The following is a 72,089-nucleotide window of genomic DNA, read 5'->3' on the forward strand; positions in this document are numbered from 1 at the left end:
GAATGTGTATTGAGAGTCTGTTTATCTGGATCACGAACTCTTGGGTATATATTACTTTGACATTATTTTTAATAAAAATAAAGCAGTTGCCTCATACCACTAAGCCTGCAATTAGTCCTTTCTAAGGTTTAGATACTTCTTCTGTAGGTATGTACTTCCATATCTAACAGAGTCTCATTGTCTTGGAATCATTTGCTTGCCTTCTTCAATGCTAAATGGGAGAAAAGAATATGCCCAGACAGATAGATACATAGATAATATGGGTATATATAAAGATCATATTTCTAGAAAAAAATGAAACATTGGTTGTCTGTTGAATGACAGAATATAATGACATTTTACTAAAAAAATTATTTTAAAAATGTCTTTATGCCTTTTCAATATACCTGTTTAAAATAATTAAAAGAATACATAAAGTATAACCTTATCTAGAGATGTGACACTGAATTCCTCTAATATTATTTACTAGCTTTTGATTTGTTATATAATCTTCAAAAAACTACCATATAAATATTAAAACTGACAATTTTAAACTCTGCTGTTTTCCTGAAACTTTATAGCAGCTTTATAAAGGGAAAGGACAAATACTTGGTTTTCCCGTCTAGTTTGTTCTTTAATCACACAACGTAACCTCAAGCATAAAGCATAAATAATGTGGCTACATTTCAAATCTATAATTTAAGAATAAAGTAACAGAGAAATGGATATGGATATCAGAGAAATGGGGATATGAGGCAGTTTTTCTCTACTTCAAGCTTCGGGTTTTTTAACAGAGAGAAAATCCATTAGCAAAATATAAAGCATGATCCTTCCTTCCTCATTTGACAGACGAAGAAAGTGCTTATCAAGAGTACACAGACATTCAATATTTCATTCCCAGTGCTTTCATATGTGGTACCTATTCCATAATTAAACCAGGTATCTTTCTTAGCAAATCTTATTCTAAACTTCATAGGATTTCTAAACATCAATCAGTAAAACATACTTACACTTGCCTCTAAGTCTTTGAGGAGGCTTGCAAAACAAAGGGAGTTTCAAAAGTTGCTGTGAGCCAGGGAGGTGAGGATTTTTATAAAACTACCTATGAAATTATACGTGACACACAAAACGATATTCAGCAATAAGTAAAAGTTCTGATTTATTATTGTTTGTAGGCTATACTGTAGCGTCGCATACTTTCTACTATATCAATGTGTAAATCCTCATATTGTTTCATATTTCATGTACCTAATCTTCAGAATACATATTTATAGTGATAAATTATATAGCATATAGTGTCTCCTAACTGGTTATATTTCAAGTCATAGTTTGTGCACTGTGAGTGTTATAAGGGATGGTATACATTTCTTTTTGTGAACACTGATTTTCTCTGATCAATATGATATAGATAATGTATGTAAAAACAATGAAACAAATTTACTTAAAAATAACCCTGAATTGACAATCAAAAAAAAATAATAAGAATATTATTATAGTGGATGCTGTGGTGCATTGATGGGATTCCCCTTCAGGACACAGGCACTTACTCCCTCAGCTGACTGCTCACAGATTGGTCCCTCCCCAGCAATTCCCAGGGAAATGCCTAGTTCATTTGAGGTACAGAGGACAGTCCCCCTTCCACATTTTAGGGCAACTCTGAATGTAACCAATGGAATTGATTATTTGATACATACATCTAATTTCTACACTGGTTACACACCTGACAATATATTGATATAGTTTTGACTTTAAACAGCCAAATTTGTTTTATTTTTAATTTTTAAAAATTTACTCATGTATTTACCATTTCTGCTACTGTTCATTTCTTTTAGTATATCAAAATTTCTATCCGGTGTGTCCTTTTCATTTTATTGAATAACTTTCAGTAACATTTCTTTCAGTGCAGGTTTACTGACAATCCTTTTTTCAACACTTTTTCTAGAAAAATGTTTATTTTGGGCTTCATTTTATTATAACTTTATTAAATTTTAATTGATGTATAATAAACTGCACATGTTTAAATTGTATGATTTGACCAATTTTGACATTCATATAGAGACGTGAAACTATCACCACGATCAATACGGATACATTTCTATCATCCCCCCAAAGTTTCCTTGTGCTTTTTTCAATTCCTGCACAGCTCTCTGATAATCTCTGAATTACTTATTACTACATTTTAGCTTGCATTTTCTAGAATTTGATAGAAATAGAATTATACGTGGGTCCTATTGTTTGCTTGGCTTATTTTACTCAGCATAATGATTTTTAGATCTGTTTAGACTGTTATCAGTAGTCTGTTCCTTTTTTTTCTTTCTGAAAAAGTTTTATTGTGCACAGCGGGGAAAGGCTCACCCCTTCTTGGCTGCTGCATTCCTCATGGCGGCCAGGACGTTGCTCAGCTTCTCTCTCTTCCTCTTGGCACGGATGTGTGTCCCCACCCTTTTCTTGGTGAACTTGAGGGCCCGCTTGTCCTTGGAGACCTTGAGCAGCTCCATGGCCCTCCGCGCATAAGGGTGAAGCCACACACCTCCCGGATCATGTCCCGCCGAACTTGGTGTGCTTGGTGAGGTGCCCACGTCAGTGGCTGTGCCTTGGCTTGCGCACTTTTTGGTCACCTTGTGGCCCTTGTTGAGGCCCACAGCCATGGGGTAGCAGGGAGCTATGGCTGCTGCTCTTCAATGGCTGCCAGGGCAGAAGAGCCAGTAGTCTGTTCCTTTTTATTGCTGAGTAGCATTCCATTATATAGATATTCCACAGTTGACAAACAGATACCGGTGGGTGAAAAGCAAGAGAATCGTAGGACATCTTTTTTTTTTTTAATTAATTAATTTACTTATTTTAACATCTTTATTGGAGTATAATTGCTTTACAATGGTGTGCTAGTTTCTGCTTTATAACAAAGTGAATCAGCTATACGTATACATATGTCCCCATATCTCTTCCCTCTTGCATCTCCCTCCCTCCCACCCCCCCTATCCCTCCCTTCTAGGTGGTCACAAAGCACCGAGCTGAGCTGATCTCCCTGTGCTATGTGGCTGCTTCCCACTAGTTATCAGTTTTACATTTGGTAGTGTATATATGTCCATGCCTCTCTCTCACTTTGTCCCAGCTTACCCTTCCCCCTCCCCATGTCCTCAAGTCCATTCTCTAATAGGTCTGCATCTTTATTCCCTTCCTGCCCCTAGGTTCTTCATAGCCATTTTTTTTCTTTTTAGATTCCATATATATGTGTTAGCATATGTTATTTTTTTTTCTCTTTCTGACTTACTTCACTCTGTATGACAGACTCTAGGTCCATCCACCTCATTACAGATAATTCAATTTCGTTTCTTTTTATGGCTGAGTAATATTCCATTATATATATCTGCCACATCTTCTTTATCTGTTGATCTGTCGATGGACACTTAGGTTGCTTCCATGTCCTGGCTATTGTAAATAGAGCTGCAATGAACATTGTGGTACATGATTTTGAATTTTGGTTTTCTCAGAGTATATGCCCAGTAGTGGGATTGCTAGGTTGTATGGTAGTTCTATTTTTAGTTTTTTAAGGAACCTCCATACTGTTCTCCATAGTGGCTCTATCAATTTACATTCCCACCAACAGTGCAAGAGGGTTCCCTTTTCTCCACACCCTCTCCAGCATTTTTTGTTTGTAGATTTTTGGATGATGGCCATTCTAACTGGTGTGAGGTGATACCTCATTGTAGTTTTGATTTGCATTTCTCTAATGATTAGTGATGTTGAGCATCCTTTCATGTGTTTCTTGGCAATCTGTATATCTTCATTGGAGAAATGTCTATTTAGGTCTTCTGCCCATTTTTGGATTGGGTTTTTTTTTGATATTCAGTTGCATGAGCTGCTTATAAATTTTGGAGATTAATCCTTTGTCAGTTGCTTCATTTTCAAATATTTTCTCCCATTCTGAGGGTTGTCTTTTTGTCTTGTTTATGGTTTCCTTTGCTGTGCAAAAGTTTTTAAGTTTCATAGGTCCCATTTGTTTATTTTTGTTTTTATTTCCATTTCTCTAGGAGGTGGGTCAAAAAGGATATTGCTGTGATTTATGCCATAGAGTATTTTGCCTATGTTTTCCTCTAAGAGTTTGATAGTTTCTGGCCTTACATTTAGGTCTTTAATCCATTTTGAGTTTATTTTTGTGTATGGTGTTAGGGAGTGTTCTAATTTCATTCTTTTACATGTAGCTGTTCAGTTTTCCAAGCACCACTTTTTTTTTTTTAACATCTTTATTGGAGTATAATTGCTTTACAATGGTGTGTTAGTTTCTGCTTTATAACAAAATGCATCAGCTATACATATACATATGTCCCCATATCTCTTCCCTCTTGCATCTCCCTCCTTCCCACCCTCCCTATCCTACCCCCTAGGTGGTCACAAAGCACTGAGCTGATCTCCCTGTCCCAGCACCACTTATTGAAGGGGCTGTGTTTTCTCCATTGTATATTCCTCCCTACTTTATCAAAGATAAGGTGACCACATGTTCATGGGTTTATCTCTGTGCTTTCAATCCTGTCCCATTGACCTATATTGGCTCCAAGGTCTTGTCACTGGTATGCACACAGCAGTGAAGGTCAGCAACAGGAGCCAGGCAAATGACAGGAAGTGCACAGTTGTAGAGGCTATTCCCCAATGCAAGCACAGCAGTGTAGGTCAGCCACAGGGGTCTAGAATGGCATCTTTCACTGTGCAGCCACAGAGGCTGGGGCTGGTTGCCAGTATGGATCCTGGGCTCCCGCATGAGGTGAGGGGAGAGAGTGAGGAGGAACTGAGGTGGCTAGTGTCTGCAAACACAAAATTTCACTGGGGACAACCTCAGTGTTAAAATCTCCAAGAGTTCCACGAAGGCTATACTGGTCCTTGGTTTCTTAGGCAGTGAGAGGAGACCATTGGGAACTGCAGTTACTCCTGCTGGTGGCTGATACTATTTGACCCTGCCCTTCTTTTCTTCCTTATTCCAAGTCATCTTTATTATATCTCAGCTTTGCAGTTTCTTGGTGAAGTAAAAGTTGAAGCAAGTTCTTTGTGCAGTGCCCCCAAAAGCTACAGATGTTTGTTGCTCACCCCACTCTCACTTTCCTGGCTTGGGGAACTCTTTTGAGCCATGGAGTTCCCTCTTGGCATTGAGCAGTACTGGCCTGGGTAAAGAAATGATGCAGGCAAAATGAAGCTGTTCTTCTTTTCCTTTTAGTGCAATTATTCTCCGTTTTTTTGTTCCACTGTGTTGCTGAAGTTTCTTAATTGGACTCCTGAGCATTGCTGGAGCTATTTCTTTTCAATATAACTATCTAATTGTTGATCTTTGTGCAGGGATGGAGGCTGGGGTCTTCTATCTTTGGTGATATTCTCAAAAAATGATCTTCTTATTCATAAATGAAAATACGGCTGGGCATTCCAATTATTTGCATTTAATACAAAATAGTTCTCCTTTAGAGTACTACATTTTATAATATTTTATAAACATTCCTACTCAAACTACAAAAGCACATAAGGAGGAACACAACCTAACATAATAAAACAGCATAATTCTGTACTTTAGAGTCTCTAAAATATACATTAAACTAGATAAAAAGTTTAAAGTTCTCCTACTTCACAATCGTTATGAAATCTCATCATTGTCTGAATCTTAAATACATAGCAGCCAGCCATTATGTAGCATATGGGATTGCTATGGAAGTCCATATGCTTTGTAACAGTTGGTGTTCAAATGAAAATGTGTGAAGTCAAATAAAAATATGGCCCAGACAACAAAACCTAATTACCAGCAGCATCAAACTGCAGGCTTTCTTTCAAACTACCTATATAACTTTTTCTGGTGCTTTATAGATCTTTGGTAAAATCATTTTTGACAGACTTATAGATTATAATAATATAACCTTCTTTTTTTAAAAATTAAAGATTACAAGTATAACTTTTATTCTAGTTTTAATCAACTGATTAATAAAGATGATGGTTTCCTTCTTCTCTAAAAACTATCCAAAAGCAACAAGGTATATAGAAAAATAAAAGAGCCATCATCTGTGAGACTAGGAGATATCTGTATTTCAAATGCATGCATGTATTTATGTGTACATTCATGTATCTTTGCAAGTATGTGTGTAGTTCAAGACTGCGGGAAGACAGAGGGAATATTCATCACTAAATACATAAATTAAGTCAAACAAAAACATTATTCTTTAAATTAATAGCAGAATCCGAAATTAAAATCTAATACAGGGCTTCCCTGGTGGCGCAGTGGTTAAGAGTCCGCCTGCCGATGCAGGGGACACAGGTTCGCGCCCCGGTCCGGGAAGATCCCACATGCCGCGGAGCGGCTGGGCCCGTGAGCCATGGCCGCTGAGCCTGTGCGTCCGGAGCCTGTGCTCCACAACAGGAGAGGCCACAACAGTGAGAGGCCCACGTACCGCAAAAAAAAAAAAAAAAAAAAAAAAAAAAAAAAAAAATCTAATACTACCTCTTTGGAAACATGAAAACATATATGCAGGCTAGATGGCTACATTTCCTGAATCAGATTTTGGTATCAATTCTTGAGAAGGAGGAAAGGCAGGGTTATACAGGGAATCTTATAAAAAATATATATGTATATTTTTTCAAGAAGCTTCTGACTGGAGAGGAGTGAAGATGAAGAGACATTCTCCATTGTGACTTGTCTTTGTGAGTAATATCTGCTGACCATGAAGACAGAAAACTTAAAAGAGCCCACACTAAAGAGAAGGTCAGAAGAAGAAATTCTTTCATTCTGGAAGTTATCTATTCATATATGAATATCCAGAAAATAATTTGTTCAGAAATCATTAATATTCTTGCAATAAAATAGGAATTAGTTATAATAATATATGTATTACAAGATAAAAGAAAAGAAGAGGAAAAAATCATGGCAGTGGAAGAATATAAGTAAATGTGGCATAGGGGAAATGAAAACTGTGACAAATATATTACCATCAATTAAAAAATTACTCAAACAATCTCCTTTACAAAATAAGGTTGTAAAGATGAAATAGCAGAATATTCTGAAAATTGTGTGTGTGTGTGTGAGAGAGAGAGGATTGTGAGATGGCAGAGTTGCAAAAAAAAGATGCCTACAAAGAATGAAAGCAAAGTTAAAAGCTGCACAGGGACTTCCTGGTGGCACAGTGGTTAAGAATCCCCCTGCCAATGCAGGGGACACGGGTTCGAGCTCTGGTCCAGGAAGATCCCACAAGCCGTGGAGCAACTAATCCTGTGCACCACAACTACTGAGCCTGTGCTCTAGAGCCCACGAGCCACAACTACTGAAGCCCGCACGCCTAGAGCCCATGCTCCACAACAAAGAGAAGCCACCACAACAAGAAGCCTGCATCAGGTATATAAATTCTCCATACTAATATGTATATTTTTCAAGGAAATAAAGTGTGATGAACATTAGTTAGATCCAATTTAAATATTAAACTTCCTGGTATTTCACAATGGATGAGAAATGTTTTCATGCACCCATGAAACATGCATGTAACACTGATCATTATTTAGACTACAAAGAAAATCTTCATAAATTACAAAAAATGTTTTAAAATTACAGATAATATTCATGTCATAATGATATCAGATATGAAATTAATCTAGGTGAAAAAGGGGACTTCCCTGATGGTCCAGTGGCTAAGACTTCACCTTCCAATACTGGAGGTGGGGTTCAGCTGGTCGGGGAGCTAAGATCCCACATGCCTTGAGGCCAAAACATAAAACAAAAAATATTGCAAGAAATTCAATAAAGACTTTAAAAAAATCTAGATGGAAAAAATGCTGGAATTTGAAAAACCTAACACCTAGAAATTAAATATGTTAATTAACACACACAAAAAAATATATTCTAAGTTTCAAGATAAACTTAAAACTCAAATAGCAGAATATATAAGGAAAAGGAAAAAAATGTAACCAGAACCTTTAAATGTATCATTTAAAGCTTGTGTTTTCTTATTTATTTTCACTTTGGATGATCTATTGGTGAATGTGGGGTGTTAAAGTCCCCTACTATGATTGTGTTACTGTCCATTTCCCCTTTTACGGCTGTTAGCATTTGCCTTATGTATTGAGGTGCTCCTATGATGGGTGCATAAATATTTACAATTGTTATATCTTTTTCATGGATTGATCCCTTGATCACTATGTAGTGTCCTTCTTTGTCTCTTGTAATCATCTTTATATTAAAGTCTATTTTGTCTGATAATGAGAAGTGCTACTCCAGCTTTCTTTCGATTTCCATTTGCATGGAATATCTTTTTCCTTCCTTTCACTTTCAGTCTGTATGTGTCTCTAGGTCTGAAGTGGGTCTCTTGTAGACAGCATATATACAGGTTTTGTTTTTGTATCCATTCAGCCAGAATATTTCTGTCTTTTGTTTGGAGCATTGAATCCATTTACATTTAAGGTAGTTATCAATATGTATGCTCCTATTACCATTTTCTTAATTGTTTTGGGTTTGTTATTGTAGGTCTTTTCCTTCTCTTGTGTTTCCTGCCTAAAGAATTTCCTTTAGCATTTGTTGTAAAGCTGTTTTGGTGGTGCTGAATTCTCTTAGTTTTTGCTTGTCTGTAAAGGTTTTAATTTCTCTGTTGAATCTGAATGAGATCCTTGCTGGGTAGAGTAATCATGGTTGTAGGTTTTTCCCTTTCATCACTTTAAATATGTCCTGCCACTCTCTTCTGGCCTGCAGAGTTTCTGCTGAAAGATCAGCTGTTAACTTTATGGGGATTCCCTTGTATGTTATTTGCTGGTTTTCCCTTGCTGCTTTTAATATTTTTTCTTTGTATTTAATTTTTGATTGTTTGATTAATATGTGTGTTAGCGTGTTTCTCCTTGGATTTACCCTGTATGGGACTCTCTGTGCTTCCTGGACTTGATTGACTATTTCCTTTCCCACATTAGGGAAGTTTTCAAATATTTTCTCAGTCCCTTTCTTTTTCTCTTCTTCTTCTTGGACCCCTATAATTCGAATGTTGGTGTGCTTAATATTCTCCCAAATGTCTCTGAGACTGTCCCCCATTATTTTCATCCTTTTTTCTTTATTCTGCTCTGCAGTAGTTATTACCACTATTTTACCATACAGGTCACTTATCTGTTCTTCTGCCTCAGTTATTTTACTATTGATTCTTTCTAGAAAATTTTTAATTTCATTTATTGTGTTGTTCATCATTGTTTGCTCTTAATTCTTCTAGGTCCTTGTTAAACGTATATTATATTTTCTCCATTCTATTGCCAAGATTTTGGATCATCTTTAGTATCATTATTATGAATTCTTTTTCAGGTAGACTGCCTATTTCCTCTTCATTTGTTTGGGCTGGTGGGTTTTTACCTTGTTCCTTCATCTGCTGTGTGTTTCTCTGTCTTCTCATTTTGCTTATCTTACTGTGTTTGGGGTCTCCTCTGCACAGGCTGCAGGTTCATAGTTCCCATTGTTCTTGGTGTCTGTCCCCAGTGGCTAAGGTTGGTTCAGTGTGTTGTGTAGGCTTCCTGGTGGAGGGGACTGGTGCCTGTGTTCTGGTGGATGAGGCTGGATCTTGTCTTTCTGGTGGGCAGGACTGCATCTGGTGGTGTGCTTTGGGGTGTCTGTGACCTTATTATGATTTTAGGCAGCCTCTCTGCTAATGGGTGGGGTTGTGTTCCTGTCTTGCTAGTTGTTTGGCATAGGGTGTCCAGCGCTGTAGCTTGCTGGTCATTGAGTGGAGCTGGGTCTTAGCATTGAGATGCAGATCTCTGGGAAAGCTTTTGCCATTTGATATTATGTGGAGCTGGGAGGTCTCTGGTGGACCAGTGTCCTGAACTCAGCCTTCCCACCTCAGCAGCTCAGGCCTGACACCCGACCAGAGCACCAAGACCGTGTCAGCCACACGGCTCAGAACAAAAGGAAGAAAAAATGAAAGAAAAATGAATAAAGTTATTAAAATTTAAAAAATTATTAAAAATTTTAAAAAAGTAAAAAAAAACCCACAACAGAAAAAAACGGTCAGACAGAACCCTAGGACAAATGGTGAAAGCAAAGCTATACAGACAAAATCACACTAAGAAGCACAAACACACACACTCACAAAAAGAGAAAAAGGAAAAAAAATATATATCTACATATATAAAAAAGGAAGAAAGCAACAAAATGAATAAACAAATCTACCATTGATAATAAACTCTAAATACTAAACTAAGATAAACATAAGGCCAGAAACAAATTAGATGCAGGAAGCAAACCCCAAGTCTACAGTTGCTCCCAAAGTCCACCACCTCAGTTTTGGGATGATTGGTTGTCTATTCAGGTATTCCACAGATGCAGGGTACATCAAGTTGATTGTGGAGATTTAATCCGCTGCTCTTGAGGCTGCTGGGAGAGATTTCCCTTTCTCTCCTTTGTTCTCACAGCTCCCGGGGGCTCAGCTTTGGATGTCGCCCTGCCTCTGCATGTAGGTCACCTGAGGGCGTCTTTTCTTCGCTCAGAGAGGACGGGGTTAAAGGAGCCGCTGATTCGGGGGCTCTGGCTCATTCAGGCTGGGGGGAGGGAGGGGTACGGATGGGGGGCGAGCCTGTGGCGGCAGAGGCCGGCGTGACGTTGCACCAGCCTGAGGCGCACCGTGTGTTCTCCCGGGGAAGTTGTCCCTGGATCACGGGACCTTGGAAGTGGCGGACTGCACAGGCTCCCGGAAGGGGGGTGTGGAGAGTGACCTGTGTTTGCACACAGGCTTCTTGGTGGCGGCAGCAGCAGCCTTAGCGTCCCATGCCCGTCTCTGGGTCCACGCTGATAGCCGCGGCTCGCACCTGTCTCTGGAGCTCGTTAAAGCGGCGCTCTTAATCCCTTCTCCTCCCGCACCAGGAAACAAAGAGGCAAGAAAAAGTCTCTTACCTCTTCGGCAGCTCCAGACTTTTTCCCGGACTCCCTCCCGGCTAGCTGTGGCGCACTAGCCCCCTTCAGGCTGTGCTCACGCCGCCGCCAACCCCAGTCCTCTCCCTGGGATCCGCCCTCCGAAGCCCGAGCCTCAGCTCCCAGCCCCGCCCACCCCGGCGGGTGAGCAGAGAAGCCTCTCGGGCTGGTGAGTGCCGGTCGGCACCGATCCTCTGTGCGGGAATCTCTCCGCCTTGGCCGCCGCACCCCTGTTGCTGCGCTCTCCTCTGCGGCTTCGAAGCTCCCCCCCCTCCCCCACCCTCAGCCTCCCCCGCGAAGAGCCTTCCTACTGTGTGGAAACTTTTCGTCCTTCGCAGCGCCTTCCCACTGGTGCAGGTCCCGTCCCCATTCTTTTGTCTCTGTTTTTCCTTTTGCCCTACCCAGGTACGTGGGGAGTTTCTTGCCTTTTGGGAGGTCTGAGGTCCTCTGCCAGCATTCAGTAGGTGTTCTGTAGGAGTTGTTCCACATGGAGATGTATTTCTTATGTGTTTGTGGGGAGGAAGGTGATCTCCGCGACTTACTCCTCCGCCATCTTGAAGGTCTCCCTCCAGGGCAAAGTTCTGACTAGGGTGCTGTTGAACATAACAAAATGCAACAACTAGACCAGAATCTATGAACTTTTTGAGGAAATAGCATTGTCAATACTCACCAGACTGAAAATGCTTTAATTGTACAAGAAATAAAATAAGGGTCTTTTACGCTACTGGAGCAGGAACATGTTGAACTATGCTGACCTTCAGGAATGGCGTAATCCCCAGCCTCCAATAATAAGGTATGTAGGTACCTAGATAGATAAACATTTATTGTAGAATTTTTGTAATATGAAAATATTGTAAACAAACTGGTTAAATAAAATATGGAGTATGGTTCAATATTGAATGTTAGGAGTGGCTGAAAAAATGAGACATCTTTATAAGAAAGGACATAAAAATTTACCAAAATAAAATTTTCAATAAGAAATCAAGATGACATATTTGTGTGCTAAATGTAATTCCTTGCTTTCTTCTGTAACCTGCTCCTGAATATATGTTGCATAGCAAATTTTCAAATAACACGAGCCTGTAATCCATGGTTAATGAGTAAATAATAATGTACTATAGCACATTCAAAAATTACATTAGTACATTTCTTACGTTTGAGATCCATTTCATTCATTCTTTTTGATCTATATACATATATCATTAAACTGTGAGCCTGTAGTATATTATATAAACTTTTCATCTATAAAAACAGTGATTTAAACCCAAAAGAGTTCTTGATAAATCAAAGTTGAGTTAACAGTTCATTTTTAGTATTTGAATGAGGCCAACGGGACTAAATCTCATCTTTTTATTCCCCCACAGCCTATTATTCTCATGGGTTTAGAAGAGTAAGCTTTTAGCCTGAGACAGCTATTAAACAATCCAAAATAGAAATACTGCTACACAGACATTAGAATTTTATGCTACTACTAATTTTTTTTATGCTAGGGATATGACCTCATCCCCATGTAGATACTAAATTTTTCAACCTAAATAAAAATGTTGAAAAATCTTATCAGGTCCATGATTATGGGGTGTCTTCCTTCTTTCATCTAGTTAATGAACAAGTGTAATCATTGTATTAGCAAACCTGTTTCCCTTTATCATTGACCCACAACTATACTGATTTCCAGCCTCATTTTAGTAAAATGCAGGAACAAGTTGGAATTCTAGATGATGCAGTGAGTATAAGCAGAAATCATGTATGCCACTTCATAAGGTTCTCCTATGTGTGATCTTTATACTCTTATTTTTTTTTCACAATATTCATGCAGAGCAGCATGGGAAACTTAGAAGGCACTTCTTGAAATGGCAGAACTACAAAATGAAGGGAGCTGGGTGCTCAAATGATTGCTTGCACGAGGGACAGTCACGGATACAGAACACCAACTTTGGACTTCATTTGAGTGAGTAATAAACTTTTATCATTTCTGATTGATTATATGTTTTGAGGCTTGTTTGTTACAGTTGCCAGCTTGAACTAAACCATCACTGAATTGGGAAGCATACAAATCCACGTGATAGAATTCTGTTCTTTGGTTTTATTCCTTACTAACTGACATGCAATTACAAATTAATAGCAGTATCTGAAGCTGGCAGTTAGATAACCAGTAGAGTCTTTTATTTGAATTACCTTCAGAATTTTCTTTTTTAGTCTACAACCACAAAAGAGTTATTATTTCCTGTAAAGTGTTCTGTTATGCTGTGACTTTAGAGACAAATTTTAACATGCCATTGTCTTTGTTTATTAAGACAAGAAGGTGTTATTTCATACCCAAGCTCAGGGATAAAGTTTAGATAGCATTTGGAGGAAAAAGTTATAGAATTTTAAATGATTAAAAATGGGTCAGTGGAAGAAATGTGTTTAGTCTCATTTAGAGTTTCAGAACTCTTATATACTAACTTAAATTTGTAGTTCTCACTTTTAATAGGCAAATCTGTTATTTCCTTCCTCTTTTCTCAAAGTTTTTATGTAACCCCCATACCAAACTCAAGTCATGTGATTCAGGATGAGTAGAGACCATACCCAATAACAGAAAAACAGTTGCAAACAATATGCATAACAATAACAGCTAATTAGTTTTCTTTTTAAAAAGCACTCATATATATATACCTGGCATACTCCTCTTATAGCAACTTGAGAGTTGGCATTATTACTGTCACTAAACTAACTGTCCAAGGTAAGCTGCAGAGCAAAGTTTTGTATTGAGGTAGTTTTGTACTAGATCTTTTCAACTTTGCAGTGAAAACTGGCCATTCAGAATAAGGTGGTTCCTCTTCACCATAATTTAGTTATTTATTTGGGTGGTTTTTGTCATATTTTGGATCTCAGGACACTTTTTTTTTTTTTTTTGCGGTACGCAGGCCTCTCACTGTTGTGGCCTCTCCCGTTGCGGAGCACAGGCTCCGGACGCGCAGGCTCAGCGGCCATGGCTCACGGGCCCAGCCGCTCCGTGGCATGTGGGATCTTCCCGGACCGGGGCACGAACCCGTGTCCCCTGCATCGGCAGGTGGACTGTCAGCCACTGCGCCACTAGGGAAGCCCCTCAGGACACTTTTATACAATAATTGGTGTGGACCCCAAATAGCTTTTGTTTATTTGGCTCATATCTATCAAGATGTATCATATTAGAAGATAACACTTAAAAAACAAATGTTTCATAATTCATTTAAAATAGCAAAAGAAATTATTAATGGAAATGGAAATATCTTATTTTTTATAAAAATCCTAAATTTTCCAAAACAAAAATTAATGAGAAAGGTGGCAATCTTTTATAATGCTTCAAATCTCTTTAATACCTAGTTTATTAGAACACAGCAGGATTCTCAAATCTGCTTCTGTATTCAGTCTGTTGGAATATGTTGTTCTGTGTGTGAAGAAAACCTGGCCTCACTCAAATATGCACTTAGAAAAGGGAGGCACATTTATTAGTTTTCAGATGCTTGTGACATTCTTCTTGTATACTACACCATAATTTAATAAGCGATAGTTCCTTAAAAGTTAGTTGCAAAATGAAATCAGAAGCCATATCAATGACAGTTTTATAATCTGTTATATTATAATCCATTGGTCTGTTTTGCACTTTGAATTGGTCTTTTACTCATGGGTGATTTTGTAACATTGTATTTTTGTCAGTTGGAAAATATTAGTTCTTGCAGTTATGTAGATCTGTCAAAGTTGATATATTTTATGGTAAATAATTTAAAAAACCCCATTAATTAACATTACCATCAGTTTTGTCAGTATAGTCCTTAAGTATCCAGAGCTCTTAAGTTCATTGTAGCAGTTTTTCAAAATTTTTCAACTCAAGTTTTACCTTGGCAAAAACCTACCATCATCATTTGTTTTCCTTAAAGTAACCATTTATTTGGAAGAAAATTATTGTATAATACCCAATTCTGAATAATAAGTGTTTTCTTCTGTCAGTAATTCTTTAAATTAAAAATAATATTTCATGAGAAAGGCAGCTGGTTCTTTTCCCAACTAAAGCAATCACAATAGTACTTTTCCTGCAGACACCATGGTATTTTGGCATGCAGCAGAAGTGCTATATGCAAACTTCTCATTACATCAAACAATATTTTAGTACGTGTGTCCATTTTTGCATCTAAAAAAAAAATCTCCTAATTCCTGGATATATAATGGAATATTACTCAGCCATAGAAAAGAGTGAAATTCTGCCATTTGCAACAACATGGACAGACAGACCTGAAGAGTATTTTTCTTAGTGAAATAATTTAGACAGAGAAAGATATATACTCTTTTATCACTTATATGTGGAAACTTAAAAATAAAACAAACAAATATATGTTAACAAAACAAACAGACTCACAGATACAGAGATCAAACTAGTGATTAACAGTGGTAAGATGGAAGGGAGTGAAATGAGAGTGAGGTACTAAACTAATAGACACAAACTACTATGTATAAAATAAATAAGCAACAAGCATATATTGTACAGCAGAGAGAAATATAGCCATTATTTTATAATAACTTTAAATGGATTACAATCAATAAAAATATTGAATATTGTACACCTGAAAATGATATAATATGTAGATCAACTATACTTTATTAAAAATACTTTCACAGAATGTGAAAAAGAAAAGAAAAATATTTAAATAACACAAATAGTCAAAGAAATACAAAATGACATAAAACTGGTAAAATGTTTTAACTTAATTTTTAAAAATTTAAACATAGTTACATGTTTGTCAAGGGTGGAAGATTAATAAATATATATTAAGAATACAGAACTATACAACATTTCTTTTCCTTACACACTGAGACATAATTGACATGGACAGAGATTTCCTTATAAGTGTGTAAAATTCCAAAATACTTTCTATATATTAAGATGTATAATATGTATGTGCATAACCATTTAACCATAAATAAATAATGATATGTTTATTGCTAAAAATAAAACTACAATATTATCAAAAATCAAAATTATTAAAATTAATTATATTCCCTTTTTTCATGTTTTATCTTTTCCTTTGCTTTTTGACACTTTCCATCTCCAATTATTTTTTTAAATATATTTATTTTATTTTTATTTTATTTTTGGCTGCGTTGGGTCTTTGTTGCTGCATGTGGGCCCTCTCTAGTTGCAGCGAGTGGGAGCCACTCTTCGTTGCGGTGCATGGGCTTCTCATTGCGGTGGCCTCTCTTGTTGTGGAGCACAGGCTCTAGGCGCATGGGCTTCAGTAGTTGTGGCACACGGGCTCAGTAGTCGTGGCTCATGGGTTCCAGAGTGCAGGCTCAGTAGTTGTGGTGCATGGGCCCAGTTGCTCCACGGCATGTGGGATCTTCCCAGACCAGGGCTTGAACCTGTGTCCCCTGCATTGGCAGGTGGATTCCCAACCACTGTGCCACAGGGGAAGCCCTCTCCCATCACTTTCATGTTCTGTGGATTTGGTAAGTTTCCCATGACTATGGTTTTGAGAAAATCATTTGGTCTCAAACTGTTGTCTCTGCCATGAGTTTTCAAAAGCTTATCTTCAGAGTAAAAAATCATATTCAAATAATTTGTCATCTATTCTGTGTACTGACATCCTTTCTTGTGGCATGCAGTTTGGAATTCCTTAGACACAGTTTAAGGGGAGGTCTTTAAGTTAGAAAACATAGAAAAAATTGGCTTAATGTTTCAGATATTGCCTATTTTACTGGTTACAACAAAATCCAAGTTGTAATGCTCTAATTTGGCATTAAATTCAACTGGAATTTCAAGCATCTGCTACAAAGTCATTTTACAATTATGTCATTTTTCTAAAAAATAAAGAAAATTCTATCAATTAATATGCTATCAAAATCTTTGTCTTAATATCTAAAAGGTCTTGGGACACCTGGATAACAATATAAAGAAGCAAGTAGACTCATATTTCATACATTTTTCATAAATATGTAGTCTAGACAAAAAGAAGTGTAAATATTCACTAGAAAATAAATCAAATTTTAATATAACAGAAGAATAAGAGGGAACACTTACATAGTTGTGTTACATAGTTGTGATGATAAAGTCTTTGAAGTCTCAAATTCTAGATGCCATTAAATTAAATATTAATAAATTGGTCCATATTTAAAAAAATAAATATTGTTTTAGGGAAAAAGAGCCAGTGCCAACTTAAAATAAAAAAAAGAAATATTTTCAAAGAACTGAGCCAAAGAAGAAAAAAATTATTTAACTGCTTTTTAGGTAATGATAAAATATTTAGTATTTTATTATTAACATTTATTAAGTGCTTCTGTTCTGCCAATCTTTATTCTAAGTGGGTTGAATATATTAATTCATTTAGCCTTTTATAGAGGAGAAAAGTAAGGCACAAAGGATTAATTCTTATTTCCAAGATCTTAAAATATTGTTTGGAGGTTAATAGAAATAAATTCAAGATTGGATTCTTCTTTGGTAAATTTAAAGAATATTGTGTGTGTGTGTGTGTGTGTGTGTGTGTGTATACATATATATATATACATATATGCATATATGTGTGTATATATATGTGTATATATATATTTGATTGTAAGGACTCTTACCTGAAGCACTCTTTGAAATAAATAAGTTAAAAAATATATATATAAAAAAGCAATTCACAGGAAAAGTATGAACAATTGTTTGAACCATTGTAGTAAGATAAATGTAACAGAATGGCAAGTAGTTGACATTTTCCACATAATCACACATTTTAAAAAAGTCAATTATTTTAACACTAAAGATATGGCCTAAAAGGAAACTGTCATGGTTATTTCTGAGATCATAAAATGAGGCAACCTTTTAGAAGGCAGTTGATAATTACACTCAAAGTATTTGTAAATTTATATTCCTTTCTCCAGAAATCCTACATCTATAAATATCCCCTTCTTATAAAGAGAGAGATAGTAAATGTAAAGTTCTTTGAAGTTGGATGGATATGGAGTCAAGACTAGATAAACATGTTTATTTTTGATAAAAAGAGGTAAAGTTGTTTCTTTGTGCCCAGGGGGGGAAAAGAAGAGTAGGTATAGGTATTGACTTTGAGACAGCTAAGACATCTTCCTTCTGGGAAGGCCTTTTCTCTTTTACTTTTTAGAAATTAAGTATAATAGTATGAAAATTTTGCACTGAGAATAATGTCATCTACTTTTAACATGTGTGTGTGTATATGGGTGTAGCCATGTGTTTTGTGCATATTTTGCAAAGTCTCAGATACAATGAAAAAAACAATACAAATATGTTAGTAGTGCAATTACCCAAAAGTTTATCACTTTTGCAAAAATCTCTTGTGCCCAATGTTCATTGAACCAAGATAAGAAAATTTCGATGATGATGACTACTTAAGCCTACAGTCTTCAGGGAGTGATTCTGTGTTATGCCTGAATGAAGGGTTAGAGGCAAAGCCATTCGTCTTTGCTGCCCTCTTGGATAAAAACAATAGACTAATATTCACTATGTTACTCATTTCTACCAATGAAGGTTCTTTGAGAAAGCTTGCCAGCAGCGAGGAATGTTATCCTCGCTATTAACCATCTTTGATAAAGCACTGCTTCAGGGCCATAGTAATCATCAGTAAATGATGATCAAGTCTTCCAACTGTACTGAGGTACAAACCCATTATATACCTTTATGAAAGAACTGCAGCTGGTTCTCTTTCTGTAAAATTATTAAATATAATGCTTTCATTTTTTAACTAGTTTAATATGGGGTTCAACAAGTATGCAACAATAGCTGGATATTGCACATACAGACCATTTCACATCTCTGTTAATTGAGAACTTAGTGTTATATAGAACTTATATGTTGTTGTTGGACTACTTTTGCCACTTAATTGCCATTAAGTAAATTTAACAGTTTTCAATTTGATTTCTCATATTAAAACATGCTTTATACTGTTTCAAAGATACCTATAAAATATAACTATAACTAAAGCATATAAAATCTCCCTATTTTTTCTTGTTTTTCCTTATCATTGCTGAATTTCACCTCAAATTTCATGGTGCATTGAATTACCAAGGTACTAGAAAAAATAATTTTTGGAGTCATAGATTTATGCAAGTATGCCACTTTTCACTTTCTCTTCAGATATCCAGCTTCTTTATTCTTAATACACCAATCAAATAATATAAATTATATATTATGTATATTACATTATCAGATCATATATCTAGCCTATAGTCTCCTTGTCTTGAGAGTGTGTGTTAAGACTCTCTCCTGCTTTATACCTGTTCAGATTATCTCCTGTTTTCCTAGATCACAGCTTCAACCATGACTATCTCTACCTCTACTCTCCATGCTTTGCTTTGCTAAGATTACATACTTTATTATTCTAGGGAAGAAAACAAAGTTATATCTCCTATATAAAAATAATTAATTTTCTTAGGCAACAGTTACTAAATCTAGAGAATACAATATATAATAACAACTATGTTTGAATCATCAGTTATCTCTTCTTTTATTGTTTCCCTATGCAGAGATATGTCACAAATAATATATATTAAACTTTGGAATCTGGAAATTAAATCATCTTTATAATTTGCTAAAACAAGAGTACTCCATAGGCACAAACATATCTAAGGTAATAAATGTGTAATGCCATATGCGAGCATACTATTAATTGTTGCGTATATTTAGTCATTGTAACTCAGTTATGCTTAAATCATTATAATAAGATAAATAGAAATCAAACAAGTACTTGTTTATCTTTAGGAATTTTTACATCTAATCAGAAATAATTATCTCATTTTTTTCTGCTGGTTGTTTTTTTTTCCTCCTATCTCTTACATTGAATTTGCTTTCTTCTTTTGAATGTTGCTGTTTATTCATACCACATCATGTAAATGTACATGTGAATTGCTGTCTGTGTAGTTTCACATGCTCATGCTACAAGTGATAGACATTGCCTTAATCATTGTAACACTCTACCGCCCAACCCTTATTCTAATCAGGTAGCATTCAGATACCTGATCTCTCCAATTTATAGTGAACCAGTGTTTCTTTCTTTTTGTTTTTTTTTACATCTTTATTGGAGTATAATTGCTTTACAGTGGTGTGTTACTTTCTGCTTTATAACAAAGTGAATCAGTTATACATATACAAAGTGTTTCTTATTTCCAGAAAATTTCATCACTCTATCCTTTTTTATAGTGTTCTTATTCATATAATTGTGTCTTTAAGTTTTAAGGTACATACACATATTGATTATAATTTTTCAAAATATGTACAGGTCGTTCTAAGTTAAAATGACCTGTAGCTGTAGCTTTATGTTATATTGTGTATTTGCTCCTATTTACTTTAAGAGTTCAGGAAGAATTGTGAACTATGAAATGAGTCTTTGAAGAGAAGTGTTCTGCCTATTTAGATTACCCTATATACAATTGTCTCCTAGGTTTGGGTGATGATTATTAGCACATAATTAGAAGCAAGGAAACCATGACCAACTTAGAGAATACAGGGTTTATAAACATTGCATAACAACAATGTATTGGTTTACAAACTTCAGAATATATGAAGTATAGTGTAAGTCCAAAGGTAAATGAACAATAAATTAGAATTCATAATATTATACCAGGAAATAAATCAAAGGAATATAAGGGAATCATTTTTATTAAAATTCCAATAAAATTTGAAGCCCTCAAGATTTCTTCATAGTGCTTTGTAGGGAGGAGTAAGTGCTTGATTTCTTTCTGTTGATTGAGCAATTGCATTCCTCATAAATGCCTTATGATCTTTTGATAAATGTCCTCATATAAAAGATGATTTCATTAATCACACATTTCATTATTTGAATTGCTCCTTATTTGCACCTTATAGCTGACTTTTCCTGACCATATATTTATATTTAATTATCTCATGAGCACTATTCCATACTTGATACGATTTTTTTACAAAATTAATAAACAAATACATCAACATACAGAACAGTTTCTTAATATCAGACTCTGAAAGGAGAGTTCACACATTCAAAGTGTTTTTTTCCCAGCATTAAGTAGGCTCATTTTCAGATTTTACCTCCTTGGTGATGCACTAAGTTCCCTGCTAATATGTAGTTGTTTTTATTATCTGACTTCCTTGGTGTACCAATTACTGAAAATTGTGGAGAAAGTTCAGAAAATTTTAGAACAAAATGTTGTTTCAACTAATCCTGGCATAAACACCAACAATGCTTGGCTCTAATGCTCTGAAACTTAAGCAGATCTGTGTCCAGAAGCTCTGAGATGTACTTTATCAATCCATCCTGTGGGTTGTAATAGAAATGTGTCTGGAATACTGCCTATCATTTAGTCCTTCCAAGTCATTCTGTTTCTAGTTCTTGAACTGGATAAGAAAAGAGATGCTTGCTTTATCCTGCCTTTGGTCTTGTGTAACGGTGTTAGCATTCTATTGTTGCAATAACAAGTTACCAAGTTTAGTGGCTTAAAAAACTCCGTATTTATTATCTTCATTTCTGTAGGTCAGAAGTCTAGGATGTGTCTCGCGAAACTAAAATCAAGATGTTAGCAGGGCTTGTTTTTTTGTTTTCCTGGGAGCTTTGAGATTGAACCCAATCCCAAACCCACTCAGATTGTTAGCAGAATAATCTTCTCCTTGTGGTTGTAGGGCTGAGGTCCTTGTTTCCTTACTAAATGTCAGCTGAGGGCCACTCCTAGCTCCTTGAGGCCTCTGTCTGTTCTTTCAACAATGTCCCCTTCATCTTAGGGCCCATTATTGTGTGCTGAGTTCTCACACTTGGAATCACTCTGATTTTGCCTTCTATGCATCTCACTAACTTCTGCCACATCTCTCTGTTTTTGAAGGGTCATGTACCTAGATTGAGACCCCCTTGATAATACAGTATAATCTTCCTATTATAAAATCTTTAATCTTAGTGACATCTTAAAAACTTCTATTACTTAGAAGATTTTATTCTTTTTAAATTCAAATATAGAAAAGCAAATGGGAGAATTCCTGCTTTTGTTACTACAAGTCTTTTATAACATAAATTTGAATTTTTCAATTTTTAAGAGCACACTATATGAAATACTGCAAACTTTGTTATGCATCAGTGGCAAAATGTTAAATCTGATTAGCCTCAGTTAAAAGTCAAATTTCACCCTACTCTTATTTATCTGACCTAAATATTATATACCCAAAATATATGTTCAAAACAAGCGAAGAAAGTACAGGAGCAATAAAATTGCAAGGAGATTTGGTGTGATGAGAAGAGAGAGAAGAAGAGAAGAAGGAAAAAGTGATTTTCTTCCTTCTTACTAGAGGAAGAAAATCATTACAGTATGAAATTGATCAAATCAGGATAATGGCAAAGGATGAAGATTAATACCTACTTTGATAAACCAGTGAACAAGTATAGATTTTTAAGATTATTCTTATTAAATTTTCTATCTTCCACTGTTTATTCATTTAGTCAATCATCATATGCTGTATATTTTGAGGCTACAATGTGCCAGATACAGTGATAGGCTTTGAGGAAAAAGATGAGAAAAAAGACAATCTTCCCCTCATTAATGTGGAGCATGCATTCTAGTCTGGGACTGTCCATTAGGAGATATTTAGTGATAGCAGTAGAAACTTGGGGGATAAAAAAGGATTTTATATACCTAAAGATATTGACACGGAGCAGAGTGCAGAGTAGTAAAACAATAGCACCATGGATAAAATCTTGAGGTAAACATCGCATTTTAAAGACATCCAGAAGAAAGGGGCACTGTAGAAAACAAGGGGAATATAGATAAGCAGGAAGAGAATCAGGGACAGTATTGATTGCAGAAGCTAAGTGTGGAAAGCATTTTACAAAGTAGACTACATGAGCATCAGATTTAATACGTGAAAATATTTTAAAACTCAAATATCAGAAGAGTTATGGTTAAATGGATGATCTCATATACTTTTGTATATGTTGTACAGCCTCTTCGAAAGGCAACCTGCTGATAGTTATTATTCAAACTTTCAAATATCAATCTTTTATAAATCCATAATTCTACTTTTGGTATGTGCCCTGGTGAAATGCTCATACATGGGCACAAATTCTTGTACAAAGATGATTCTTCAAGTATTTTTTGTCATAGTAATTACTCAATGTAAATGCTTGCCCAGCAAAAAAAATGCTTGCCTAGTGTTAATCAAAATTAACACTATCCAATGAAACTTTCTATGTTAGTGGATATATTCTATATCTGCTATCGAATACCTAAAGCTGCTAAGCATCAATATTTTTAATGTAAGTAGGTTAAAATATGACTTGAAAAAAATATCATATATACATACCTATACATACATGTATTACTGGTTTAAAGCTTTAAGTACAGAATAATGCACATGTTGCGATATGTAGTACATTTCTGTATGTGTGTATATGCATACATGTAAATTTTTTAAATATGTACTTAATAAATCAAATTGATTAAAGTAATCAAATTACTTTATTAAAGTATTTAATATTAAATTAAAGTATTAAATTTTTGTATTAAAGTAATTAATGGATAAAAATATTCTTTAGTAAATGTTTCATGTCATTAGTTTAGATTTTTTAAAATATCACATAAGTAAAACTTTATAATAAAGTTGATATAGCTTTACAGATATTCTCATAATTCAATTAGAACAATCATGATTTAAAATTATACTATGATGAATGTGATTTTTATGAATATGCCAGCCTTTATTGCTTTTAAAAACAATAAGCACAGTTCCTATACTTATCTTATAAACCAACTTTTATTAGAATTTATACTTTTCTGTTGCTAAGAGAGTAGATCTTAAAAGTTCTCACCACAAAAATGAAATGATAATTATGTGAGGTGATGAAAGTACTAGCTAATGCTATGGTCGTCATCATATTGCAGTGTATGTGCATCAGATCAACACATTATACACCTTAAACTTACACAATGTTATATGTCAATTATATCTCAATACAATTGAGAAAAAATTATTATTCCAAAGCTGGAAAAAAGGAATATATAATTTCCCTCCTTCCTATGTGAGTCTTGTTTTAATTCATTTTGAGGTAATCACTTCATATGGTTTCATATTTCATCATTTTTACATACCAAATTCAGACCATTCAATGCCAATTCACATTTCTTCCAGATAGCATGGTAATTCTGTAATAAAATTCAGTGTAACTTTCATTGGATGAATTATCAGAATCTTTTCTCTAAAATGACTTGTGATTTCAAAATATTTCTCTTTTTGTTTTCTGACTAATCAGTCACTAGATTAAAAACCATTAATATTTTAATCATATTCCTCAATAGCTGAGTTATATTGTCTGATTACATAGTATTTTTCATGAAAATCCTTATATTCACATTATTTGTTGAAAGTATTTTTATATTTATTGAACATTTTCCAATTGGTTAAATATATGGCACAACTTTTTTTTTTTTTTTTTTTTTTTTTTGTGGTACGCGGGCCTCTCACTGCTGTGGCCTCTCCCGTTGCAGAGCACAGGCTCCGGACGCGCAGGCTCAGCGGCCATGGCTCACGGACCCAGCAGCTCCACGGCATGTGGGATCTTCCAGGACCGGGGCACGAACCCATGTCCCCTGCATCGGCAGGCGAACTCTCAACCACTGCGCCACCAGGGAAGCCCAATAATTTTTTTTTTTTTGACTGTGTTCCTCATTTTGCTGAGCTGGGCTGGAAGGTCCTTGAAGACTTTATTTGCCTGTCTGACACCTTGGTGCTCTTCCATTTAATAGTGTAGCTGTGTTTATTTGCAGCATAGCAGCAGGATCCCCAGAGAGAAAGTGGGAGCTGCTAGGTCTCTTAACATCCAAGTCCATAGCAGTCACAGCATCATTTTCACAACATTTCACATTTTATGAACTGTAGGATTTACTGGAAATAAAAAAGTATAGAACAGTGATTAAAAGCATTGGTACTGGAACCAGACAAAATGTTGTTCCCTGATATTTTTACGGCTAGTGGGGTGATCTCTAAAACCTCTAAGACTCATTTTCCTTTCATAAAATGAGATTTTAAATGGTTCACTTTAAAAGGAATTTGGATTGATTTATCAATAATAGTTCATAGCAAATATATCTTTATGTAATTAATATATTTCATTTTTAAAGCCCTAAAATTAGCCAACACTATCAACAACAATTCAGTTAGCAGTTGAACATTTTTTTCAATTAGTTGGGCTAAACTGAATAATCTGATTTCCTATATGTTCCAGTCCTCTTTAAAAGATGGGAACCATGGTCGTTTCTCTGCATTACCATCATCTAATGTTACTTAAGTAATGAAATGGTCAGGGCTACCTAAACTATTATTACTGTAACTCATTAAGACTTTAAAAAGTCAGTGCTTAGCACTGTTATTTTATCTTGTGTGATTAAACTGAAAAGTCATACTGAATATCATTCATTTAACCCTCTGAATATTTTCACTATTGCTTAATTTTGAGCCAGAAAATCAGTACTTGAGGGCACACATAGTACTATGTTTTAATTCAGTTATGTAGGTGAGCATGGGTCATGGATGTATCAGATAGATAGGTAGATAGATATATAGATAGAGATTTAATATCGTGCTGCTAACATTCTATACCTTTACCCTTAAAAGTTTCAGAATACATCTCCTAAGAATCTGTAACCATGGTACAATTATCAAAATCATTAATTAGAACATTGATACAGTAATTTTATTAACTCAGTTGTACATATTCAAATTTCATTGATTTTTCTATTAATGTACTTATTAGCTATTTTTTCCCAGTGCTGATTCCAGTTCAGACAATCTATATTAGTTTGCTGTGTTTCTTTAAGTATCCTTTATTCTATAAGAATTCATTAGCCTTCTTTTTAGATTTCATGAGCTTGACATTATTTAAAAAATTACAGACCAGTTATTTTGTAGGCTGTCCCTCAGTTTCATTTTGATTCACACTTGCTAACGATTCCATTCAAATAATGCATTTTTGACAGCAGTATCATAGAAGTGATGCTGTGTCCTTCTCAGTGACTGATAAGGGGGCACATGCTGTCACCTTGTTCCATTACTGATGATGTTAACTTTGATGATTTGCCTAAGGTGATATCAGCTAGGTTCATCCACTGTAAAATTGCTAGTTCCTCCTTGTTAAAAAAAAAGTACTTTGGCGGGAACTACTTTGAGAATATGTAAATATCCTGCTCCTCATTAAACTTTTACCCATTAGATTAGCTCCCACTCATGATTTTGTCTGATTCAATTATTATGATAGTTGCTAAGTGGTGTTATTTTTAACTCTATCATTCCTTCTTTATATCAGTGTTCTGTATAAATTATTTTCAGCTGGTCTAAGACAGCTCAGTGCTTATCTCCAGGTATGCCTGGAAGTTTCAAACTGATTCCTGGCTAAGAGAAGATTGAGAGTGCTAACTAGTGATTTATAATGTGCTATTAAAAGTTTGAAACTTTCCAGGTGTCACCAAGCCAGTTTGCATATTGATCACTTACACATGGTGTAACATGTTACACGGCTTGGCTTGGCTGTATAACTATATAAGGGCATAAAAGATCCCACTGGGAACATTTGGGAAGCTCTTCTAAAACCAAGATGCTTCAAACAGGTTATAAAGGTTTATACTCCAGAGATGAATACATCATGTGTGAATAAGAATAATTCTGGGGAACTGTGCCTGGAAGTCTCTCAGGCTATTGATTCTTGCCTGCACACTCTTTCTGTATCCTTTGACTTTATAAAGATCTTTGTGAATATGCTCTCCAAAGTCTTGTGGGTCCTTTCAATTATCTGCTCATATGAAATCATTATAGCATTAAATGGTAAGAGAGATCTTTCCCTTTTCTCCCATTCATTTCTGTCAGTACACATTTATAGATTCTTGTTTTTTCAGAAAAGTTGTTGCAATTATTTTTTCTTTTGATGCTCAAATTTTCTACGCTTTGACTATTGCGAGGTCCTTCAAGTTGGTTTCATTGTCTCATTGACATGCTATCATTATTTTATGTGCATTTCCCTGCTTTTTCTTGTTGTTTTGCATGGCAGCAAGGTGCCCATATTTATGTGTATATGAGTATATGTATGTGTATATACACAAATAGTGAATATAAAACTGTGTATATATGTATAAATAGGTTTTTAATGTCACAATGCAGCATGAAAGAGCTCATTCTAATCTTCCTTCTGTCTAATATTTCTAACTCTGCTTTCTAACTCTCTTTTCTAAACTAGTTAATATTTTATATCTTTCCCCAACTGACTGTACAATAGTTACCTAAACACCATTTATTAAGAAGTAAATTTATGCCCTAGTAATGTCAGATGTAATATTTATAATATATCAAATGTCCCTTAATAACTAGCTCTGTTTTTGGACATTCTATTCTATTTCATTGGTCTATTTCTATGTTTATGCACCAACACCACACTACTTTGAGGAGCATGGCTTTAGAGAATGTTTAAACTTGTGTATGTCTTGCCCCCATGTTTCTAATTATATAAGTTATTATTACACAGTTGTAATCAGCTTGTCTAGATCCATGAATGTTTGTAGGCATGTTTATCATGATTGTGTTAAATTCATAAAATTACTTAGAGAGGAGTCACCTTTATGATGCTGAGTCATTCTGTTAAAGAATAATATATTTTGTTTTGTTTGTTCAAGCCTAATTTGTGTCTTTCATAAGTATTTTAAAGTTTTCTTCATATACAGTTTGCATATTTACATATATTTCTAAGTTTTCTCATCTTTGGTGTGCTATAATTAATAGAGGTTTTTTTGCTCCCATTATGTCTTTGAACTGGTGGTTGTTTATGAGTCAGAAGGCTTTTGATTTCTGTATGTTCATGTTATTCTCCTACTCTAGCAAATTATTTTATTTTTGAGACAAATGTATTATTGATTCTTTGAGCTTTCCAAGAATACTATCCTATCATGTACAAATAGAGTTGTACTTCCTATTTTACAATTTGAGACACTAATTTATTTATTGTTTCTAATTGGATTGGCAGATATTTCCAATACAGTTTTTAAAATTTATTTATTTTTTTGTATACCTATATCCCCTTCCTTTTGGACCTCCCTCCCACCCCCCCATCCCACCCATCTAGGTTGTCACAGAGCGTGAACTAAGCTCCCTGTGCTATACAGCAGGTTCCCACTAGCTATCTATTTTACACATGATAGTGTATTTATGTGAAACCTAATCTCCTAGTTTGTCCCACCCTCCCCTTCCCCCGCTGTGTCCTCATGTCCTTTCTCTATGTCTACTTTTCTATTCCTGCCCTACAAATAAGTTCATCTGTACCATTTTTCTAGATTTCTGTATTACCAATACAGTTTAAATACTAAAGTTTTAGTTGGCATCTTTGTTTCTGATTTTGGTTGTAATACCTCTTTTTCCCTGTTAAATAAAATACTGGTTTTATAACTAATTTTTCTTGCTTTTATCTTGTTAAAGACATATGTATCAATTTGTATCTTCCTAGCTATATTTTTATGAGGAGCAAGTATTTAATTTTGTCAAAGACTTCATCATCTTTAGAGATAATCATATGATTTTTCCCCTTAGATACATTAATGGCATGTTGGCTTAATAGATTTTCAGATATTAAACCAAGCTTGTGTTACTAGCATAAATGCCAGTTGTTCGTGATGTATTACTTTCTTAAAGTTGTTGAATAAACTTAAAGTTGTTGAATAAACATTTCTTTAGGATTTTAAATTAATATTGTTAATGGTTAATTTTATGAGCCAACTTGACTTGGCTAAGAGAAGCCCAGAGACCTGGTGAAATATTATTTATGGGTGTGTTTGTGAAGATGTTTCTAAAGAGTTAGTAGACTGAGTAAAGAAGATTCATACTTAACAGTACTGAGAATCATCATCCAATCTGTTGAAGGCTCAAATAGAACAAGAAGGTGGAGGAAGGATAAATTCTCGCTATCTCTTCTTGAGCTGGGATATCCATCTTTTCCTGCTCTCTTATATCAGGCCTCCTGATTCTCGGGCCTTTGGACTCCAGGAGGTACACCAATGTTCCTCCAATTTCTTAGGTGTTTGGCTTTGGGCTAGGAGTTACATCAGTGGCTCCCCTGGTTCTCAGGCCTTCATACTCAGACTGAATTATAGTACCTGCTTTTCTGCTTCTCTAGCTTGGAGAAAGCATAAGTCAGCTTCCATAATTGTGTGAGCTAATTCTCATAATAAATCTCTTCATCTATCTGTCTATCAATCATCTATTGGTATCTCATTGGTTCTTTTCTCTAGAGAACCCTAACTGATACGAATGTTAAATCATTCATTGTAATTTTCTTTTTTGTGCTTATTTTTGCTATTTGGAAGAGGTGTTGTGCCAACTCTGGTATTTTCATTATTTTTTTGCCATCTTTTCCTGTAAAACCCTAAACTTCATTCTTTGTCTCTTATTTCCATTACCAGTTAATATGGAAACAGATGTTTTTTCTTGCACCATTTTCTTGCCCAGCCATGATGACTTGCAAAGCTTAAGCCCAAGAACTGTGCTCACTTTTAATTTGTTCCCCCATGTTCAGTCCTCTGAAAAACCACGTTTCTTTTCAGAATTTTCACAGTTAAGGTGGAATTTTTCTTTCTGGCAGTGATTTTAGGTCAATCCTCTGATATATATATGTGTATATATATATGTGTATACACACACACACACACACACACACACATATGTTTTTACTCAGAAAAATGCCTAGCAATAGATTTATATATGGCTTAAAACAAAGCTTATGAAATATTTTCTTGAAATCTTACCATCTCACTATGTTTCTTATCTTTTGTTTGTTGACCTCATTGGTGGGAATAGAAGACTCAACCCAGCCTGTATGGGAACAGTTGCCAAAAAAAACCCCAGAAAAAAGTAATTTTTATTTTGTCTATAGCCATCCTAGCTAATGTGATCTCATGAACACTGAATTATTATCATATAACCTAAAAGAGTCCCAAACCATAGATTCTGAGAACAGTTATAGCAATCTTAAAGTGAATATTTTTACTGTTGTGTTGAAATAAGGGGCAGAAAATTAAATTACTAGAACACAGCTTGAGTTCTTTCTTAGAAAAATGTTCCAATGCGTGTTTATTGAGGTTGCCTCTGGGACTTCTCCCAGATGTGCACTAAAATGCTATTTATAGAGGAAATACCTTTCATAAAATCAGTTTCCCGTCTCCAAATTTTCTGTTTTTGTTAAGATGACTACTACATTGAATGTAGACATCAAATTCTTTGAGCCTTGTACACTTATTAATTTTTATTTCTCATTTGAACCATTATTCTGTCTCATCTACCCACTTATTCATATATGGCACTCAAATGTTGAGAGCAACGATGAGTGTATTCGTGAACTCCATCCATGTATAAATGTATAAATAACCATTTAACCTTTAAATATCTTGATAATCATTCAACAAGTCAAAGGCATAGATGTCACCAGTTTTAATGCACGCACTGATTTGCTCTTAGATTTTATCACTTACAACCATTAAGAATTGAAAGGATAATTTATCTTGAAGGTTGAAGCATGTGTCTTTTAACTAAGTGTTATCAGGGGACAAAAAAAGGAACCATAAACAGATGGATTAGTTCTCTGTGCACTAAATCTAAAGGGTACCGAGCTGCATGATATGTTCTCTTTTGTTTTTGTCCCTAGCTCAAGGTCACAAGTGGAAAATAGTAATTCTTCTCTGAAAGCCTCATATTATATTGTTTTTTCTGCAGTTATGCAGAAAATTATATTAATTATATTTATATTAGTTTATTTCTTTTCCCATGCTTTATGTATTTTTAAAGGGTTACTTTTATTGAAATAATATCCAATAAAATCAGGCAAATGCATAATGCTAGGGTAGAATAAAGAACAAAAAGAAATAACACTTGTTGGGAACATATATTAACTGTTATTTACTTTAAAAAAGCTAACTCATTTAACACTTACATCACTCCTATAATTTGGATAATGTATGACAATGTTAAAGATGAGGAAATGGAGATTATATACTCTATATAACTTATACAAAGTCGTAGTTTCTCTGTTAAGTAGAATAGCCCAGATTAAATGCCACGTTTATGTGATGTTTTCTATAATTTAATACCTAGTAGAATATTAAAGAATACATGCAAAATTTATGTACAAACTCAGGATTTATAAAATATAGTTGTAATGCACTGTAAACTATTATGAGTATGCTATTGGCAAAGGATAGATACATAGATCAATGGAACAAAAAAAGAGAATCAAAAGGTAGACCCACACACATATGGCCAATATATTTTGACAGAGAGGTAAAGGTAATTCAATGGATAAAGAATATCCTTTAAACAATTGATGATGGAACAAGTGGAATCCATAAGCTAATAACTAAACTCAACCTAAATCTCCCACCTTACACTATAAGTCAAAGTAGATTATAAATGTAAAAAGTAAACTTACAAAACATTGGAGGGAAAAAAATAAGATAAAAATCTTTGTGGCCTGGTGTTAGACCACAAATGAATTCTTAAATGTGACAGGGAGCAACAGACTGGGAGAGAATATTTGCCATCGCACATCTGACAAAAGAATTTTAACTGGAATATATAAAGAACTCTCAATACTCAACAGAAATAAAACAAAAACCCCAATTAGCAAAAGTGGGTACAAGATTTGAACCAATACTTTATCAAAGAAGATACATAAAAGTTAAAAAAGGACATAAAATTTGTTCAACATTATTAGTGAGGAGGGAAATGCAAATGAAAACCACAATGAGAGCCACTATAACACCTTTTAGGATGGCTAAAATAAAAATTATCGATAAACTCAAGTGATAACAAAGATGTAGAACAACTGGAACTCTCATGTATTGCCCTTGGTTATGCGAAATGATACAGCTACTCTGAATAGGGTATGGCAGCTTCTAATAAAGATAAACACATAGTTACCTATATGATGCAGTAATCACACTACTGTGTATTAACCTAAAGAAAGAAAAACTTATCTTCAAGAAAAAACCTGTACATGAGTGTTCACATAAGTCATAATTCAAAAAAACTAGAAACAACCTTAACATTCTTCACCATGGATGAATCACAGAAGCATTATGCAAGTGAGATAAGCTAATCTCAAAAGTTCATATACTGTTTGAGTCCATTTGTGTGACATTTACAAGAAGATACAGCTGTAATGACAAAGAGAGAGTAGGTAGCAGGATGGTAGGAGTTACCTACCTACCTACTCTTTTTTTTTTTTAAATACAAAATGATTTATTAAAAAACCAGTAAGACACTACTACAACATGACACTGTCACACTGGGCTTTTAACATGAGACTGGGGGGAGGCATAAAACACAAATTGATTCTGAAGCAGAGCAATTAAGAAAGAAAACAATGAAAGCAAATTTCTTTTAATGAGAACTCAGAATTAAACTTCAGAGGGACCCAACGTCATACTTCCGTTTGGGGACTTGACACAAAAAAATTTAGTTTGAACTGCTATTAGCAGGTGGCAGGAGCCACCTTCAAATGAATCTTCAATTTGGAAAATACTGTTTCACCACCTGTTGGGGATAAGTTGCAGATGGAATAATTTAGTATGATTTGTAGCTATTTTGATGACCACATCGCCTGGATGCTTTCCCATAACCACTCTGCTGGTCACCATCTCTTCCATGAGCTCTTCCCGGAAATCCTCCTCTAGATCCCCACTGTTGCTGTTGCTGACACTGTTCCTTCGACATAGCTACTTTTATTCCACATTTACTAAGACCAACATTGTGGTATTTCTTTTCCATTATCTTCTTCACTGGTTCCTCTTCCTTAAAGGTAATAAAACAGAATCCACACCTCTTATTGGTCTTGTTGTCCATGGGGAGCTCTATGGATTCAACCTCACCAAAACCACCAAAATACTCCCTTATTTTCTCTTCAGGTGTATCTGGAGAAAGGCCACCAACAAAAATTTTTTAACAGGCTCTTTTGTTTTCATGACTTTGGCCCTCTTAGGATCAATCACCTTCCCATTCAATTTATGTTCTTTCTGATCCATGACCTTATCTACACTCTCTGACTCTTTAAATAGCACAAAGCCAAAACCCCTTTATTGCTCTGTGATAAGATCTAACTTCAGAGTGCAGTCTACGACTTCACCAAATTTGGAGTAGTAGTCCTTCAGATCTTTCTTTGTAGTATCCCAGCTAAGGCCTCCTATAAACATTTTCCATTCTTCTTGCCGTGCTGTCGCTGCTTCAGAGTGTAGGAGGATGGTAGTAGTTAGGAGGATGGTGTGACTTAAGAAAGAATATCACAAGGTAGTGTTTTGGGGTAATGGATCTGTTCTGTACCCAGATTGCCGTATGGTTACGTGTATCTATACATATGTTAAAATTCATAGAACTGTACACCAAAAATGTATTAAAAAAACCTATTGCAGCTCTCAGAAAAAATCTATAATTGTCAGTGGTGTCAAAGTTATAACCATAAGATGCAATTTTGAATAATATCCCCAGTTATTATATGAAAACATAATTCTGTACTAAATAAATAATACCATACTCTGAAATATATCAGTCATAAAGCTTTCAGGACACACAAACCTAATTAAGTATGTAAACATAAACCAATAGTAATTACTACTGCTTGTGTTAATTTTTAATGTTTATGTAATCAAAATGAATATTGCAAGGTTCCTCTAAAGAATTTGATTTTCCCATAAAATACTGTTGATATTCAATCTTTTTTTTTTTTTTTTGGCTGCCCCACGCGGCTTGTGGGATCTTAGTTCCCTGACCAGAGATTGAACTCTGGCCCTCAGCAGTGAAAGCCTAACCACTGGCCCAGGGAATTCGATATTCAATCTTTTAAAACTTACCAGTTATTCATATGTTTCACTATGAATGTTTCTAACCTTTTACTTATCTTTTTCTTCTATGACTCATTCTTGTGTTCTGAAAGGAAGTTTATTTTTGAAAATAATTTTAAATATACTATAAGTTTTTAAATAAGTTCAACATCGTAATAAAATCAGTTTTGGGGACAATAAAAAAATTTAAAATAATATATTATTATAACTTCTTAGCACCCGCTTTCACTTTCCAGTGAATCTTGGTTTGGACAGCATATCATTTGTTTAAGTTAGTAGTGATTTTATTTTCTTACTGTGGCACAGAACTTTAATTCCCTCCATCTAGCTAAAATTCTTTCTTCATTTGGTTGGCATCCAACTCTACTTCCTCCTGTACTTTCGTTTTTCTTTGCTCTGATCCCCTATAGATCTTGTATGTACACCCTTGTTAACAATGATAGGTTGTTGCCTAATACTGTTTTTTCCTATCATGTTTTTTGTTAAATAAGTCAAAATTTCTTTCAGAGCAATAAAAATGATTTACTTCTTTTATACAGAGGTATAACATGTATCTAGGATATTGTTATAGTTTACACAATGTTTGATGGACTTATTATCCTACCATTGATTGGTGAATCATCATAGAATTAATTTTGAATCCCTTGGCATACCACTTAGTAAATTAGAAAATAGGAAGTTGTAGAGAAATGATTCTGTACTTATACTCAAAATGTGTGTATCTCTTCCAAAATAGATTATGATATTTAAAAGAAATACGTGAGCTTAGAAAGTTAAGCTGCTTGAGAGCTGATAGCTGCCCTGTCCTATTATAGAGAGATTTCCTTAGATTGCTAGAATAAGTCCTTAGAGTCAGCAGACTGACTTGCTCTTGTCACACAGCGATTGAGCAAGCCCTAAATTAGACCTGTGTCAGATTACAAGGGTATCCACATAGCACCCACGTGCCTAGTTGCCTACCCTAGCAAAACACCATGGGAGTTAATGAGGAGTGGGCCATTTCTTTAAAAATGTATGAGTTTTAGTTTGATACCAACAAAGAAGAAAGTCTGGGGTTGGGAGAAAAGACTTGTGTTTTCATATATAGATAAGAAATTCCATAAACTCATAAGGTTTAAACACTCTATGAAGATAAATGAATAGCTGTGTTGCCTAAGATTTTTAGCCTTGTCCCTGGTTGTAAGTCTGTACCATCCATTAGTAAGTAGCTGACTTAGAAGTAGACTTTATTGAGGAGAGGGAGGAAGGTCTCCAGATGCTTGAGATTATCCTTTTATATGTGCATATTTATTGAAATGCAATGTTACTTCTTTTAAGAGTTCTAAGTTCCTTGATAGCGATACTTGTATTCCATTTTTCCAGTGCCTTGCAACATTGTGTGTAGAGTAGATAATAAAATTTTATTGAGTGGATGTTAAATATATAAAGTATAATTTCCAGGAATTGAATATTAAGATAGAAAACATATTACATGCATAAATAAATTTTACCTGTTGCTCTTCATCTCCAAGTATTAAGCATATCCTGAGTCATCTACTGTTCCAAGTTAGGTCTTTAAAGGTAGAGAGCTAGTTGGGATTAGGCAGAGTTTATGATGTAGTAGTTTTGTGTTAAGTTAAGGGTTTTGAAGGGAGACTTGAATAGTAAGCAGTTAGGCTTGAGAAACAATCTATTTTATTGGTTTACAGTCGTATTTTCCAGGTCCAACCATGTCCTGGAGTAAATAGTTGCTGTTGCCTGTAATCAGATTATTCAATACAAAGACATGCTTTCCTAAGCATGCCTGGTCACAGGATGGGAAAATATGTTTGGTCCCAGTATTGGTTTGGATAGGGACAGGGAATTATGTTGGTTTCAGTTTTTATTATTATTTTTATGTTGTTGCTTCTTATTCTTCTGCTCAGCACTCATTTTTGAATCTCCATTACACTTGTATTGAATTTCTTCTACACATTCCCCTGCATCTAACCTTTCACTTATCTTTTTCTTCTATGACTCATGCTTGTGTTCTGAAAGGATTTCTTGGGCTAATGCTTTCAATCAGTAAACTTATTTTCTACAGAATTCAATCTGTTATCTGCTGTCTTTATATCATTTTTAAACTCTGTAATCATATTTGGTTTTATATTTTTATTTTTTAAATAATAGAGCAGTATTTCCTCATCTCAGATATTCTATCACTTTGTATGACAGGATCATTTAGTTAAACAGCCAAACTGTACACGTGTTACGTTAAGACTATCTTCTTAACGTAATTATGTTGATAGGAAATCGCATCTGAATTTATAAGGACATAATAAATAAATTTAGGTTTTATGAAAATGTTCCATTTTCATTAGTATTTGCATTGATATTTTTGAAATAGCAGAATTGTAAAATTAAGAGCTTTCCTTTCTAAACTTTAATTATATTATGCCTATCCAAATGAAGATTTGAAGGCAACATTTTTATTTTCAGTGAAGATATTTATGTTTCCCCAAGTAGAAAACTGAGAAAAGGATGAACATGATGCTAAAAAATAGAACGTTTCTCACAAATGATCTACAGGAAAAAAATGATAGTAATTTGAGCTTACTCTAATATTATAAAAATAAATATTTAACAAAATATTATGCAAAGACTTTGAAATACTTTATTAAATAAGCTATGGTGTTTTATCAAACTAATGATTAAATCTCAATTGTATTTAAAATATAGTTTTCTAATATCACTGATTTGAATTTTTTAATGCACTCTAAGTGCTGAGGGAAAAAAAATATATGTATATATATTGCTTAATCTGGCCGCATTGCATTGCATTACACTGCTTTCTAGCTTTATTTTATCCAGTAGAGCATTTCATTTTATAACAGGTATAACCTGTGTCACTATTTCTTTCTACCTCTGAAGTGGACTAGCTTTGTAATGCAGCATATTCATACTCTCGGGAAGAGGAAGCATCTTAATTGCTCTACTTCTAGGGAAAGCAAACAAGTCCTGCTTATTGAACTTACTAAATTGTTTGTAAAAGCAGAACAAAGGTGACAATATCCTGAATCATAACATCATATTCTCAGAATTATCAGATCACATGTGCAACTTTATTCAACTAGAAATTTTCTGAAATAAAACAACAGCTAGAGTGTTTTCCTATTGTTAATCTACAACATCTGGAATCTAATTTAAAACATCACCAGGCTTGCAAAAGAGCAGGGAAAGATGACTTAAAATAAGGAGAAAAAGAATCAATTGATACTGACTCAGAACTGAACACAGATATATGCATCTGAACTCCGTTTAGTGGAGGTTATTCGAATACAAAGAGGGCAAGAAGAAGCTGGGGCAGAAGAAATGAAAGATAATTCTTTTATCTCAGGCAAGTTTTTTTTACTGTAGGTGATAAAAGGGACATCCATTGAGACATATGGAGTATTAATTCATAAGTAAAAGTATACCAGAGGTTGCCAAGAAAGTATAAAACATGATGTCAGGCATCTGGAATCCAGATTCTGAATATTAGAATTTCTCTTACAGAAAGATTTAGAATGAGTATAGTCCCTAACTGGAACCCCAAAAGAGACAATTATGTACTTTCACATCTTCCACAATCCAAAGAATGGCCTGAGGAATAGTGGGTCAGTGATGTGCTCCAAATAGGGTTAGATATAAGCCAAAAGAATGAGTTAGAACAGAAGAGGCCTACAAGGGAAGTTGTGCCAACACCAAGGCCTAAAGTAATTATCTGCCTCGAGTAGAGTGTGTTAAACATTTGCAGAGATACAAAGTCCACCAAGTAAAATTACTCGAGACTTCAGGAAAATATTGAACTTTTTGACTGCATTGATGCATTTTAAGCTTAGTAGATAACATTAGCATTTTTAAACCAAAAGAGCAAATATAATTTTGATCTGACTAGAAATTGCAAATATCCATCTAATACTGAATTTTAAATTCCTATTTAACAAAAATCAGCAAGAGAATGGCAGTATATTCAACAGAAAAAAATAAATTAAGCATATGATTTGAAGAGGTAGTATACAAAACAAGAAACCAAAGTGCCATTAAATATATGAAGAGACCCAGACCCTCAACCTGACTAGAAATCAGAGAAATAAAAATTCAAATTATACCACTTTACATCCATCAGATTGTAAGAATTAGCACTTGCTAGGATTTGGGAAAAAAACAACTTTCATACACTGTACAAGGTTTATAAACTGTTAGAGCTATCCTGGAAAGCAATTTGGAAGTACTGAAATTTGGTATGCATATAACCTCTAGACAACCTATTCCACTCTACAGCACATTTAATTTATAACCCAAGTAATTTATCACATAGGTCTATCAACGGATACCTTATTGTTATCACTCCAGTCTTTTCTGTAATGTAATATAATTTGAAATTAAATACATTTAACATAATAGTATAATGTTAAGAAGTAGTAAACTGAAAAGAATTCAGAAGTAAAATATTGAGGGAATAAATAGGCAAATATAACAAAATACAGTTTTTTATTTTCCAAGAATATGCATATGTTTAAATAAAATCTGGTAGCAGTGATTAGACACACATACATTAAATACACTAAAACTGGTTATCTAATGTGTTGAGATGGGAAGAAATTAAGCATGGAGGATAAAGAGAATGAAACTGAAAAAAGATAAATTTTAAGATAAAACAAAATAAAAGGGTCTTGTAAACACAGGTGATGATATGATGCCATGGATTGGAAAGTAAGATCAGTTTAACTTGGGGCATATCAGATCATTGTTGAAGCATTCAAAAAGAACACAGTATGAACTTCTAGTATTTTTTATACAAACAGCATGTATATTGGAAGTGGGTATAGTCTGTGCAGCTGAGACATGAAGTTTTTAAGCAGCCAACTAAGATTTTTACAGATTTCTAAGAAACTTTTACTTTAATTTGAAAACTTGGAAGAGATAATAAGTATTTCTAATCTGGGAAGTGAGATGATCTAATTTTCTGTTTTGAATGATCACTCTGTAACGTGAACAGATTAAAATGGGGCAAGAATAGAATAGAGTTTGTTTCAGTAACTCTTACATATATGATAAAGGCATTCACCAAGGTATGCTTTAACAAGGAGGGGTGCTAGATTATAAGATATATAAAAATTTAGATTCATTAAAATTATGTGATAGTTTTGTTGATAGGTAGAGATAGGAAAGAGAGAGGTAAAAGATAACTCGGTGTTATCAACTGAAGAACTGGTGTTTTTATTAAAGATTGTGAACAGATGATCAAGTGGAAGATACACTGAGTGAGAGGTCTCTGCAGCTTATAGGAAGATATCCAGTGGATAGTTAGATATATGGATCTTAAGAAAGCTGAAATTTAATTAGATATTTTATATTTATCTAATCTAAGAAGACCTTTCCTTGACAATATTGAACAGATAACATTTGTGCACAAATTTAGAGAGATAAGTAGAATATCTGCCACCCAATAGGCCAATAAAAAGATTACAAATAATCCTTGCTGCTCCCAAGTTTCTGTAGTTAAATAAGTGGATTTGAAATGGACATACAGTTTTAAAGTTGAATAACCGAATTAATGGATTTTAAATGATTGTCAATTACTATCACGATCATAATTCTGTTTTGAAAGAAAATCTAGAGGTTATCCTAGTGATTTGCAGAAACTGATTCCTGTGCTGTTTCTGTTATACAAAGATAGCAAAATATTCTGGTTAGGAAGATGGGCTTTGGGGCTAGATTATTAGGGTTTTACTTTTACCCTGGGCAAGTTAAAAAATGCCTTTGACTCTCATTTCCTCAATTTAAAAGGGCAGCTAGTCTAATACTTTTGGTAGCTTATCTCCAAGATGGTCACCACTGATGCCTGCCTTCTCAATATCTGCTTTCCATCTCTCAGTTGAGAGTGAAGTACGTTCTTCCAACCCCTTGAACCTGAGCTGGTTTGTGATGGCTTTCACCATAAATTTTCAAAGAACTGGAGTTACTGCAGTTCCAAGCTTAGCTTTTAAGAGGAATGGTAGCTTCCACCTGTCTCTCTTGGAACTTGCCCTGGAGAAAAGCAGCTGCAATGTAAGAAACTTATTTTGAGACTGCCTGCTGGGAAGGCTATGGTAGCCACTTAAAAAAGACACATGGAGGAAAAAAATACCTCATACCCCCAGCTCTTCACCCATCCCTGGCTAGACTACAGACATGTGAGTGAAGAGTGTTCAGACAATTCCAGCTTCAGTTGTCATCAGACTGTATTACAATAAATATCAAGATGAACATTGTCAACCTCCAAACTCCATATAGGTTATAATAAAATGATTTGAATAGCAGTGGTAAGAGTAGACATCCTTGTCTTGTTCCTGATCTTAGAGGAAAAACTTTCAAGTTTACAGCACTGAGTATGATGTTAGCAGTGGACTTCTTGTATATGGCCTTTACTATGTTGAAGTACATGATTTTACACCTGTTTTGTTGAACGTTTACATTATAAGAGTGTGGTGAATTTTATCAAATACTTTTTCTGCATCTGTTGAGATGTTCACATGATTTTTGTCTTCCATTCTGTAAAAGTACTGTATTATATTTATTGATTTGTGTACATTGAACTATACTTGTATCCCAGGGCTAAATACCACTTGATTATGGTATCTGATCCTGTTAATGTTGAATTCAGTTTGCTAGAATTTTGTTGAGAATGTTTGCATGTATGTTCAGCAGGGATATTGGCCTGCAATTTTCTTTTCTTGCAATTATAAAATGAATTTGGAATTGTTCCCTCTTCAATTTTTTTGGAAGAGTTTGAGAAGGATTGGCACTAATTCTTTAAATGCTTGGTAGAATTCACCAACAGTGCTATCAGAACTGGGCTTTTTTATCTTGGGTGGTTTTTGATTACTGATCAATCTCCTTATGGCTCCATTTACATTTTCTATTTCTATTTCATGATTCAGTCTCCATAGTTTGTATGTTTCTAGGAATTTATTTCTTCTAGGTTATCCAATTTGTTGGTGTATAATTATTTATAGCTGTCTCTCATGATTCTTTTTGTTTCTGTGGCACCAACTGCAATGTCTCCTCTTTCATTGGCAATTTTGAGTCCTCTCTCATTTTTTCTACATTTTTCTAGCCAAAGGTTTGTCAATTTTGTTGATCCTTTCAAATGCCAACTCAGAGTTTCATTGATCTTTTATATTGTTTTTCTAGTCTCTCACTTATTTCTGTTCTAATGTTTATTATTTTCTTCCTTCTGCTAACTTTGGGCTTAGTTTGTTCTTTTCGCCTAGTTCCTTGAGGTGTAGAGTTAGGTTACTTATTTGAGATCTTTCTTCTTTCTTAATGCAGGCATTTATTGCTATAAATTTTCTTCTCAATACTGCTTTTGCTGCTTCTCATAACTTTTGGTGTGTTGTGCTTTCATTTTCATTTGTCTCAATATTTTTTTTGTTTACCTTTTGAATTTTTCTGACCCATTGGTTGTTCAGAGTGTATTAATTCCACACATTTGTGAATTTTCCGATTTTTTTCTGTTATTCAATTCCAATTTCATATAATTTTGCTTAGAAAACATACTTTATATGATTTCAGTCTTCTTGAATTTGTTAAGATTTGTACTGTGCCCTAATACGTTATCCATCTGGGAGAATGTTTTGTGTTTGAAAATTATGTGTATTCTGCTGCTGTTGGGAGGAATGGTCTGTATGTATTTCTTAGGTCCATTTGGTCTAAATGTTGCTCGTCTGGTGTTCCTCACTGATTTTCTGTCTGAATGATCTATCCATTGTTGAGAGTGGAATGCCAAAGTTTCTTACTATTATTATATTGCTGTCTTTTCCTCCCTTCAATTCTGTTAATACTTTCTTTATGTATCTAGGTGTTCTGATGTTGGGTGAATATATATTTATAATTGTTATGTCTTCCTGAATAAATCAACACTTTTGTAATTATATTATGATCTCTTTGGCTCTGGTAAACATTTTTGACTTAAACTGTATTTTCTCTAATATAAACACAATCACCTCTGCTCTCTTTTGGTTACCATTTGCATGTAATATATTTTTCCATACCTTCACTTTTTACCTATATGTATACTTAAAGCTAAAGCGAGTCTCTTGTAGATAGCATATGTTTAGCTCTTATTTTTTTCTAATCTGTTCAGCTACTTTATGTTTCTGGATTGGGGAATTTAACTTATTTACATTTAAATTAAGTATTGATAGGTAACAAATTACTACTGGCATTATGTTGTTTTCTGTCTGTTTGGTATTCCTTTTGATGCTTTCTTCTCTTGATTTCTTCCTTTGTGATTTGTTTGTAGTGTTATACTTTGGTTCCTTTTTCTTTATCTTTTGTATATCTATCATAAGGTTTCCTTTATGATTGCCATAAGGCTTACATAAATCATCTTATAATTATGACAGTCTGTTTTAAGCTAATAACAATTGAAATTTGCTTGAATACAAAACCTCTACACATTTACCCCCCTACACACACTTTATGTTACTCATGTTACAATTTACATATTTTTATGCAGCGTATCCATCAACTAATTATTGTTGTAGTTATTGTTAATATTTTTGTATTTTTAAATTTTATACCAGATTTAAAAGCAATTTATGCATCATTATCACAATATTTGTCTATATATTTACCATAACCAGTGATTTTTATACTTTCATGAGCTTATGTGGTGCTATTTAGTGCCCTTCTGTTTAAAGAGAGTTGAAAAACTATCTTTAGCATTTCTTATTAGGCAGGTCTAGTGGCGATAAGCTCTCCCAGAATTTGTTTCTCTCTCCTTCATTTCTGAATGTCAGCTTTAGCCAGAGCAATTAGGCAAGAAAAAGAAATAAAAGGCATTCAAATATATTGAAGCCCTGAGCAATGTTATGGTATTGGCGATGGGGCCTTTGGGAGGTAATTAGGGTTAGATGAGGTTTATAAGGGAATCCCTCAGGATGGGATTAGTGCCCTTGTAAGAAGAGACGCAGAGTTTGCTCTCTCTCCAGCATATGAGGACATAGCAAGAAGGCGGCTCTCTATAAACTAGGAAGAGATTTCTCACCAGACACAGAATTGGCTGATGCCTTGATCTTGATTCCAGATTCTAGGTTCCAGAGCTGTGAGAAATAAATTTTTGTTTCTTAAGCCACCCTGTCAGTCTCTGTTGTTATGGCAGTCTAAGCAGACTAAGACAGCATAGTATTGGTAATGCTTTTTTAAATTTGAGTATCTCAGTTGAAGGAAATGAAGAATAGGTAAGGGTCCGCGATATGTTTAAGTAACTAGTAAAATGTTCATTATAATGATACATATATATACATACACAGTTAAACATGCTCAAATATACTCTAAAATGTATGGCATCCATATATATATATATATATATATATATATATAACATATTAATCACTTGAGATTAAAATGTGCTTCATATATGTGGAAATCTATTTTGAAATAGTATGAATCAAAAAACAAGAGTGCCCTAATACTGATTTTTCTATTTCTGTATTCTCCATTTTTAAGTAATCACATCTTTAAAAGTCACAGAAACCTAGATCTTTGGTCTCAGTTTTCCTAACCAACTTGAACTTTTTCCTGTCAGCTCAACACTCATTATTTTACCTCTTACTTTATACACTTCCAGAAATTTGCTAGGCTAGCAGGTTTCTTATGCTATACTCCAGTTTTCAGAGGCAGGATATTAAGTTCAGTAAGCATGGAGGCTGAGAGGGATGAATGTTCACAGTGAAGAGTTAGCACCTCTGTTCTTCTGGCTTTAAATCTCATGCTGCAGGAAAATGGAATAGTTCAGTACTCCCCATCTTTGTATTTCTACTAAGTTTACTTTTCTTTCATCAAAACTTTTCTCAGAATTTTCTCATTGCACAAGCCTAACCTCAGAAGACATTCTTCCCTATAACTGTTGGACAGTTGGACAATAATACAAATATATAAAAGCTAAAAATCAAAGAATTATTTCTTCTACAGGATGTCAGTTAACAACTTTGTGTGTTTACTGAATCAGCTAAATTGTGGAGGTTCAGATGATTCAAATACATTGTAAGTGGCTGTAGTCCTTCCATTGCCAACTGTTTTTTGACTAATGAAAATGAAACAGCACTCTCTATTTTTTTTATATCAGGTCTTCTTGTTAAAATGCTAGTGAGATCTATTTGTTGGTGTAACTTACACAATTCCTACAAAATGGTGACCTCTTCAGTCAAGAGTCAATTTTCCAGCCACATCATATTAGTCACCCTTTCTCCTCTCCTTTTCTTCCTTCCAATCCTCTTCTTTCTATTCTTCTTCTCCTCACTTCTTATATTACTGACAAAATGAGCAACATAAGAAAGGTTTTTGATTGTGTAAAATATTATTGTAATAATTTACCTTTAAATATGACATTTGAATTCCAAAATTGAAAAGTTTTTAACTATTATAATAGAACTCTGTGGTACATACATCAAAGATCAGATCCAGAATGCAGGCATTCTTGTTAGAAAGAGTCTAATCAATGGTCCCTTATTCCAAAAATTCAATTCCTTTGACTACAGAAAATGCTTAGATGGAAGGGAATCTTGCAGCATAAACAAACAAAAAACAAATGATAATTATGAAAGTTCTTTTAAGTATTCTGAAAGCACCAGTCATCAGATTGATTCCAAATAAATCATAACTAAATTCAGGCATCTCATCTAAGTTTGAAAAACTTTAAGTTATTTTTTAGATTTGCAAAGGCATTTCATACCCATTGTTACATGCCCCACAGTGTATAGGAGTATGTTATAAAAAGTAACCAGATCAGCCAACCCATTCAACTTTATTTTCAAGACTTATGAAAAGCTAACAGTTTAGTGCATAGTTTTGTTCATGATTTTCTGTCTGTGCACATAAATATATAACATAGTGTCCTTTGTATAATTTACAAGAACCACCATGATTGCACACAGGCTAATTTTCAATATGTTTTATCACATGTAAAATATAACAGGGTATTTTCTACGATAAGTCTCAGAGCTATAAGTCATCCCATTTTTTAACCACATATATTCCACTTTATGGATAAACCATAACCTAGTCTCTTCTTGGTTGGATATATACAGTTTTTCTTTCCAAGATATTTGTTGCAAAGATGCTGTATAAAATATTCCTGTCCATATATTACACACCGTTTATTCTTTTGATGTCAGTTTCTTAAAACTGCAGTTATAATAATGGATATACATAATTTTTACTTCAATAGTTATTACTTTGTTACTTTAAAAAATGTTACAGCTTTAAAAACTACCATCAGGAATACATGAATTTACCTGCTTTTCTACACTTTCAATATTAAGTGACATTATCAATATAATTCATCAAATAGCTTTTCCTATATTACCTTTTTCATACCCGATGTTTTCATATAGAAATAATACTAATAATGCCAAACAGTTAATGAAATTTCCTAAGAAAACATGTCAAAAAAGTAAACCATAAGAAAAATTTATATAGATATACACAAACACAACTGAATCACTTTGCTGTACAGCAGAAACTAACACAATGTAAATTAACTATACTTCAAAGTAAAAAAAAAAGTAAACTAATATTTTTCCTTATTGATCAGTAAATATATTCCAAAGCATGTTATAAAGTGCTAACACTTATACTACTGGGAGCACTTGTACAATTTTTTAAGTAAAGAAACACAATCAAATATTAAAATGGGCCAAAATGGGAATACATACCTCAAGCCAAACGAATTGAAATGACTAACATAGGAAAAGATGTTCGAATTTATTTTCAAAACAATGCATATTAAGTTACATGTATTAGTTTGACAAAAAAATTGTTATAGAACATATTCCTTGTGTAAATGGAGGGAAAGAGACATTTTCATTTATAGAGACATTTTAATTCTTATGGGTTTTTTTTCAGATTAATCTGTAAATAATTGTTAATATAAAAATATACATATACTTAAGCAGTCCAATTCTTGAAGATCCATTCCATTGTAACAAATGCATGAGTATCAATATATTTATATGAGGATGTCATTTTTAGAATAATTTAGAGAAGTTAAAAAATCTTTGACTGTATAAAATGCTCATCATAGGGGAATGATTATATGTTGTCATTCCATTCCATATGATAGTCTGTAGCTAAAGAAATGAATGAATTTAACATATATCAACTGACTTAGAAGATTTTCCAAACATAATATTAATGATAAAAGCAAGATGCAGAAACATGTTTGTAATGTAATCTAATTTTTTAAACTTAATAACCAACCACAGAATCAATTTGTATATGTGTGTACGTTTGTACAAACCTGAACAAATTATGTAAAAACACACATCAGACACTTAATGTTAGTTTATTGGTAGGTGAAAAGGAAAGGAAGTAAAAAATTACATATAAAGAAACAAATGTACCCATGATTTTAAAATAGTATTACAATAGAGTAATATTTATGCAAAATTATATATGTATGAAATTGTATAAAAAATAAGGTCACTAAAAATATCAGTGTTGGTTACTTTATGGTAAGTAGATGTAAGAGTATTTAGATATTTTAAAAAATATTTTGTATCCTATTTATGAATTCAAGAGAACATGATTATCTCATTTATTCTATAATTAGTTTCTCAAATTTTTACTACTCCACCATTCCTCACTCTTACTACTATTTATTAATCTTTATATATTTAATTCTAATGTAATAAATCTACTTACCTTGATGGTGATAGTACTTCCATTAAAACATAGAGAGGATTTTAAAACTGAACATTACTGGAATACAATTTAGATACAATAAAATTAATGCATTTAATGTAAACAGTTCAATGAGTTTCGACAGTTTTTGACAGTTGTGTTGTTTTCAGTTTGGGTTTACTATAAAAAGTATAAATTAATATATGTAATTGGGTCAATGACCAATAATTTCAGATCATTGATAATTCTGAGAGAATAAAGAGGTTTAAAAATAAGAGAAAAAAGGGAAAATCTAGTCAACATTCAAAATTTTTGTGAATAATTTCAATAAAATGTTTTAGAATCTCTTCTGAAAAGACAATGTTTTAATCAGTTATTTGCTTTTTTGCTACTGAGCTATAGGAGATTCTTATATATTTAAGATATTAACCCCACAGCAAACATGATGATTTGATGTAACAAAAGTTTTCGAGGTAATGTATATGTTTAGTCCCATGGTTGTAGTAATGGCATCATGGGTATATGAATATGTCCCAAATCGTCAAAATGTATACATTAAATATGTGCAATTATTTGTATATACATTTTACTAAGTAAATCTTTAAAATAGGAAGTGACTAAATTACATTAGAGTAAAATGGAGAAATGAGTACAATGTACTTTGGAATAATACTGAAAAATATATAATACTGGCTAAAATTATGAGGAAATGAGGTTGATTTATATAATAATTATTCTTTTTAATCAGTATATGAGTTTTGTGATAATAAGAAGAGTAACTATGTTGACATTTTTCTCCCTGAGAAATATTCAGTCTCTTCCCAAAATAAGTTATCATCCTCTTTTCAATATAGTAACTTGGATCAAAACTAATAAGTGAGATAAACTGTGTGGCACTTTATCACTCCCCTCTTTATATCAAGTGATTTATGATTAACAACTTTAAATATTTTGGCATATGCCTTTCTCTTGCTCTTCAAGGTAAAAATCATTCGACTCACATCATTTGGTATTTATTATTAAAGTATGGTCAGTGCTTGGGAACTTGTCAGAGACATATATTATGTGTCTTAGAAATATTTTTTTTCCCTTAGTGATGGGAGTCGTCACTAAAATTTTCCATACTATATTTTGATAAGTGAAAAATTGACAAATTTTAAGTTTAGTATTTTATTTTTAGTTTAATAACATTCAAATTCAATAGTTACCAACTGTGACCAAATTTATTTTCAAAAAAAGGACTGTAATAATATTTCCATCCCATGTGCTCTTTAGAAAACTTCCCCATGAAGACCTTGAGGCGAATTTCCTTCCCTTGAATCTGGGCAAGCATGTGACTTGCTTGTGACCTAAAGAATATGGCAGACATGAAGCTGCAAGACTTCCAAGTCTATCCCATAATAGGTGAGGCAGCTTTTGCCTTATCAGATGGGTTACTTGCTTTGGAGATATTCAGTTGGCATATCAGAAATTCTACTACTCTGAGACTCTCATGCTAGAGAGATCATACTTAGGTACTTGGGTTAACAGACCTGCTGAACTCCCAACGGACAGATGGGCATTTGAGGGAGCATATTGGATGGCCAACCAAGCTGAGCCTTCAAGTGAGTACAGCTCCAAGCAGCATCTGACTTAGCCTCATGAGACCCAAGTGAGAATTGCCTAATCCAGCACTTTCTGAAACTTTGACCCATAAAATCGGGTAAAATAAAAATTGTTTAAAGTGTCTAAGTTTTGGGGTAATCCACTATGTAGGAATAATAAATGAAATATTATTCAATGTGGAATACCTAGGAAAGCTGAATGAATCTCTCACTTGTCTTAAAGAGAGCCCAAATCAGACACATAAATATGAGTGATGAAAGGAACAACAGAGACATCAAGTGTAATCTCTTATTTGAATATTGAGGCAAATGACCTGGAGAAAATAGCTACTTATTGGTAGACCAAAGATTGGAACACATTTTTCATGATTGCTGTCTTGGTATTTTTGCACAGTTTAAAATAGCTCTGTATTTGAAGAGATTAAGTAACCATAGAATATTAATTGACATTTTTATATTTCATGACATATCCTTATTTTCTTTCTTTTAGCAAATCAGTCCCTTATTTAACTTTATTTGATTCTCAAACTCATTCACAGTTTTATATTTAAAACCTACTTTATACAAGTACTGTATTAAATGCTGGGGGATTAAATATGAAGATTTTATGCCATTGAGGTATGAAGAGTTGTTTAATATAAAGGCATTTAAATCATATATTGTGAATAAAATATGAGGAGTTACATAACAGTTCCATTTTAAAAAATGTTGTCAAATAAAGTAGAAAATTGGATTCAATGAAACATCAGATTTATTAAGGCTACCAGTGGTGTTTGAGATGGTTTGTGAAGGTGAATTGTCTTTTAACAAGTAGAGGTGGATAGTTACAGCTTTTAAAAGGAGAATATGCTAAACAAAGGCATAAAAACAACAGGTATATTCAGGAGGTGGTGAGGGTTTTCACATGCCAGGATATATTATATGTTTGTATATACTGAGAGGTGAGATTGAGAAGAGGGATGAGCACTGGAAGATGATAATTGATGTGTAGATTGGGGCCATATGGCAAAGTATCTTTGATACCGTACTGAAGGGGGCAAGAAGGCAGTGTCAGAGGTTAATTATGATCAAAGGACTTCTTAAGAATATGAAAAAACTTTTATTACTGAACCTCCAGCAATAACATATGAATGAACTTTTGATTGTGTTTTCTTAAGAACTATTACTGCCCATTTACAATTATCTTAGACTTTTCAGAATAGATTGATTGCAATTGCGAATATTAAACTCTGATATAGCATTCAGTTATGTGATAATGCTTTTTATCATTTTGAGCAGCCAGTAACTTGATTCACAAGTACCACTCGATAACAAACCTAGTCGGCACAAATTACTCAAGCATCTAAAAGGTAGATGTGACATGGTTGCAAATTACACAATCTCTTCTAGGAAATAAATAAGTATTTCATGTAAATGAGCCATTATTTTTCTTTAAAAAACAGTCATTCCATGTCTGAGAGCTTTATCCTAGCAGCTTTACTTTTTTCAGAGTGCAATTTCCTTTTCACAACAGATAACCTCCTTGTAGTGACTGGAAAATCACCTCATGCATTGATTTAGCTAGTCAGTCATTCAGTCTTTTTAAGGCATGTACTTGCTATGTGCTTGACCCTGTACTATGAGCTGGGGAAAAAAACATTCATAATTTATCCTTTTTTTTTTTTCTTTAAAAAGTTTGCAAAATGTAGCTCAGTAGGAAGTCAAAGATTGCCTTTCCCATACTAGGTTCGTTAGCCAAAATTACCCTGACACAACTGGAAAGGTCTGAACAGTAAAACTAAGGTAGTGATCTTGTTATTTTATAGAGAAAGTATTTTTCTGACCACTAGTACATAAATTAAAAAAAAAATGTTCTTGGCAAATTTAACTAATTCCATTCTCCAACTCACAGAATCATAGATTTATTTAGTGTAGCCTTATTTTTCAAGCCCAGTGTTCTAGAAAATTAGTATTTTTAAGACAGGTAATTCTGAGTATAGTAAACTGAAGGTAACTTGAATAAATGAAGATGCCTAGCCAAAGGGATTTCCTGGCATCAATAAACAGAGAAAATAAAGAAGAAAATAACCCATTTCACAGTATAAGAACATAATCATTTGACTATAGCTATTTAACAAAGAAATATTTGATTGGCTTCCTTAGCCTGGGAAATAAATTTGAGATTAAAAGTCAGCTGATCCTCTGTCTACAAAAGAGGATAATGGATTCAGTGATTTGAATACAGAGCAGCAGGTAAAATATATCTTGGAAGCATGTATGGTCCATGGATCTGTCCTTGTCCTGTTGAATCAGAATTTTCTAAATCAATCAATAGGAAAATATGCTTTAAAAATATTATCCAATATTGCTAATTTAATTTAGAAACAGAGATATGGATCTCTTGTCTCTCCTCCTTGTTCAAATAACAATGTGCTACAGTATGGCTTAGCTGCAAGACACGGAGAGATTCTATGGCTAAAATGCAGCCTTGTTGTTTACTTTCCTTTATTTCCTAACAGTTAGATAAATAACAATATGTCTAGCTGAAGCAGACTTCTTATACCTTTGATGCCTGTGAATACTTTTAAGAACTCTTGAAAATATTTAGGAGAGATTTCTAGTGAGCAGAAGAATTACTGGTGTGGGGCTGAGTGGAGTGGGGCAAGTCAAACATCCTAGGGATTCTCATAACTAGAGCAGCCCTTTGTACATAAGGGAGATAAATAAGCTCAACATTACATGGTTTACTGAGAGTTCCTTTACATATGTATTAAATATATATAAACGCTTGGGAGATAATCACAGGTTTCCAAATTTATAGTTTAGAATCAATGGCAACATCACTTGCTGTATATGCATCAGGACAAAAATTGCTAATTAGGTGGAGTATTCTCAAATTAGTTTTATTTCACTGACCAGCTACAGGATAATTGGAATACACATGATAGAATGGAAGTATCTATCATGTGAGACATTGAATGTTGAAACACTGAAAAGCAAGAAATAAGCAGGGACAAAGGAATGATAGTGCTGTGACCTGCATTTTTGTTGTGACACAAGCTTATCTTCCACATCTATGGAAACATAAATCATTTAACACTTTGTGTAAAAGAATCATGATTTTAGTTTGCCTCCAAATTCCAAACACCCTGAAGGTAATCACCTTATGGTGAATGAACCTGTTATGTGACGATTAAAAATGTGAGCACTGGAGTTAAATCCTCTGCATCCCAGTATTACTCCCACCACTTACTAGATGTATGGTGTCAGGCAAACTATTTCCTTCTCAATGCCTCAGCTACTTCATTTGTAAAATGCAGGTATCAACGGTACCTACTAAGAGTTAAATGAGCAAACTTCTATAAAAGATTTATAATTGAACATAGCAGATAAATACACAACTCGGGCAATCTATTAGTGTTATGCTCTAACATGCACTCTATTTTAATGTTTATATTATTGACTTTATTTATTTATTTATGGTTTCCTGAAATTATACTGATGTAGTAAATAAAAAATAGTCATTACAGTCTTTTACTAACAGTAAACATGTATACATTTGTCTTATAAATATTGTCATGCTACTCTAAGCTTTTCATATTTATTAGAAATGTCTCTATCTGTATAGTCATGTTGTAATTGTCATATGCAATACATGTAATTACCATATAAGACATCCATGCAGTATTAAAGAGAATTCCACTTCATTTAGACAAGAATCATGCATTATCTTCTTTGAGCAGAAATATAATTATATAGATTTTTAATGGTTGTATAAAATTGGAGGATTGGGTTTTAGTCCAGATCCCAGTGAGAAATTGACTCTTTCTACAAGAGTCACTTAAAATAACTTTATTCATATTTAGGAAAAAAATGGATTTCATTAGAGATCACAGAAGACAAAGAGCACTTTTATTAAAGAGAGTCATAGAGCTGCAAAGCAATGCACAGGTAGTTTCTACTATGTGGTAAGGTAAACAAGGCTTTTTCTGCAGATACTTCTAGAGGAAGAAACCATCCACAGCAATGCCAAAATAAGTACTTGATTGTTGACTTCCAAGAAAGATGGAAGTGTAAGGGCACAGCTCATTAGAGTATTTCATATACTTTGAAGACAGGAGAAAGCCACAATTTCACATCACAAGCTGAACAATAACTGATAAATAACAATGGCACTTGTACAATTCACAGGGGCTCCGAGAATTTAGTACAGAACAATATACAGTGTGTATTTTATAATGCAATAAAAGGTATAGGAAATAGGTGGAAGAAGTTCTGATGTACCTTACTAACAGGTCCAGTTTAAAGGCTGAGGGGTAGACTAGCCATGGAAGAACTAGAGCAGACCTCTTCAAAGACTGGAAGGTATGCTTAGGAACTAGGTTGCTGTCTGCCTTTTTCTGTACACTTCAATAACTTCCTAATATGGATACTGTCTAGAAATGAAGCTTAGCAATAAAACAATGTGTATCAACAATCATAGAATGCTCATTACTGACAACATTGAGCAACCTGATAAAAATACCTAGGCCAAAACCATGTAAGGGTATGGATTTTAATCTATAGGTTATAATAAATTTAATTTAAACACTTAATATCCAAACCATTCTAGGATCATTAAAACACTTAAAGCTCCTGCAAGTAAGCCCTAAACCGGTCTCTGTCAGTATTTTCACAATATTTTTATGTGTGCATGTGAAATCTGGGAAGCAATAAAACAAGTGAATAAATTGATGGCTAAGATAACATAGAGAAAAGTAGCCACAAGATATTTGCTTAAAATAGTATCAAAAATTGTTGCTAGTAAATTATAATTCATAAATAAAGTCAAATAAATTCTATAATAAAATACTATCTCATATCTAATCATACAACCACATATTAATATTGATATGAGAAAAACATAAAACATGGAAAGTTATACATGGCTATGACCAAACTTGAATCTGTTTTTAAAAATAAATCTTTACTAAGATAACCAGAACTAACAAGATTATTTTCAAATTTCACTGGAATAATAAAGATCTATTAAAGGCTGTCACTTTTTTTTTCAGAAAGAAAAAAAAGAAAAAAAAAATGAGGGAAGTGTTATGTGCTACCAGTTTTGAAAAGGTATGATGAAGCCATAGTAATAGAAGCAAACAAGGAATGAAAAAAAAAAATGACCAATGAAATAGAATTGATAACTCAGAGACCAAGAAATGTGTTTTTGAATATTTGATTTTAAATAGATATGCAAAGTAAGATTTTGTAGCTGGTGTTAGAGAAAACTCTTATATAGAGAAAATAAAATTGAATTTCAATATAAAATTTTATAATATATGTAGATGTGTAAATCAGATGTATTAAAGATCTAAATGTGAAAGTTAAACATATTTAGTAATTAGTATTTACTATGTAATTATTTAGAATATATTTGGCCTAGTAGTGTGAAAAATTTCAAATAGGGCCCTAGCACAAGTTTAAATAAATAAAATAATAAATTAATAAGCAGACACATATTCATTTGATTTCATCAAAATTATGGATTTCTATACAGAGTACCTACATAAAGTCAACAGACCATTAACAACTTGTAAAATGCTATTTTTAGTATATACAACAAAAACTAAGAGAAAGATGAATCAAGAAACTCATGTAAATCACTCAGAAACACAATAGAAATACAGATAAAGAATACTGTATGGATAAGTAACACTCACAAGTGGAAATCTGAATGATAGTAAGTATATGAAGAAATTCTCAAATCATTAGGAATAGGAGAAATAATATTTAAGGCAACAATGAGATGCCAGTTTTCCCCATCATATTTGCAATATTAGAAAATTGCATGATGCCAGAGTCTAACCAGTCTTATACAACATAATCATAAGACTGGCATCCTATCACCTTGACCATATTCTCGTGGTTAGAAGCAAGTCACAACTCTTACCCGCATTCAAGAGGAGATTATAAAAGGACATGAAAAGGATAAAGATATTTATATTCTACTATATTAAAACTATAAGTCTCATAAATCATTTCTAAAGGAAACATTAAAAGGAGATAGGTAATAGTGGAAGGAAGACACCAATATCCTTTTTAGATGACTTGCAGTCTTAGGAGAAGTGCATTAAGAATAATTAATAAACTAAAAAGAATATATATATATATAGTACTAGACAAAAAGTCAACATGATGTTTTATAATTAAACGGTATTATGTTAGAATTAAATGTTCCTGAAATAAAGATCTTGTTCTGCAGATTCAAAGGATGCAGTATGTTTCAGTGTGATCAATAAAGAATAAACACTTAAATTTGTTGTTGACATTTTGAACAAGGAGTTTAAAGAAACCCATTCCAGTGAGGGTGCTTTATAGACTTTTAACTTGTGATCTCTTAATTTTCTTTCTTCCGTTTAAAAAAAACAAAAAAATAACCTCCAGATAAACACTCAATTTCAGGGACAGTATTTTGACTTGTGTGTGGGTGAGAGTCAATGGGAATAAGGAAACAAGACCCTTACCTCTGTGGTCTTTGCATTATATGGAGGCAATCAAACTCCAGAAATGGAAGAAGAGTCAACATTCAGTATATAATGGTTATATGGAATATACTGCTTGTTTTGTGGGTTTATTTTTTTTTAATTTTGTTTTGTTTTCAAATTTTGTTTCCATCTTACAATAATTTTCCAGGAAAAAAAAAGAGCTAGGATATGTCTTTTTCATTTGAAAGATTGAAAAGAAAAACAGGTGAATGCCTGAGAGAGTTTGTGGACTCAAATGGCATGAGGTGCAAACAAAAATGTGCCCAGTGTTTGGAGAGCAGCCAGAATAGTTGTGAGGATCAAAAAGACCAGGCTGTGACCTCCCTGAGATCCTGAAATTGCCAGCAAGAATTTGAATTCAGCTTGGGTGCGTGTGTGAGAGGAAGGGATTAATTTTAATTTTCTCAAGGTTTATGTGATAAAAAGAGCTGATAAGGAAGTTGATGAATTCAAAAATATAGGTTTCTTCAGTATGTTTAAGGTAATCACTAGAATAAGAAAAATAAATACACATATCCTAAATCATTAGATGGGGAAAGAATTCACTAATGCACAAAATCTGGAAGCACCATGCAATGAGCACTCTCAAGCAAAATTAGATGGTCTTATCAGACAAAAGGAAAAACACCAAGGACTGCTGCATTCAGCAGCTCTTTCAGTGGCACAAAATAAATACTAAGCTGTAAGGAAAAATCTTGTATGAACTAACACAACATTGCATCATTCCCCCATTTTTAATTGCACATTAGCCAAATTGTTTTAGTGACCTTATTTGCTCTTTTAATATCACATTTTAATATTTTCTGTTATTATTCTGATTTATTTTCCTCTTTATTATGTAAATAATAAATAAGTGACAGCTTCCTCTGTTAACGCTTTTCCCATGGAGAACAATTAACTGTTTGGTATGTACTTCCAGGCAACGTTCTATTTCCAGGCGTATTAGTTTTCTTTTGCTGATATAACAAATTACCATAATCTTAGTGGTTTAAGGAACACAGATGTAATATTTTACAGTTCTCTATGTCAGAATTCTGACATGGGTTCCACTGAGAGAAAATCAAGATATCAGCAGGGCTGCTTACCTTTCTGGAGGCTCTAGGGGAGAATCTTTTTCTTGCCTTTTCCACTTTTTAGAAGCTGCCCGCATTCCCTGTTGTAGCCACCTTCTTTCGTCTTCAAAGCTGGCATTGGAGCATCTAGTTTTTCTCACACTACTGTCTGGTATTCAGAGAACCAAATGAAGATGTTTCTTCTTTTAACGATTTTAAGGAGTCAAATGATTAGACTGGACCCACCTAGATAATCCAGCATACTCTCTCCATCTCAGACTCAGCTGATGAGCAACCTTAATTGCATCTGCATCCTTAATTCTCTTTTGCTATGCAAGGTAATAGCATAGCCGCAAATTCTAGGGATTAACGTGTGACCATCTTTCAGAGGTTTTATTCTGTTTAGCATACCAGATATACACAAACGTTATTTCTTTGTTTTAGTCTTGTCTTAAAAACCAGGAAAATCAGATCAGAGTGCTTGTCTTTTATTAGTTTTATTTCTTTTTAATAATAAGTGTTGTAGGATTTTCTGTTTTCACTATGCATAAATTTAATTCATTATATTTAAAAACTGATATTATTCTAGAGTATGACTATAGACTAATCAAATTAACCATTCCCCTTTTGATGACTGGACACTTTACAAATTTTGCCATTATAAGCAGTGATGCAAAAATCAACCTTATGCCTGAGTGAGTGTACAATTTTGTCATTAGTTATGTTAAATTTGTTCGATGGCTAAAAAGTTAACACTCCAAAGATATTTGATTCCTTATGGACTTAGAGATTTAAAAATCAAATTGTGATAAAAGGAAAATAAAACAAGTGCAATCATAAGGATATAGACAAGATGATAGGCTGGAATAGGAAAAGAAACAACTAAATCTGACACAGTTATTTCGAAAAAATAATATTCAGAGGGAATGGCATTTGTGCTAAGTAGTAAGTTATGTTTTTGTAAAAGAGAAATGAAACACATGATAGATTGGAAGAATATTATGAACACAGGTTTTGAGTAGTGGGTAGTCACATTTGCCCACTGTTTGGAACACAAAGTAGTCCAGAATGTTCCAAACACTAGAGTGTCATATGTTTAGAGGAAAGTATTGAGGTACAAGTCTGAAGTGGTGGGATGGATTTAATCATAGAGAGAAGGTGACAGCTTGCATTGGAAGACACTACCACAAATTATGTTGAAAGCCGTATGGTTTTGTGACTTTCATGAATATGAGGAAGAGAAAGGAGTATTTGTTCATAAAAGAAAACAAGACAGCAGAAAAGTCTGCCTAATTTAAAAAAAGCAAGAAAACTTCATAAAGAAATTATGGATCTAAGGAATGGGGACTGAGGTATCATAGTTATTAAGAGTGAGACTCTGGTGCCAGACTTCTTGGGCTTAAACCTTGCTCCATTATTTCCTAACCATTGTTAAGATCTTAAGCAAGTTAATTAACATCTCTACCTCTGTTTCTTCATCTTTAATATGGGGGTGAAAGTAACACTATGTTTTAGATTATTGTGAGGATTAAAAAGAGAGCTGTATCCTCTAAAGTAGCTAAGAATGAACAATGGGAAAAGGATAGTATCTTCAATACTATGTTGAATACTTGAATACCATGTTGAATAATACTATGTTGAGAAAACTGGACAGTTACATTCAAAAGAAGGAAACTGGACCCATATCTTACATCATACACAAAAACTGACTCAAAAAGGATTAAAGACTTGACAGTAAGACCTGAAACAATAAAACTCCTAGAAGAAAACATATGGGGGTAAGCTCCTTGAAACTGGTTTTGAAAATATATATATATATTTTGGGGATTTGACACCAAAAGCAAAGGCAACAAAAGGCAAAAATAAATAAGTGGGACTACATCAAGCAAAAGAGTTTCACACAGCAATGGAAACCATCAACAAAATGCAAAGGCAAGCTACAGAATGGGAGAAAATAGTTGCAAATCATATATCTGATCAATGTTAATATGCAAAAATATAAAGAACTCATACATCCCAAAAGTAAAAAAAAAAATTATGAAAAAATGGGCAGGGGAGCTGAACAGACATTTTTCCAAAGAAAACACACAGATGGCCTACAAGTAGGTGGAAAGATGCTCAACATCACTAATCATCAGGGAAATGAAAACTAAAACCACAATGAACTATCACCTCACACCTGTTAGAATGGCTATTATCAAAAAGACAAGAAATAACAAGTATTGGCAAGGATGTAGAAAGGGGAACCCCTGTGCACTGTTGGTGGGAATGTAAATTGGTGCAGCCACTACAGAAAACAATATAAATATTCCTCAAAAACTTTAAAACGTACCTACCCTATGATCTTGCAATTCTACTGCTGGGTATACATCCAAAGGAAACAAAATCACTATGTGGAAGAAATATTTGCACTCCTAGGTCCATTGCAGCATTTTTTGCAGTAGCCAAGACATAGAAACAAACTAAATGTCCATCAACAGAAGAATGGATAAAGAAAATGTATAGATATATATGTACAATGGAATATTACATTAAAAAGAAGAAAAGCCTGCCATTGTGATAATATGGATGTACCTTGAGAGCATTATGCTAAGTGAAATACATCAGACAGAGAAAGACAAATACTGTAAGATCTCACTTCTATAGGAATTCTTAAAAAAAAAAAAACCCTCATAGAAACAGAAAAAATTGGTAGTTGCCAGAGGTGGGGGTAGGAAGTGGGGAAAATGGCTAAAGGTGGTAAAAGGTGTGAACTTCCAGTTATAAGATGAGTAATTTCTGTGAATGTAATGTACAATATGGTGATTACTGTTTACAATAATGTATATTTGAAAGCTTAGAGAGTAGATCTTAAAAATTCTCATTACACACACACAATTTGTAACTATGTGAGGTGATGGATGTTAACTAAACTTATTGTGGTAATCATTTCACAATATATACATATGTGAAATTATGTTGTACACTTTAAACAGACACATTTTTATATGTCAGTTATATCGCAACAAAACTGGAAAAAACAAGAGTTAATGCACATGAAACAGGAAATTTTTGGCACATAGTAATTCATAAATATTAATTAGTATTTTTATTTCTGTTATCATTTTTGCTGCAGTTGTTAGCATAATATCAAACAACCGCATCACTTCTCTTTATTAGTAACCCACATTCATTTAAGCTCCTTGTAAATCCCTTCTATCATATTCATAGCTAACTACATGTTTTCCAATTTCATCTTGGTTTAGGTAACCTGTAATGAATGCAGGGCATACTCATACAGTAAGAATAAAATTGATTTACATATAAAGGTGTAAAAGTATTCATTTGAAAAATATTTTCATCTAATTAGTTTAGTTCAGAGTTGCTTGACATCATACACCTAGAGAAACCCTCTGGAGTCCTTCCCATATTAAAAGTAAGACCCTTACTTATTTAATTCATACACAGTTTATGCTCAAATACAACTCTCTAAAAGCCCTGTGTAATTTCTCTCTTAAATTTAATTCTTTTTTATTATCCTAATCTATTTAAATGAAGCAAAACTTTTAGACGCTAGCTTGGATAAACAAACTTCCTCAAAGCTATTTCTGATAAATATGTTGAACAAATACAAATCTTTACTCTGGTTCAAATACACTGTAGTAATCAGGATGATTTTAAATATGACTGTCACAATCACATTTAGTTGCCCTGTCTTTGTTTCCTCTTCCCATAATCCCATTCTCTCAGATTATCCACATGAAAGCTTTCTCTCTGTTCCCATTAATCTTTTCCCTACCTGAATCCAAAATGCTATGTCTTCTATCACAATTGGCTTCAGAAAATAATAATAAAATTACAAAGAAAGGATTAGAATAATATGCTGAGAATAAGAAACAGAAGAATCATCAAAACTAAAACTCCTGTTTTATTTTTCTGTGTTGGCAATAACAATAGGGAGGCCAGCAAAGAAGATAGGTGAAAAGAAGTTTAAGCCAGGACACAGATACATAAGTAGAATGTTTTTTGTATTATAGCTACATCGAATGCATTTGGAAATTTTCTATGGAGAGTCAGCTTCTGCTTAAAATATATTTTTAAAGTTTTGCCCATTATAATTTAATCACATTAAATTTATCTCCCCTTCAGGGAATAGCTAATACATTAAAATTTGTTATTGGAGTAATAGATAAAAGATACATGTTAAATTCCATACTCTATCTTTTAAAGTACACTCATTATTCTTTTATTTACTATTTTTGACATACAGATCAAGAAAATTGTTCTAATAAAGTTGTTTAAGTTGCATAGAAATTAGTCAAATGCTGTGATTATTTTCTCTTGTTTTCATTGTGCCGTGGAGGTTTTTTGCATCTGACTAATGATTTAATGTAAAGAAAGGGCCAGAATATGATGGCATATACCTATCATTTTTTGAAGAAAGTTTTCTGAAATGTTTTACTTTTGAATAAAAGAGGTGTTAAATTGTGTCCTAATTGGCCCTCAGTGAAGAGAGAGAATTTCTTTCTGAAACCCAAACTTTAAAACATTCCAAAATGGACAAAAAAAATTACCAGCATTAGAGGTTCTACATATATCAGCCAAGCAGATAAAAAATTAAATAATTAAATTAGTTAATATAGATTACAAACCAATGTGATATTTTTAGGTTAAAATTTAACAACAATTTTAAAGGAAAAATTTATGCTTGACCAAACTTCTGAAGTATGGTATAGATGTATGTGCTATTTAGCCTTACTCCCCTTTTAATATTTTATACACACACACACACACACACACACACACACACACACACACATTTGTCAGAGATAGGAAATGACTTTAATGCAGGTAAGGAAGAGGAGGAGTCCATGTACACGGCCTAACTGTAGAATATTTAGCGGTGCTGTCCAGTGGGATACAGAATTGTGACAGGTATCCATTAACATTTTTATAAACTGTCAAAAAACCTTGCACAATCTTTATTGTGGGAGTCCTTTCATGAAGTGTGCATGTATAAATATTTATCAGACTGTACATTTTAAATATTCATAGTTTATTATAATCAAGCATATCTCAATAAATCTGTTTTTAACAAAAAATGCATGAAATGATTTCTAAATATGAACCTTATTCCCAGTTTTCCTAGTTATTAGTTTATCAATACAGTGGGAGTAAGTTCTGGGAAATTTTTTCATGACATGTGGAATAGCAGAAAATTGACAGATGAGTATGATTGCAAACAAATATTTCTTAAGGAAATAGTTCATTGATTTTTAAGATGACAAAAAATCAGCTAATTGATATCAGTCAGTTACTATGATTAAAACATTCAGTCTAAGCTGAGCACACTATATAACTAATTGATTCATACAGTCATATCTAGATTCATATTACATCATTTATTGAGGACCTATTATGTACTAAGTACTATGCTAGGTGCTAGAGAAAACATTCAAAACCAGATGATAGCACTTTTCCTCTGGGTGCTTATAAACTAGAGGACTGCTTCTTTTTTTTTTTTTTTTTTTTTTTTTTTTTTTTTTTTTTTTGCGGTACGCAGGCCTCTCACTGTTGTGGCCTCTCCCGTTGCGGAGCACAGGCTCCGGACGCGCAGGCTCAGCGGCCATGGCTCACGGGCCCAGTTGCTCCGTGGCATGTGGGATCTTCTCGGACAGGGGCACGAACCCGCGTCCCCTGCATCGGCAGGCAGACTCTCAACCACTGCGCCACCAGGGAAGCCCAGGACTGCTTCTTGAAGGAAGTTCTTCAAAACTTGAACATAAATAAGTATCAACATCAATGCTAGAAAAGTAAAAACTTTCTTAACCACGTTCAACCACGAGGGACCCCAAATAGCAAGAATGGATAGCATGGAGCGAGGGAAAGTGAGCCCAATAATGGGGTGTCCAGAGAAATAGTAAAAAAGTGAGAGAGCATTTGAAACAACAGGGGGTATATTTTAGAACTTTATCTGAATCAGTGATGACTCCTGCTCTGGGTCAAACCTACCTGATTATATTTTAAAACCGTGAGATTAAATGTATACAACAGTAAGAACACTGTTTAGTGAAAATTATTTTATTATTCCATAACTCTTTATCAAGTTAATGTCCAGTCACATTCACTTATTACATGCACTGCTTTCCTTCTACCACACAGTGGAGTAGGTATAGAGACTGAATGTGAAGCCTGGAAGCCATCAGCCTGGATCCATCACTTACTAACCAGATGACCTTGGGTAGGTCACGCAACATCTGTGATAATAATAGTTTACACCTAGAAACGTTGGAAAAATAAATTAGTTAATATTTGTAAGGGGCTTATTACCAAACACAAACTAAGCACCGTTGAGTACTATTATTAACAGTCACCATTGAAAGCCCAAGGCTTACTGATACTGCATGACTAACTTGTTCTCCTGGGGGAAGGATGACTGTAAAATAGAAGGAGATTTGATGAACAATTACTGCCAAGCTTTATGACTTTGTGGGAGATAAGTGTTGTGACTGCATTTATCTTCTGTGGGAAAAAAATGGTGATCTGTAGTAAAATCCAATTAAATCTTTATTATTTCATTGAGACATTTCAAGAGACACTTCTTTTATTAAGAGAAAGAGAAACTGAAAGTAAGCTCAATTTTTTAAATCAAAAGATTTCTCAGAGGAATATGGCAAACATGATGTTCATTTTCTCATTGCAGTATATACAATTTATGTACTTTGAAAGGATCTTAATTTGATTTACATAAGAACAAAAGGCAGCAGATTTAATTTGCTAATTCCATTTATTTTCCATGTTAGAAGAAGTAATCATAAATTTTATAAATATCATGTTTGACCAAAGATCAGTCAAGGGTCACCTAGGATCCTTCTATGTCTTAATCCCCTACTTGGAAAGTCAAGCTTCTCTTTCTGTAGTCTCCCTGACTTTCTATATGCTAAAATTCAATACAATTTTTATTTTGGATCTACTTTATGAATAATAAATGATACACTAGTATCTCAATCCTAGAGGGCTGATTTTTTTTTTTTTTTGACCAAAGACGACTTTCTTTTAGAAGTCAGCTAAATTGGGCAACTATAGCTGTTCACATTTCTATATGTGTTTGATTTATTCATTTTTATTCAAATATTATTTATATTACATCAAAGTTGATATTTTCAGCAGTAGTGACATTTCCAGTAAATGAAATCCACTTAATGGCAAACATTTTTTGATCGTAGACTGAAGTACTAAATACTTTTTGGTAAAGAGAAAAATGATAGAACAAAGTTATAATTTCACTATTATACATATCAAATATAACAGACAAGTGAAAAATTAAAATCAGAGCTCTGTATTTCAATATTTTCCTTTTAATTTTATACTGGAGTTTATTGGTCTTGTTTAAAGCATATATCATAACCAAAATATGATATTTTTTAATATTTAACATTTTGCATTTTTAGAAAAAATTGCTCTACAAGCAATTTTAAGATATATGTTTAATCTGAAAATTTATTTAAATATACAGAAATGAACATTTTATATTTTGTGTGAAACTTGATTAAAAAGTTCCATTTAGAAGCTTTTTATAAACAACAAATTCCTGTTGTATCACACATGGACCTATATTCAATATCCTATAAAAAACCATAATGGAAAATAATATGAAAAAGAATATATATAATATATATATAACTTAATCACTTTGCTATACACCAGAAACTAATACAACATTGTAAATCAACTATATTTCAATAAAATTTTTTTTTAAAGAAGCTTTTTCTTACAGGCGTTAATTGAGGTATAATTTATATAACATTAAATGCACAGAACTTTCTTTCACTTTTGTGAGATTTGGTAACTGTATAGGCTATGTAGCTACCAACCAAGACAGGATGTAGAATATTTTCATCACCCAGAATGTTCCCACAATTGAATGACTGTGCCTCTAACAATCAATTGGAGCCTTCCTCCCCTACCTCCATACAGTGGAACTCCTTTTTCTCAATATAATGTTTTTTGAAATTCATTCATCTGTTTGTCTATGTTAGTAGTTTATTTTTATTGCTGAGTAGGATTCCATTGAATGGATGTGTCATAATTTGTTTTTTCATTCACCTGTTAATGGGAATTTGGATTGTTTCTAGTTTGGGGCTTTTATAAATTAGGAGGTTAAGAACTTTCCTGTACAAGACTTTGTGGGGACATACATTGTTATTTCCTTTTTTAAAATACCTAGGAGTAGAATTGCTAAATCATATTGTAAGTGTACAATTAATGTTATAGAAACCAGCTAAATGATTCTTCAGAGTTTACACTGCTGCCAGTAATGTATGAGAGTTCCATTTTCACATCCTTGTCGGCACACATTGTTGTCAATTTTTCAAAATTTATTTTTAAATTTAAAAATAAAAATTTTTATTTTTAAAAATTATTTAAAATTTTATTTATAAAATAAAATTTATTTTATTATGAAACAAAATAATATAAAATGCCTAACATCAACCAATATTTGGTAGAATTGATTCATACATCATTCATAGATTTAAAATATATTTATTAATAAAATTTATTATTATTAACCCTCATATTTTAAATATATCTTGCTTGATACTCACTGGTCATCTCCCTTCCCTACCCCTCAAAAGCTCTATTCCCTAGAGGCAACCATGTTCATGTTGAATTTTGGCAATTTTCACGTCTTTTCTATCAAAAATATTTTTCCATTTGAGGCTTCCCTGGTGGCACAGTGGTTGAGAGTCCACCTGCCAATGCAGGGGACACGGGTTTGTGCCCCGGTCTGGGAAGATCCCATATGTCGCGAAGAGGCTAGGCCCGTGAGCCATGGCCGCAGAGCCTGCGCATCCGGAGCCTGTGCTCCGCAACGGGAGAGGCCTCAACGGGAGAGGCCACAACAGTGAGAGGCCCACGTACCGCAAAAAAAAAGAAAAAAAAAATGTTTTTTCCATTTGAGTATCTAGTCTATTAAGAATTAACATATCAATGAATAATAAATGGTATAATTAGCTTTAAAATAGTTACAGGATATTCATGATAACATTGCATACATATTTCATTAGAAATTAAAATGAAATCTGTATCTTAATTACATTGCATAATTATATTATTTCAGAAATATTAAAAGTAAATTTTTAGAAGTCAAAATTTTCAGCTGGATGTTTATGCTTCTTCACACATTTGCATTGTCAAATATTCTTCTGTATTATTATAGGATCAAATTTGATTAATTAATAATTGAAATACATTGTATGTAGTATCTACCTGAACTCATTTCAATTACTTCACCACTGTAATATATGCAGTAGGAGAAAGAAATAACATGTATAGTTCTCTGTAAGTGTCAGAAAAGGGAAAAATATGAAATGTGATGGAATAGGAATAAGAATTGTCATGATTATTTTAAAATTGATCTTTTGTGTTTAGGATATGATAACTAGCCAATTGAAAGCTGACCACAAACTTGGATAAGGCATACAAAAGTCATTTTTATGATTTCAAAAATAACATATATCTCCAAAATAATATCTCTTCTATTTCATTATTATTAAATTTTCAACTTGAACTAACCCTTGTAGTGCTCCACACTACCAAATTGTTTCCCTCTCACATACATACAGTTTTGTTGTACCTTTCTTCTCCATTAAATTTCTACTCTGCCTTTAAGATTAATCTGCTTAAGCTGTATAGCTTACATAAAACCTTCTGATTCACTAATGCAAACTTATGTCTATCTCCTCTAAATATATATAACATAGATTTCTATAATATAGTTGACCCATCTTACTGCCTTGTATTATTAATTATCAATGTATTTATATTCAACTTGTTTCTCTAAATTCTTTTTAATTCTCTTTGCACATCTTTTAGTGGTTAGCACAGAACCTTACATGTGTGGGTAAAAACACATTCATACTCTTAAGAAAACATAGAGCTATTTAGCCTACTTTTGCTATGAAAAGGTGAGACAGAAAAACTCCTAGAGGGAAATGTACTTTAACCATAGTTTCAGGCATATCTGTATGTAGAAAATAAAGAAAAAACAGAAAGAGAAAGCTTTAAAATGCAGATGAAAGAGTGGATGATATTTAGAGGAAGACTGCCAGAGGAAACTTGAAGAATTGACCAATTCTAACAGAATTTTACTAAGTAAGAAATCTCTGCCAGTCAGAAATATTAAAAATATAGAATGAACTACCTCACTTTGCCACAAAGTTGAAATCCATCAGCCAGGGGCCAGGAATTTTTTAAATTGAGAATATTGAATAAAAATTTCATAAATTGAACCATAAGTTCTAATGTAAGATTTGTAGTTTAGCACTGCACTTACGAGGTTTCCTAATTCTCATGAAGGCAAAAATCAAGTCTTAAACTACTTTGCATCTCTTATAGTTCAGAGTATATTGATTTATAGCTTGAATAGTTATGTGGATTTGAACAAGATGATGATTTCTAAATATTATTTAACTGTCTCAGGAATTTAGTAGATAATCATTTTATGCCTATCACTCTCTAAGTACATAAAGATGAATAAAACCCCCATGACACTAAAATAATGATTTTTTCTTTCCTGCCTAATCCTATTTACAATAGAGAGAAATTTGGTATAAATGTGCTTCATATGTACTCCAGTCATGAGAATTCAGAAGTCTTTGGATCTTATTTTAGGACAGTCTTATACAATGGATTCTGCTGTCAGTACTCTAAGGAGGATTTGGCCTTTAGATTAAAAATTTCTTTTATTTCCTCATAAATCAATAACCTTTCAGGGAGCAGCTCAACTCTTCATAACATGATATACAGGAAAAAATATTTTCCTGTCTCCAAAGTTTTGCTGACCATGGTTTAATACACAGGAAGAACTCTCTTGTCCTCTTTAGGCTTAGGCTCTAAGTACTTTGTTTCTCTTATCAATATTTCTCTTGATATCACCTATTAACCCAGCCAAAGTGGTCCACTTTGTGACATTCATGTGGATTTCAGGACAGGACTGTATCTAGCTAGTTATACCTGATCAAGGCATTAATTATTTAATATTCATCCCTTCTCACTCTCATTCCCTACAAATAGGTAGTAGCAGAAACTAATGGAAAAGTTCAACGAACATGTGTTCAATGTGTTCCATCCAAATTAATGCACTCTATTTTCATCAGTTCCTTGCTCTTACTGACTTGGATATTTGATATTAAAAGGTTTTTGTGAAAACACTTCCGTCACTATATGAGTGAACTTTTGTGTGCAAAATTAACTAAGTCTCTGAGTTACGCACATACACACACACACAGCAATTTTTTTTTTTTAAGGCTGTGCCATGTGGCATGTGGGGTCTTAGTTCCCCAAACAGGGACTGAACCTGTGTCCCCTGCATTGGGAGCACAGAGTCTTACCCACTGGACCGCCAGGGATGTCCCACACAGAGCAATTTATTAAATGTAAACTCTACAATTGTAAACTTAGTTTTGACCATCATTACCCTTGGAAACTACTAGAATTTCAATCTACAGCATTCATTAATTGCCCACTGTTTTCATGTATCTGAACTTTCCTTTACTTTTGTCTTAATACTACCTAGCTCAGAAATTTTAAAGCCTTCCTCTGCAACAATGCTTTAATAAATTACGTCTACTGGATCACTTATGCCTTCTCTGTAAATTCTTTCTTTCACTCTTCTGCACTCTCTTCTGTGAGACATTATAGCATAGAGGCTAAGAGTTCAGACTCTGGAATGAGTACACACGTGAGCAAACCTCAGGTCCATCTTTTTACTACCTGTGTTTCTTAAAATGTAGAAGGACAACAGAAGACAGGCATGTGTAATAGGTGGATGAATGGATAGATGGATAGATAGAATAAATGAAGGAATGAATAAATACCTGCATGAGAGTAAGAGAAGTTTACGTGGACTTTGAGGACAATGATTAGGGTTAGTTCTCCATCAGAATATTTCATTGGAGAATTGTTATAGCTTATTTCATATTCTGTTATGTAGATCATGGAATTATTGAGGAAAACCAGTGGCATTTCTGCCTCAATCTGAAACTTTATCAGAAAAAATTTGTTTTAGTTTTTGTTTTGAGAAAGAAACATTACTGCCTAATTGAAATTAAAATTCTAGGCCTAAACTTTTGAAATGTAAAAATGTTTCCAAACCAATCTTAAAATATAAGAATTTTGGCTTTCTTTTCTGAACTGCAGATTGAACCTTTTACATTATATTCTGAACATGAAGCTCTCTATGGCTGCTATTAATTTAGATTGGTTACCTTGGAAACAGGAGTTCTTTCTTTTTAACCCATCACTAGTGTCATCCACTTCTATATAACAACAATTAAGATGAAATTTTAAAAAGGGAAACTATATATACATATTTTCCTATTTGTCATTTGGGAGAACAGTTCAAACATAAAATATTTAGTAACAGAAATAATATTAATAACAAATATATCTAAATCCATTTAGCATTCACCTCAATGATACAAATAGTCCTCTCAGTACTTATGCTTTAGATCTCTGAAAAACAGTAGCTGTTTTGATAAAAGTTGTATGTCTGCTATGCACCATAAAATCAAAAGTGCACATTAATATGTACTGACAAGTTGAAAAGAGTATGTTCTATGTGTACTTTGCTAAATAGAACTGAACTTCAGTAGAATCAGAATTCTTATGATGCTATTTCCAAATAATTCTATTACCTATTAATAATTAATAGGCTGAAGGAAATATTATTATTACCACTTTTATATTTAAAGAGGTAATGTTGTCAAAGCAAAAAAACAAAGTTTCTAGAGGTTGCTAAGTTTGGGCTTGTTTTAAATGTTATTTAATTTACCTATGTGGTACACTTTTATAAATAATATATATTAATTATATATATCAATTAATAAAGTGATAAACATTTATAGTTAGTAAATGGAGGTCAAATAATTTATATAGTTATTCTATCTCCATAGAATATGAACAGTCATTCATAAAGTTATTTCTATTGCAAAATTAATTCTGATTTGCAGCTCAAAGTGGAATAAGAATAAGAAAAAAAAAGTGGAATAGAATAAGAAAAATTGTCAGGAAAGGAATAGTATAAAAATGCGTGGAAGGAAAATAAACAATCTGTGAAGCTATTGAAATTTACAGCTCAGTGAATGGGTTCACCAACATATGAAACACCTCTGAAGAAAGAATTAGAAATATCTAAGACACGCCTGAAGGTGCTACCAGGATGAGGACCAGAGACTCAAAAGTTGTGATACAAAATAGAGATAAAGAGACATAGAGGATATGATGAGGGCTTAAAACAAGAGATATTTCTTCCATCTCAGTTCCAGAGGTCAGAAGTCTGAAATTATGGTGTGGGCAGGGCCAGGTTCCTCCAAAGATTCTAATCCTCTGCATCTTCCAGGCTCCTGGCATTCCTTGGTTTATAACAGCATAACTCTCTACCTCTGTATTTACTTGGCTTTTTTTCTCTTGTCTCTGAACCCTCTCCTCTTATAAGGATGATAGTCTTGGAGTCAGGGTCCACCCTAATCCAGGATAATTTTCTCTCAGGATCCTTAATTAGTTACATCTGCAAAAACCTATTTGCAAATAAGGTCACATTCTGAGGCTCCAGGTGGACATGAATTTTGAGGAGACACTATTCAATCCACTACAGAAAACAACTAAATAGCCAATGTGAAAAAAGTAGAAATATAAAATTGGATTTATTCACAAAGTGAACTGTTACATATTGGTGAAAATGAATGAACCAGAAACGCATGGATAGTGACATGGGTCAATCTTATATGCATGATATTGAGTGAAAAAGCTGTCTCTAATTATGTGTACAACATGATTCCATTTATATAAATTCAAAACAATACAATCTATATGTTTTGGTCATATACAAATATGGTAAATTATATTTTAATAAATGAAAGTGAATAATTATTAAAAACACAGGATAGTGTTTATGACTAGATGTGGGAAGAAGAATGGAGGATGAAATTAGAGAGGCACACAGATAGTTTCAGCAATGTTGGTAATATTCTAGTTCTTAGGTTGAGTGGTGGTTTCCCAAGAATACATACATATATATGTTTGTGTATTGTATGTATGTATGTATGTAAAATATCGTGTAATACCATTACTTTTAAAAAACTGAAAGAAAAAGTCACAAATATGAGAACAGGTGGCTCAAATTTAAATAAGAAATAAGGCACCGAGAAGACTTAACTACATGAAATGTAAAAGTAAGAAAGGAGAGGGGCAAGAAAAAATGACTGTGAAATACATATGAAGAAAGAGCACATGAAAGCTTTTTGTTTTAATTTTAGACTCATTTCTCACATATTTACATATGTGCATCATCATGGAAGTAAATATATCTGCCTTTTAACTGTGACAGTAACATTAAAAGAGACGAAAGTTCCATTTTAACTCATTTTAAAAGCAATATGAAAATACTGTATGTATATTCCATTCCAGCGTATTCACATATTACTCTAATGATGATATTTTACATCATTGTTGAATTCTGATCATCTTGTTACATGGGACATATGGAAATACCTATTCAACAAAATAAAAGATGACCCTAAATTACATTTTAAAACATGGAAATTTTGTATTAAAAATAAAAGACGAATCATAAATATGGCCAGGTCACAAAAATTTCTCTATTACCTCTCACCTGTGCTAATGCTAATCAGCTATATAATTTAATTATGGGAAATATTGTTCCATGGCACAATTTGAATAAACAGTGGTCACCTTGACATATTATATTAGGAACACATTTTTAAATGTTTAAATAAATGTCAAAAGCCATTTGTCAAGCCATGTGGTGTTTTGCCATACTTAATAATATTACAAATTTATTAAACTGTATATAATGAGAATTTAGTAGTTTGAGATTTCTGTGACTTTGCTGCTTTGTGACAATTCTCCTTTACTGAGTATTTATTTTAAGAGTGCTTTTGAGTAAAAATTAAAAGCCAGAATTTTTGGTTTCTATTGTGCATCTTCCCCACAATCTTTATTTTTCCAGTTTTTGTAACATTGTTTGACTTATAGATAAGCTCACAGAAATGCATCAATACTCAATTGTTTTTTGATTAATGTTTAGTTGTGTTTGAAGGTCTTCCCCATCCAGTAGTTTCAAAGCTTCACCTTACTTTGGGCTTGCTCTCTGACAAATTATGTCTTCCTCTTTTCTCTCCCACTCTAAATAGGTATGCTTTAAAGTAGGAACAAATGCCCCTAATGCAGCTTTGTTGGAAGTTCCTTAAGAGCTTAGTCAGTTCATTGTTTGCTCTAGGTACTAGCAGATCAAATGTCCATTATTGTCTCATTCCTTCATTTAAGAAGCTTTTCTTCCTGTATTCAGTGTTGTGAGCCTGCTCCACAAAACGAGAGCTACATCTTGGCTACACCCATAAAGCCAATTATTAGTGGAAATATTCAATTCAAAAATCAGAGAAATCCAGATCTTCAAAGAATTTTTGAAGGTTTGACAAAAGTCAAAACTAAATTCAGAAAGTTACAATTATTTATTTTTCCCCCAATCCTGCAGCTGCTGAGATGACTTGTAACTACTTACATGAAATATAAAGCCTGGACATTTCATCTACATTATCTATTTTTCCCACTTGTATAAGAAAGAGTAATTATACAACACATTATAGAGTTTTGCAAAAAGAATGCAATAAAAGACTAAAAAGTACTTTTCCACTGGTATAGGAAGACAGCTATCTCATTTTCCTGATCTTTAAAACAATAAAAGTGTTTTGTTTCTATGAACCATGTCTGTAGAAAATATACCAAAATGGCTAAGGGAACAAGCCTGACATTTCTGGGTACCTAGCCCAGTTCCTTCTGATTTACTAAAAGGTATTCTGCCTTCTGTTCACATTTACAACTTTTTTTCTTAGAGTTGTACCCAAGTAAAACTATTGGCACCTTTCTGTGGAAGGTGTGGAAGTTCTACTCCTGGCATGAGTGAAAAAAACACTGGGCTAGCTTTCAGAAAACTCCTTGTAACTGTAACCTTTCTGAGACTTTTCTCACAGTTCTTCCAACAGACCAAAGATGTTCATAGGATTATTGTGAAGAGCAAATTAGATGATACATACCAAGTACAGTAACAGTTCTGGTTTGTTACAACTATGCAAGTTATTTGAATATTAATTAATCTTCCTTTGAAAATGCCTGTGTTTCTGATTTCCACAGTGTTTCAAAATCGCTCATATTTCATACACTAGACACTGTGTCCTTTCTCTTAGAGTTTCCCGGTTAATAAAGGAAGATAGCTTGACTGACTTCAAATGTATCTTTTCTTTATACAGCAACACTCTTGATTTGCTTTCTCTTGTTAGAGCAGAAAGTACCGCATGCTATTAACCTGAGTCTCTGTATCCTTCAAAAATTATTCTGTTAATGATTCCCTTTTAGGAGAAGTTAATCATAAAAATAAAAGCCTTACCAATAATTACCTACCATCTTGTTTTCATAATGTACTTAAATATTTATACTTCTACTCCTCCATTAAACTAATCAAATGAGAAATACTGCTAAGGGAATTGCCTTATAAATA

The 72,089-nt window shown here is 33.5% G+C and overlaps 2 pseudogenes across 2 annotated transcripts; both read right to left on the reverse strand.

The window, feature by feature from the left end:
- Positions 1–2,330: 2,330 nt before the first annotated feature.
- Positions 2,331–2,627, reverse strand: LOC309831476 (large ribosomal subunit protein eL36-like; annotated as a pseudogene). The gene has a single exon. The product of its transcript is annotated as a large ribosomal subunit protein eL36-like (transcript).
- A 29,698-nt stretch (positions 2,628–32,325) lies between these two features.
- Positions 32,326–55,632, reverse strand: LOC309831477 (heterogeneous nuclear ribonucleoprotein D0-like; annotated as a pseudogene). Its single transcript has 2 exons — positions 55,568–55,632; positions 32,326–33,131 (listed from the first exon to the last, which is right to left on the reverse strand). The product of its transcript is annotated as a heterogeneous nuclear ribonucleoprotein D0-like (transcript).
- Between the last annotated feature and the right edge of the window lie 16,457 nt (positions 55,633–72,089).

This window comes from Grampus griseus (assembly GCF_964374135.1).
Source record: "Grampus griseus genome assembly, chromosome: 13".
In the NCBI taxonomy this organism is placed as follows: Eukaryota; Metazoa; Chordata; class Mammalia; order Artiodactyla; family Delphinidae; genus Grampus; species Grampus griseus.